Source organism: Pteronotus mesoamericanus, unplaced genomic scaffold, assembly GCF_021234165.1.
Source record: "Pteronotus mesoamericanus isolate MK-2021 breed Mesoamerican mustached bat unplaced genomic scaffold, CSHL_Meso_final contig_27, whole genome shotgun sequence".
Lineage (NCBI taxonomy): Eukaryota > Metazoa > Chordata > Mammalia > Chiroptera > Mormoopidae > Pteronotus > Pteronotus mesoamericanus.
In genome coordinates this window covers 26,187,286-26,248,271 of record NW_026555115.1, presented here as the reverse complement: position 1 = coordinate 26,248,271, position 60,986 = coordinate 26,187,286, and the positions used below count along the sequence as shown (strand labels likewise).

Genomic DNA, 60,986 nt, shown 5'->3' with positions numbered 1-60,986 from the left:
ATTGTGAAATGTCAAAACTAGGCATTTATAATAAATTCTATGATTTTAATTATATCTCTGAGCCTTTTCTAGCTCATATTCCTTCAATTTTTTTTAAATATATTAAGTCTTGACAAAATTAAACTATAATTTAGGGTAAGGTGAAGCTAAATTTTATTGTTTAAAATGAGTATTATGTCATAGTATTTTCGTCATTTGCTTATTTGGCTTTTGGGAGAAAACTAAGCAGTTAAGTGTTATGAAGGTAATTAATATTTACATCTCTAATATTTTTTAATTTGGATGAAAAGATAAATATTAGATTATAGTTGAAAACCACTGACCATTAGCAAGGTTTTTTTTAAATTAGTAAACCTTATTTTTTTAGGGCAGTTTTAGTTTCACAACAAAAGTACAGCAAATTCTTATATACTTCCTGTTTGCACTCATGTACAACTTCCCTTACTATACACATCCTGACCAAAGTGGTATATTTTTTACAGTCGAACCTACATTGACACATCTTTACCCAAAGTCCATAGTTTGTATTAGAGTCACTCTTTGTGTCATACATTCTATACGTTTTAACAAATGTATAATGACGTGTATCTACCGTGGTAGTATCATACAGAATAGTTTCACTGCCCTGAAAATCCTGTGCTCTGCCTATTCATCCCTCCCTGCCAACATTTAGACCACTTATTTTTTTCATAGTCTCCTTTTCCATTTTTAGCATGTCATATAGTTGGAATTATATAGTATGCAGTCTTCTCAAATTGACTTGTTTCATTTAGTAAGATGCACTTAAGTTTCCTCCATGTCTTTTTCATTGCTTGATTGCTAATTTCTTTTTAGCACTGAATAATGTCACATGGTCTTCATGTACCACAGTTTATTTATCCACTTACCTACTGAAGGCATCTTGGTTACTTCCAAGTTTTGTCAGTTATGGACAAAAAGTTATTCAACTTCACTTCTTACCAAAGAAATGTCTATAAGTTTTTTTTTTTTTCTTAATCCTTAAATTTTGGTTTTAATCTCTTCCACTTTCTTCTTTCTTACTTTCTCTAACATACCTGTGGCTGATCTGTGTACTCACTTTTTTTATGTTTTATTCATCAATGCTTGAATCAAAACTATGTCACTTGTTAAATATAAAGCAAGCTCAAATAATAAAAACTGACTTGTTTCCTACACTCACAAAACCTATTGAGATTTCCTTTGCAGTAATAAGTTGATTAGAGGAATATTGACATGTTTACAATATGAACCTTCCAAATTATGATCATGGTATGTCTCTCCATTTATTTAGGTCTTTTAAAATTTCTTTGATATTTTATAGTGCTTAGTGTTGAGGTCTTGACCATCTTTCATTAGATTTACTCCAGGCATTTTTTATGCTATTATAGCTGATAGTATTTTTTAAATCCCCCTTTCTATTTGCTTTTGCTAAATTTAAGTACCATTTATTTTTGGCTGGGTCATGTAAGGCTGACACATGTGTCATGAGGGGCTGGGAGGAGAAACTGCGGGCTGTGTAGGGTGGTCAGCCCTTACTCCAGAGGGTCCACAAGTTTTGTCAACCTTTAAAGGTATGGAGATGTGAGATAAAAATCAAGCGCTCTTGACTATGGGATTTCTGGTCAAGATGGAGGCATAGGTAGACATGCTTCACCTCCTTACAAAATCATAAGAAGGATCACAACTAACCACAACAGCAACAAGAAAAGCACCCAAAACTGCCATAAAATTGAACTGTATGGAAATCCGACAACCAAGGATTTAAAGAAATATTGATCCAAATGGATAGGAGGGGCCTGGGAGGAGAGGACATGGTGTGGCAGCCATGAAGCAGCTACCGGTGGAACAGGAGGTCTCACATTCATGTGTGGTAGATAAAAATTCTGAATGATTCCTGGGGAGTGATTGATCAGTCAGTCCCAGGTCAGACTATGCAGGCCAGGGTTCCAGCACTGGGAAAATAAAGCCTCATAACGTCTGGCTGTAAAAACCAGTGGGGATTGGGGCGGTGGAAGAAACTACTGGTCTCTTGGGAGAGACCATATAAAGGGCCCACCCAGTCCTAGAATTTATGCAAACCTACCCACTTTAGGAACCAACAGCAGGGCAACAGCTAGAGGGGTGCCAGTCACATGCAGGAAGTGGGTGAAGTGACTGCAAGCAGGGTGAGTGCTGAGCAAGCCTCCAGCAGCCGGGCAGCAGCACCATCCCCTCTCCAACCACTCCCCCACATACACAGCCACAAAATGGTGAAGCTGGTTGCTCCACCCTGGGGAATACCTAATCCTCCACCCCATAAAACTTAACAGGTGCACTAAGGAGTCAAAGCAGCTCTACCTGATACACAGAAACAAACAGGGAGGCTGCCAACTTGAGGAGACAGAGAAATATGGCCCAAATGAAAGAACAGAACAAAATCCCAGAAAGAACTAAGAGAGAGCCAACTTAGATGCAGAGTCCAAAACACATGATAAGGATGCTGGGAGAACTCATTGAGTATGGCAAAAGCATAAGGCTACACTAAGTGAAATGAAAAATCTACAGGGAACTAACAGTGAAGGGAAGAAAGCTGGGGTTCAAATCAACAATTTGGAACATAAGGAAGAAAACAGTCAACCAGAACAGAATGAAGAAACAAGAACTCAAAAATGAGTAGAGAATAAGACTCTGGGACAACTCCAAAAGCGCCAACATCCGAATCATAAGGATGCCAGAAGGAGAAGAGGAAGAACAAGACATTTGAAAACTTATTTGAAAAAATAATAAAAGAAAACTCTAATTTGATGAAGGAAATAGACATACAAGTGCAGGAAGCACAGAGTCCCAAACAAGTTGGACCAAAAGAAGACCACACCAAGACACATAATTAAAATGCCAAAGGTTAAAGATAAAGAGAATATTAAAAGCAGCAAGAGAAAAGGGGACAGTTACCTACAAAGGAGTTCTCATAAGACTATAAGCTAATTTTTCAAAAGAAACTTTGCAGGCAAGAGGGACTGTCAAGAATTATTCAAAGTGATGAAAAGCAAGAACCTACAACCTAGGTTACTCTATCCAACAAAGCTATCATCATTTAGAATGGAAGAGCAGATAAAGTGCTTCTCAGACAAGGTATAGCTGAAGGAGTCTATCTTCACCAAGCCCTTATTATAAGAAATGTTAAAGGGACTTGATCAAAACTATGAACAGTAAAGTGACAAGAAACTGACAACTATCAACAGCCGAATCTAAAAAACAAACAGTTTAAGCAAACAACTAGAACAGGAACAGAATCAGATTTGGAGATCATTTTAAGAGTTATCAGCAGAGAGGATAAGGGGGAGAGTGGAGGAAATGGTACAGGGATAAAGCAACATAATTGGTAGGTACCAAATAGACAAGGGGATGTTAAGAACTGTATAGGAAATGGAGAACCCCAAAAACTTATGTGTATGACCCATGGACATGTACTAAGGGGAGAATTGCTGGAGCTTAATGAGGTACTGGGCAGAGAGGAGCAAAAGGGGAAAAATTGGGACAACTACAATAGCATAATCAATAAAATATACTTAAAAATACAATTTTATTTTTGAGTGCTGATTTTATATTCTTATACCTGTTAAATACATGTTCTCTTTTAATTCCATATTTGCCTTTTCTCTCTTACTGTATTAGTACTTTATCTACCATGTTAGAACATCAGTATCTTTTTTGCTTTTATTATTTTAATTTATAAATCATGTTTATTCTATTACAGTTGTCTCAATTTTTACCCCTTTACCTCCTCCACCCATCACACCCCCACCCCCCACTCCCACAGTCAATTCCCACTCTGTTGTCCATGTCCATGGGTCATTCATGCATGTTCTTTGTCTAGTCCCTTCCCCTTCTTTCCACCATTGTCCTCTTTCCCCCTCCCCTCTGGTCACTTTCAGTCTGCTCCATGTTCCCATGCCTGTGGTTTATTTTGTTCATTAGTTTATTTTGTTGAATATAGTCCAGTTATAGGTGTGGTCATATGGTAATTGTCTTTTATCAACTGGCTTAATTCACTTAGCTTAATATTCTCCACTTCCATCCATGTTGTCACAAAAGGTAGGAGTTCCATCTCTCTTTCCTGCTTAAATGCAGATTGATTTTATTCATTTTTTTAAATGTCAAAGTTAATTATAAAATATTTTTTAAAATTTAAAACCATTATGAAGTCTCAGCAATTAAACCAACATGACAGCAACACAGAAATAATCAAGTAGATCAATGAACTATAATGAGCATTCTAGAGACATATGTATATATCTTTCTACAATATAATATGTGATTAAGTTGATATTTCAAATGATGGGTAAAATAAGGCTTATTCAACAAATAAGGTGCATGGACCACTACTACTTTAAATAAAACAAATATAGAACCCTATTTCACACATTATACAAGAAATAGTCAAGTTGAGTTAAAAATCAATACATAGAATCTAAGAAGTTTTAGGAGAAAATACAAACTAATATTTTTCTTACCCTGAAGTAAAATATTCAAACCCAGAAGTTATAAAGTAAATATTGACAATATGACTATATTAAACATTTAACTATATGGTAATGTACATATAAAAAAAAGTTAAAGGACAAAGAATAGAATAGAAAAGTATTTGCAACACATCTAAAACATGGTTAATAGGTTTTGGGTTTTTTTAGGAAAAAAAGTTCTACAAACCTTCAATCAATAAATGGATAAAGAATACCAAAAATTCATTTAAAGCATTTTAAAAAGAAAATAGAAATAGGCAAGAAATATACTAAAACAGGTTTAGTGTCAACAAATAGTAAAGGAACAATTAAAATAACATCATTGTCACAATCGGATTAATGAGTATTAAAAATATTGGTAATATCAAGTATTGGCAACTCTGAAAGTAACTGGGTATCATAGAAACTTTTCTTCATCTTAACGTGGTCCCTTTAGCATATTTTGCAGTGGTGGTTTGGTGGAGGTGTAGTCTTTTAACCTTCTTTTGTCTGGGAAACTCCTTATTTTGATTTCCATTTTAATTGAGAGCCTTGCTGGGTAGAGCAGTCTTGGTTGCAGGCCTTTGCTTTTCATTCCTTGGAATATTTCTTGCCACTCATTCTGGCCTGTAGCGTTTCTGTTGAGAAGTCAGATGCTAGCCGTATCGGGGTTCCCTTTTATGTTAGTACTTCTTTCTCTCGCTTCCTTTAGGATTCTCTGTTTGTCTTTGATATTTGCCATTTAATGATGATGTGTCTTGGAGTGGGCCTCATAGGATTCCTCCTGAATGGGACCCTCTGTGCCTCCGGGACTTGTGTGACTTTTTCTCTCCTCCAATTAGGAAAGTTTTCCATCATTACTTTTTCAAACAGGCTCTCTATCCCTTCCTCATCCTCTTCTCCTTTTGGTATCTCTATCATATGGATACTATTACATTTCAGGTAGTCCTGCATTTCTCTAGATGCCTCTTCATTCTTTTTGAGTCTTCTTTCATTTTCTTGCTCTTTCTGGGAGCTTTTGTCTACCTTGTCCTCCAGCTCGCTGATTCGGTCCTCAGCTTCGTCTAATCTGCTTTTGATTCCTTCTACTGTGTTCTTCAATTCAGAAATTGTATTCTTCATTTCCTCTTGTCTCTTATTGACAGTTTCTATGTCCTTTTTCATGCTGATATAGTTTGCAGTAAGTTCCTCGTAGTTTCCCTGTAGTTTTTGGTAATTCTCTCTGAGCTCAGTCAGCTCATTGAGCTTTCTTAGAACCGTTGTTTGGAACTCAATATCTGATAGTTTACTTGCCTCTATTTCGTTTAGTTTTTTTGTGAGGATTCCTCCTTTCCCTTCTAGTGGGGCTTATTTCTTTGTCTTCCCATTATTTGATAGAGACTCTTCTCTTTTACTTCTGTTTCTTAAGTTGATCTGTCTTGATTTCCTGACTTTGTGGTATGAACTTATATGGTTGGAGACCGCTGTTTTTACTTTCTGGATCTGCCTCTGATGATGTCAAATGTCGTCCCTGTCTGACCTTAAGCAGTCTGTTTGAGACATCCAGTAATCTACTGTTTGTGCCTGTCTCCTTCAGCTGTTAATCTATTCACTCTGCACTCAGCAGGGTGCCTTAGATAGCTCATGGAGGGGCAGAGTCCCTCCTGGGGGCGGGGTTATTAGGTCCTTTTATGCTACTGCCGTATGGGGGACGAGTCCACACTGGAATCCCATTCTCTCCCCAAAGCCTCCATCCCCAGTGTCTCCTCAAGTGTCACCAGACCTCTCTGCACCTCATTTAGCCAGGAATCTACTGTCCGTGGCTGGCACTCTGCACTCAGCAGGCAGCTTAGACAGCATAGGGCGGGGTAGAATTTCACCTGGGGGTGGGACTATTTGGTCCTTTGACGCTGGTGCCACTCAGAGGGTATGGTCTCTGCCTGAGCAAGATGGCTACTGCCGCATGAGGGATGAGTCAACACCAAGATCCCTCTGGCTGCTCTTTCAGTTCTCTCCCCAAAGCCTCCTTCCCCACTCTCTCCTCAGACATCTCTAGCCCGCTCTGCTCCCGTGTTTGCTGGAGACCAGGGTAAGTGGCTGCAAATGAAAATTTATGCGTTGGCCTTCTGAACAGTTCTTTGGGTTTTCAGCTACCTGACTGTGGTAGAGAGCAACCCTGCCACTTTTCATAGCTCTCTGTTTTCTCTGTACCTTTTGGGCTGTGGTGCTGTGGGCCAGAGATCCCCGCTTTTGGTTTAGACCATGCTCTTCTCAGGGGAATCCAACTGGCCGTTTCAATATCCTGGTGCTGCCACCCTTGGGCACCCCGCCCGCCTTCTCAGGTCTGTACCATACTCCTTACCAGTTAGATTGCGCTAAAGCCGATTCTTCTGTCTCCGAAGTTACAAGGCTCCTCTCTCGCTCTTGTTCAGTTGTTTGTTCCACGTGATTTCTCCACAATTTAGGTGTAATTCCAGATTTTTCCTGGGAGGATATCAGTGTGACTTCCACTCACTCCTCCGCCATATTGATTCCCTCTCTTTTCTATATATGACTATAAAATATCACTCTACTGCCAAGCAATGAGAACACAAATGTTTTTATTCTTATCTCTGATATTTTAGATTTTTTAATCCTCAAGTAAGGATTAAAAGAAAAGCAACAGTTTCTTCAAGCTAGAGGCATCATACTCCCTGACTTCAAATTATACTAGAAATCTCTAGTAATCAAAACAGCATGGTATTAACACATAAGTAGATCAATGGCATAGAATTGAGATCCCAGAAATAAACGCACACATATATGGCAACTAATTTTCAACCACGGAGCCAAGAATATACATGGAGAAAGGAAAGTCTCTTCAATAAATGGTATTGGGAAAACTGGGAAGCCACATGCAAAAGAATGAAAGTAGACTGCCATCTGACACCATACACAAAAATTAACTCATAGTGAATTAAAGATTTGGGTATGAGACCTGAAACAATAAAATGCCTAAGAAGAAAACATAGGCACTAAACTTATGGACTTTGGTCTCAGACAAGTTTTTGTGATATTGGCCATATAGACAAGGGAAGAAAAAGCAAAAATTAAAAAAATGGGACTACATCACACTAAAGAGCTTCTGCATAGAAAAAGAAACCATCAATAAAACAAAAAGGCAACCAACCAAATGGGAGAAAATATTTGCAGATGATATCTCCAATAGGGGCTAATATCCAAAATATATAAAGAACTCCTACAACTCTAATGACCATAGCCACACATATACAAACAATCCAATTTTAAAAATGGGCAGAGGACCTAAATAAATACTTTTCCCAAGAAGACATACAGATTGCCAGCATATGTATGGAAAAGATGTTCAACATTGCTAGTTATAAGGGAAATGCAAATCAAAACCATATTGAGATACCAATTCACACCTGTTAGAATGACTATTATCAATAAATCAAAAAATAACAAGTGTTGGAGGAGAGAAGAGAGAACACTCATGCACTGCTGGTGAGAATGTACATTGGTGTAGCCCCTATGGAAAACGGGATAGAAGTTCCTCAAAAAATTAAGAATAGAACTACCATATGACCCAGAAATCCCACTTCTGGGTATCTACCTGAAAAAGTTTGAAAACATTTATTTTTAAAGTTACATGTACCAATATAATCATTGAAGTATAATTTATAATAACCAAGACATGGAGACAACCTAAATGTCCTTTGATGGATTATTGGGTAAAGATGATCTACATCTAGACAATGGAATACTACTTGGCCATTAAAAAGATGAATTATTGCCATTTGAGAAAACATGGATAGATTTTGAGATTACTATGCTAAGTGAAATAAGACAGAAAAGGACAAGAATTCTGATTTCACTCATGTGGGATATAACACAAAAAACAATAAATGAACTAACAAAACAAAAGGGTCATAGATACAAACAACAGGATGGTTGTTATCAAAGGAAAAGGGGGCTGGGGAAGGATGAAGAGGGTATGGGAGGTCAAATACAAGGTGACAGGAGACCAGACTTCCAATGGTGAACACACGATAAGTTATACAGATATCGTATTATAAAGTTGTATATCTGAAATTTAGGTAATGTTATTAACTGATGTTACCCCAATAAATTTAATTAAAAAATAGGTTGTTAGATGAATTATCATGGGAAGGCCTGATAGATCTGTGTGTGTGTGTGTGTGTGTGTGTGTACAAATACATATATGTAAATGAACATAAATGATACACCATTAGGGAAGTTTAATTTATATAGGACAAGATTAAGATTTTCTCCATCTCTGATATTTTTTAAAGATATTATTTATTTATTATTAGAGATAGGGGGAGGGAGGGAGAAATAGAGAGAAAGATTTATGTGCAACAGACACATCAATTGGTTGGTCCCCACTGGGGACCTGGCCCACAACTGATGCATGTGTCCTGACTGGGAATTGAACTGGTGACCTTTCAGTTCACAGGCCAGTGCTCAATTCACTGAGCCACACCAGCCAGGGCTCTGATATTATTTGATTCTATAAATACTAGCATTATATTGCCATAATTAAAAGAAGAATTTAATCTGCATGAAGGAGGATCAGAAAACCAATGTCAATATTCTAAAGTTTGGTATTTTGGATACCCATAAGCACAAATGAATTGGTGCATTGCATACAAATGCTATTTCATCTGCTCTGCTAGATCAAATGCTATTCTAGAGGTGCAAAGCTAGAGCAGGAGGAGTCACTGACATAATTAAACCTTCAAGGCATCTGTGCCTCTAGTGGTTGACTAGCAATTTCACTTGTTCTGCATCCAGAAAGAATAATTACAGCTTAATTATTAGTGCCACAGTTAGAAATTAAGCTGGACTCCTTAGGTAAAAGTCTGTGGGATAGGAGGATGAGTGTAAAAGAAACTGGGAAGACATGATCAAAGTCTGAAGTAGTTTGTGGAGGAAAGGTCAGATTTTTCTGGTTTTGTTAATAAATTACTCAAAAGTAAAATTGGTGAAAATATTGTTGTGTGGAGTATCTGAGAGTTTCCTGCTTATGTTCTCCTCTAGGACTGTTATGGTATCATGATTTATATTTAAGTCTTTTATCCATCTTAAGTTTATTTTTGTGTATGGTGTAAGTTGGTGGTCGAATTTAATTTTTTTGCATGTAGCTGTCCAGATCTCCCAACACCAAGGAATTGTATTCTTAACTATTTTGCATTCTTTTTTTTTTTTTTTCTGAACGACCCATGGACAAGGACAACAGGGTGGGGAATGACTGTGGGAGCAGGGGTTGGGGGCGAACTGGGCAGAGGAGGGCAAGGGGGGGGATTGGGAAAACTATAGTAGAAAAACAATAAAATATTTTTTAAAATAAAAGATTTTATTTATTCATTTTTAGAGGGAGGGAGAAAAAGAGTGAGAGAAACATCGATGTGAGAAACATGGATTGGTTGCCTCTCACATGCGCCCCAATCAGGGACTGAACCTGCAACGCAGACATGCGCCCCGACTAGGCACCGACCAGCAACTCTTTGCTTTGCCCAGCCAACTGAGCCACACCAGTCAGGAAATAAGATTGTTTTTATTGTGCAAAGTTAATATGGAACCATTTAATGGTTTGACTGGTGACTGGGTGATTTTATATTCTGTGCTGTCCAATATAGTAGCCAAGAGCCACACAGGGCTATTGAGCAATTACAATGTGCCTAGGCTGAATTGAAATGTGCTATAACTGTAACATGCATAATGGATTGTGAATATTTAGATAAAAAGTGATTATAAAATATCTCAGTAATGTTTGAATTGGTTACATATTGAAATGATAATTTAAAAGTTAAGAAACAGGTGAAATTAATTATAATATTATATTTTATTTTATTCTCTATTTCCAAAATATTTTGCATTCTTTTGCAGTACTCCAGCACTGCCTTTCCCATCTTGTAATGTGTTGCTCTCACTTCTCCAGCTTTAGCTTTTACATAAATATTCTTTGAATGAACTAGTCTCTCAGACCCAACCCTTTCTTTTCGTATAGATTTCAGCTTTGCTCTGAGTCAGGCAGTGCCTGAAGCCAACACCCACAGGGTTAAACCTAGTTCCTGAAGCCACCCCCCTCCTATTCCCCTTTTCCCAGTAGGCTGGCAGTTGTCCCGAGTGCTTACCAAAGCCAAGTGCTTGAAGAGAGAGAAAGACACCAGCGATGAATCCTTTCCAGAAAAATGAGTCCAAGGAAACTTTTTTTTCACCTGTCTCCACTGAAGAGGTATCACCTCGATGTCCCAGCCTTCCAAAGAAGCCATCTCCGGTGAGTCCCCAGATTCATTTATGCCTCTAACAGGGGTAGACTTGCACTTTTGGCTCTCTTCCTTTGCCTCTTGGAGCTTCAGGCTGAACCACATTAGGTTATTACAGCTATTCTTTCCTGGAGTTAGAATTAACATGAAAACCAAATCTAAACAGAGGTTTCCTTTACTTAGGAGATGAAACAGCAAGAAGAGGTAGTCAAAGTTCTTCATTTGAGATTCAGGATTTGCTGTATGTCATTGCATGTATATTCTGAATTTATCTGGGGCAAAGGGGGAAAAAAGTAATTTAAAAGTCCAGGGAAACTTGGCAAGGACTCCTGTCTGGAGAACTGTGTGTGATTGTTCTCTCTCTACCAGTATAAAAACTCAGCCCTTAGCTCCCCCTGTGTGCAGAGTCAGGCTGGACATCAAGAGAAATTTTAGAATAATAGATCCAGTCTCTGTTACTATGTGTCCGGCTTACAGTGGGACACAGGATAGAGAAACAAAGAAGTAATAACAGTATTTTGCATTATATACTTGTTTAAACACTTCCAAATTCATTATCTCATGGAATCTTCACATCAAATTCCTGTAGTTGAGAGGGTACAGTAATAATAGCCAATAATTACTGAGTTCTTAATATGGGCCAATAGGTGGTATTATTCTCATTTCTTTGGAATAAAAGAACTGAGGCATCATGACAGGTGTAGTGACATACCAGGGTCAGCATGTTAAGCCAGCGAGTGACAATATTACATAGCTAGTGAAGTGTGTTAACAAAATGTCAGTTTGAGTAATTCTCAGACTGTGAGCTGGGAAGGTAAGAAGCCAGTTCATCATGTCTTTCAAGCAAGTTATGGTCATACATTTACATAATATTTAAGACAGTTACTTATATCTATCCATATGGATAAAAGAATGGAAAAAAATTTTTGTTACTTTATCTATTTATTTATTTTGTTATAGATCTTCTGATCGCATACAATCTGTCTGCTTACAAAGATGCATAAATTTCTTATGAAATAAGAGGCAATACAAATCTCATAAGATTTGGCTCTTCCAAGGACATATCTTTATCCCCCCCTTCACATTTGTTGGGCTATCATAATGGGTAGGGATTCGAAATAAAAGATAACATTCCTTATATTCTGACTGATACAGTGCATGAAATAGCATAGTCCTTTTAATATCCAATAGAATTACAAAAAATATTACCAAATTTCTTTCAAAGGATGAATGGACATTTAATTTTACAAGATTTAAGAACTCTCTGCCTAAGGTCAAGGCGATCAATCAGCTTACCTTTAGCTATCTGTGTTGGGCTCTGAGCCTTATTCCAGCAGCCTCTGTAGGGAAACCATCATCACATTGCCAGGATTCCTCCCAGCATGGCAAAAAGGGCAGGTGGGGACAAGGAGGTTAGTTTGCACAGAGGAGCTAAGCAGGTTACCAACATGTAAATGTAACTGTGTGGATATCAAGTGCTCTCTATATAGGCCACCTCTTCGTTCTGTTTCTAGAAATAAGTAATGACTAATCTGCTCAGGCTTTTCAGTTAGTAGGTGTGGGAAGATAAGCAGGCCCTGTGTCTAGGATCAAGGAATGTCTGGACAGTTCCATGATAAATGAATGAGGAACAAGTCACATTCCGAATAGCTTCTATCATTCCTAAATCAGCAGTGCAAACACTTTTAGTAAATAGTAGCTGTTTCATGAAGAATAGGCACCATTGCTTCACATTCCTTATCATGGTGACTTAAAATAAATGAATTTTTCTGCTGTGAAACAACATAGTGGTTTAAATGGGGCAGGGGAAGGGGGAAGCTTATGTTTGAACCATTGTCTTTTCTGCTTCATAGAAAATCTTTGGCTCCAACTATCCACTGAGCATTGTCTTCATTGTGGTGAATGAATTCTGTGAGCGTTTTTCCTATTATGGAATGAAAGGTAATTTTGTATCTCACAGTCTTACTCTTCTCTACTCATCCTCACTCCATGTTTGTAATGTCTGGTCTTCTTGTATGCATTTATTTCCTTTATGCACTCTTTCTGTCTTCATCCAAATTGGTCCTTTCCTTTGGCCAAGACTTAACAATAAATGCCTCATGGGATTTCTCCTAATAAGTGATACAGGGCAAGAATAGAAAGGCCTAACAGAAACCAAAACAGGGTCTGTGAGAATGTAAACTGGAAAATGTTCACTATCTGAATTCCATTTTTCATATCTCTTCCTCAGTTCTATGAACTGTATTGTTGCTGAGAAGGAGAAGGAAGGGATATTAGAAGTACCATGTTATATGTATGGCCTTAATGATGGTATGTGTGCACATAGACTGAAGGGAAGAATATTGAATTTGTAGACTAAACATCACCCCATTCACAGCTCCCATGGGCCCTGCTTCTAGTGCCTGGCAGTCACTCCTCAGTCCTTCACTGAAAGGAATATTGAAGGCCAAGATCACCTTCAAAGACCAGAGATCAAATGTACTTCTCTTCCATAAGTCAATTTAATGCATCTATCTTATTTTGCCTCCCTTTTTTCACTTTAGCGGTGCTGACCCTGTACTTCCTGTATTTCCTGCACTGGAATGAAGATACTTCCACATCTGTATACCATGCCTTCAGCAGCCTCTGTTATTTCACTCCCATCCTGGGGGCAGCCATTGCTGACTCATGGTTGGGAAAATTCAAGTAAGGAAGATGGAAGATCACATCCCCAAGAGCTTCACAGATTAATTGAGCAGAGGTTACCACTTAGAGCCTCTTCTTCCAAACAAGAATATATTGTGTCATCCATGACAAATAGAATCTCTCTAAGACAGACATTGTCAGTTTTTCCATTATTTTTACATCCTTTTCAATCAGGAGTTTTTTACTTTCTTAAATCTAATTTTAATCCTCTGTCCTGTAGTTTAAACCCAGTTCTTATTCTGATCTCAGGGGGAAAAAACATTGCTACCCACAAGAAAATTTATAATTTATAATTTTAGAGACCTCAGTGTAACTATTTGATATACTCTCCATCTCCTCTCCATATTGAATCATCCCAAGTCCTTTGGTATCTTCCTATGAGTCCCTTTTTCCTGTTCTATTACCATCTCTTTTTCTCTTCTCTAACCTCTTCCTGTTGAGAATATAAATGTTTTTATGAGTTAGGCTAATGGTCAATTCAATTGAGTTGAATCTTTTAAGTCCCTGAAAATAGCACCAAGAGACACTAAGAAAATAGCACCTACTATAGTTATCCCCTATAACATTATCCTCATAGGCTAGAGATGGATCTTAGATATCCATCACTCAGTTATTTTCTGTGGATTTGTCCCCTATAGATTTATCTAAATTAGCATTTCTCAATCCTGTTGAAAATTGGTTGTATAGGATATAATGAGTATTGTGTAGGAAAATAAAGATCTCATGGTGAAATAAGTTTGGAAAATGCAAGGCTGAATGAAGCTTAAAATGTTTCTTTACTGCAAGACTTGTAGACTTTAACATGCTAATATGCACTGTAAAATCTCAAAAAGAAGGCTATGTCACTTAGTGTTTCCCAAACTTGTCTGATCATAGAATATTATTTCAGGGTATCTTGTGGACCTACTGTTTCAAGGAATCCTCTTTAGTAAACATTGGTTCATATCTCATTGTTCCAAAGTGTTTGATCGGCATCTTATGTATAGTTACAACCTATATATAAAGTACTAAACAGTTTTCTGACTTGAAAGGGGGGTGGTGAGTGGATGGCTGAGATGTATGTATGCTCCTTATGTAGTATTCGTTTCCAAGTCCATTCATATAAGGGACTGGCACTACCTGCAGAATAAAAAGAATAAGCTGTGGTCTCTATTCAGTTATAGAATAGAAGACTTACATATATAACTAGTACTGTACTTTTATCTATTTTTAAATGACTTCCTTTAAAATTAAAAGAGCATAGCTCTGGGATTTGGTGAACAATAGCTTCCTATCAATTTCAGAGGAAATATAACAATCTCCACTTACACTCTCTGTCTCAATCCTTTTTGAGGTATTCTTTATTTTTTTAAATTATTTTTACTGAGGTAGGACTCATATAAAGTACAAAAATCCAAAGGTCTTAAGTGTATGGCTTGATGAATTTTTGCGTATGTATCACCATTACCTACATTATTCTCCCTAGGCTTTTTGTTCCCCTCAATATTCCTCTCTCTTGCCTTCAAATTATCCCTTAGAAGCAGGTGAAGATCTCTGATAGCTTTAAACAAACAGAACTATTGTTAACCCTCCTTTCAAACTGTCTTCTTTTTCTTATTACCATTATTTCCAAACTTTAAAAAGAATCATCTATATTTGTTGCTTTCCTTTCTTACTGTTCATTATCACCCATTAAGGCAGAGTAATATAAGGTAATGCAGTAGAATCCAATTCAATTTAATTTAATCTGATAGCATTTAATTCAGTAAATGTTTGTCAAACATCTATTTGTTCAAAAAAATACGGGGGATCAAGAGTTAGATAAGACACAAATACCTGCTTCATATTGTTCATATGCAACTACTTTAAATGCAGAGCAGCAGATTTTGGTAAGTACAATAAAATACAGCATAAATCATCTCTTTATCCTGTTGAAATTCTTCCCTCTAAGATCATTGACAATGCTTTTTTTGTTAACAAATTCTGGTGGTCTTTTCTAGATTCTTATCCACTTTGTACTTGTTTTAACATTTTAGTCTGTTTATCATTCCTGTATTCTTGAAAATTCCTGGGCTTCTCTAACACTGCATTTTCTGGTTTTCTTCCTCATATTTTTTTTTTCTTCCTTAATTGACTTCTGTTTTTTCCCTTTTGTTTACCTAACTCATTCCTGATTGTAGGCATTTCTGCAGGGTGTATCATTTTCTCTTTCTCCAGATTCTCTTTTAGCAGTCCTATGGTGTCAATATTAGCTATATGCAGATAGTTCCTCAAACTCCATAATCTGAACTTCTCACTCAGTATGCATTATAACTGCATCTTGCCATTTATCTCCTGGATGTTCTACTTTATCCCACTTTCCAAACCTATACCACCCACATTCAGTCAGTTATCAAATTCTACCAATTCAATTTCTACACTATCTCTCACATTTATCACTCTTCAACAGTGAATCTCACTGCCATTTATTGCCACTACTCAAGTTTTGGTCTTCATTACCTCTAAATTGGGCTATTGATGTGGACACCTAAAATGTCATCATCACTTCCCATATCTTTTTCTTAGAATTGAGCCTATGCACTACTACTATGCCAAATTAATCTTCCTAAAAGAAGTCTCTGTTCACATTACTACTCTGCTCAAAATTTTCTGATGACTAATCCATTTCTACTAATCTCAACCCAACTGACCTTTCTGCTCTTTTTGTCATACTTCCTTTGAAGAATATTTTTTAGAGAAAAATGAATACTACTAATATTTCCCTAATAATAGTCAGTGCATATCTTACCTATTCTGTTTGCCCTGTTTCTACTTTGTGGAATCTCTTTTCTGCCCATCCTCCCTTGTCCAAACTGTTTAAGGCTCAGTTCAAATGCCTCCTATGTTATGGATTATTCTCTGCTCCTCACCTTTCACTACTAGTCAGAAGTAATCTAATCTATGAACTTATTTTTTATCCTCATATGGCATTTACTAAATTCTTATCTTCTTATAATTATTCATGTAAAAGTCTAATATTTTCTTCTAAATAGAGAATAAAGTCTCATCTATATTTTTATCCCCAGCATCTAGAAGAGTGCTTGATAAATGTTTCAGTTAATAAATCTATTCACCCTCAATGTAGTCACAAGACTGATAGCTGTGGGCTGGCAGGAAGGTGACCTTTATCTCTACTGTTGGTTCTCATATCCTGTAACCCATGCCTATCAGTCGGACTCGATATTGACAATCACTTACAACCACTCTCTTAAATGTGTTTATTACCAAATATGCTTTTAGATGTCCTATCTACACTTCTGCTTTCTCTTTCTCCTAGTGGGTCTATAGCACTTTCTCCTCCCTTCTATCTTTTCTGTCTGGTTAGAGCTGATGCTCTTCACACCAGGTCTCTTCCTTTGTGATCACTGCACATACTCTTCAGTTTCTAAGCTCTAATTAAAATTAGTTCTGGAGGTGAAATAAAATGTAAAAGTTCTTCTTCTTTCCTCTTCTATTTCTACATTAACTTGGGCATGATAACATGAAAGGAACACTAGTCTATGAATTAGAACATTAGAAGTTCTAGACCTAATCCTAATACTAATTGGAATGTCACTTTAGGACTATCAAAACTTTGACCCCTCTGATTTTATTTTCCTTATTTGCAAATGGGAGTCTGTTTAAAACAGTTCTGTGTTATATGTTTGGAATTACAATGATCCCAATGATCTCATTTCAAATGTGGAATTTCCAAGTCTTTCTTGACTTCTTTCTCCTTCTATTACTTTCCTGCCATTAGCTTCCTCTCTTATATTCTTCATATCCTTAACCTTTCACCTAGAAAGATGACTATTTTCCTTCTAAGCCATGTATACTTCTCTCACTCATTTAGTTCAATAATTTGATATTGCTCTGATCTCCCTACTCAGATGCTATTACTCCAGCTCAGACTCTGTTTGCTTTTTCTCTCTGATGATCTAACATAGATCATCTCTTTTGTATAGCTGGCCTTTTTTCAGTTCCTTTTCATTCCCATTCTTTCTATTCTTTTTATTCCAAAAAAGAGAACTTTTCTCTAGAAGACCCTACCTGCAAAATGTTTTGCAAAATGCTGCCCCTTCGTTCTCATTTTAATTAGCCCTTCTGATAGTAATTAGTCACCCAATTTTTTATCCTCTACTTGCCATTATGAATCTTCTAAGATCCCTTCCCTGGAGAGCCAACCTAGGAAGATTAGACATTTAGAAAGAGAAATCCACACCTAAATTTCTGGTATTTTCAGCCTCTCTCTTTGATACCTTCATTTTATTCATTATATTTCACATTAGCATGTAATACTTTAAAATTACAGATATAGAATTTCCAAGTTTCCTACTAACATTCTACTTATACATAAAGAGAATAATAGTGTGGTGATAAACATAAAGAGTGTGTTGTATATATGGTCATATGATTAATTTCAGTGTGTATATTTCTACATATGTTCTTACCAGAATTTCTCACTCTTTTACTTTCTGTTTGCCATTCAGATTTCTCTGGCTCCTTTCCTACACTTGGTTAAAACCTCTAACATTCAGGGCAAAGAGTTCCTCTCTCTTTTTCTGGTCTGTTTACTTCATTTGCCTTTATTATTTCTATTTGAATTTCCTAGGTAATTTTTCCCTCCTCCCATCTTATGTATCCTGGCAATGAGAATAGTATGAACTCTGAGTTTATATTACTCAAGTCTCTGAATGCTGTTTCTAGGCTGACTAATTTAACTCTCTCAACAGGACAATTATCTCTCTATCTTTGGTGTATGTGCTTGGCCATGTGATCAAGTCCTTGGGTGCCTTACCAATACTGGGGGGACACGTAGTACACACGTGAGTAAAATCATGGAATAAACTGAACCATTTTCTTCCATTAGGTAAACATCTCATGTATTCATTACAGATTATTTTCCATTTTCTTATCAAAGAAGTCCCTTTATTTTATAACCTACTGTTGTTTTATTACCAAATTGGTTAAGAAAAAATTATTTACCAGTCAAACTCTTTCCTATTTTATCTGAGTTAATTTGTTTTTATTAATATTTGGAGACTTGTAGAATGCCTAGTTACTATCCTCTTCATAAAAACTCATCATGTGCTTGAAGATAAACATTAAAACCTTTATGCCCTGAATATTCCCTCACCTATTTACCTATCCATATATCTGTACTTTACCAGGGTCAAAAAAATGTCTGTAATATTTCCTTATAATTCATTATAGAAGTCATATTCAAAGCTTGGATATTTTTTCATTTATGTGTAGTTCCATATATTCCAGATGCTCTACCCATTTTTACTACAGTTATTGATGTTTATGGGGCAACAAGCATTTCATAGCTTTTTATGTCAGTTCAGTCAGTAAAGATGATTACAGTTGTTTAAGAAATCGGTCATATGTATTCAGGCTTATCATGTGCCTATACATGTATTTATCCAGTAAGTTAAGAATTTTCTTTGCAATTTAATAAATATTAGATACCTCCTTATTTGTATCCCATCAAAAATCAGTGACACTGCTCCTACTAATTATAATGAATTTTAACATTGTGTTGTGTGCTTATTAATAGAATAGAAATTCATAAGGTCTTTCTGTTGAATTGCCTCTTTGACTAAAACAAGACTGGGAACCAGAGCTTTAATTTTGACGTTGCTTCAATATGTGCTTGCTTCTATTTGTTGTACACAAGGAGTAAATGAAAATGTCAGGGACAAAATCCTCCCATGTAATAAATGCATTCTGGCAGAGGCTCAAGGATCATAAATCTCTTAAGTGTCCTCAAGTCTTTCCTGGGAGTAAAAGCAGATGGAAAGTGCCCACAGGTTAGAAATGTAAAGGAAGTCTTTGCCCTTATATACTTTTTTTCCCCTCATGTAGCTCTACATTCAATTTCTACAGATGTGCTTAATATCAATATGGTTAGTGTCCTCACCTCTCCATTTCAGAGTCCTATCTTTGGTCGGCCTGAGTCTAATAGCTTTGGGGACAGGAGGTATCAAACCCTGCGTGGCAGCTTTTGGTGGAGACCAGTTTGAAAAAAACCATGTAAGAGTCCTGTTAATCCTATATTTTCAAGAATTTGGAGCAGATATTAAAAGAGGTACCTGGCATTTGCCAAGATTGAAGTATTTGACTGGTGAGATGGTATCTGAGGCATTGTGTTTCATTATGGGTGCTGGTCATTAATAGAGAGAAAAAGTGAAACTGTTCAAAGGAAAGTGACCAGGGTGGTAGATGGGCTAAAAGACACCTCTTATGAAGAAAGGTTGAGGGAAAGGGAAATATTTAGCCTAGATAAGAAAAGAATGAAAAAGAATATAATTGCTCTCTATACATTTTTGGCAAATGTCAGTAATTAAGCCTGAGACCAAAACTATAGGAAACTAGCTTTTTGCTTGATGGAAGGAAAAACTTTAAACAGGCAGAGTTTGAGGTAGTGAGTTTACTCTCACTTGAAGTATTTAAGAGAAAATGCGGTACACACTTTGGGAATGTGAGGGGATGAGTAGAGTAGAGATGATTTAAGTATCTCTAACTTTGAGACTCTATGAAAGGGCAAAATGACCAAATAGGATGAGTTTCTATAGATGAACTTGTCTGGATCAGCAATTTTCAAATGATAATGCCACAAGAATTTTCAAAACATGCAGTACCTGACTATTTAACCAGGAGCACTGATCTCTTTTCCATTAGGTTGTCAAATTAAAAAAGAAATGACAACAGGCAACACAGCAGTACCCAGCTGGTATAAATAAATCAAAATTAGACCTACTTTTTGTCAAATCAGCAAAAAATATATTTTTTGATGGGCCACAGAATTTTAGTAATTAGTTTACATGTGCAATGAGATGAGAAAGGTTGAAAATTGCTGGGCTTGATTATTCTCTCTTTTTACAAATACTTTTCATTGTCAATGGGGGAAAAAGAATATGAATAAGGTAAGAGTGGCCCTATATGAGGATGCAGTGAGAAATAAGGAAGGGCAATAGTTTATTCTTAGATCAGCCAAAATTTCTGCCTTCCTCCCTTTTGCTCTCAGTTTTCTGTTTGGTCTGTCTTCATGTATCCATTCCCTCTTCTATAGATATTTACCATGGGTCTAGTTTTTCTCCCTCTGTTTTCTCTTAGTGTCTTGTCTTCCTGAGGTCATAAGTTAAATGGTCTCTTTCCGTTCAAACCACTTTAGTAATCTTTTTATATTCTTTATATGTGTTGGCATCCATAGACCATAATTGTTTGTTGAGTTTGGAGAAATAACACAGCTTTGACAAGTGGGATTCTATACATGATGAACTATGCAAATATGTGGATGAAATAAAGTTTAAATAGAGAGCAGAAGAAGAAGTGAAATACACTATAAAATAGAAAATAGGGAGGACATTTTGCTGTGTCAGGAAAAGGTCTGGGGTGCCAAAACGAAGTACAGCAGTACACAACGAATAAAGCATTACCAACTTTATTTGAAAGTTGCTTCATTGATAACTGCTCCACAAAGATATTTAATAATAGGACACACACCCAGCTCCACAAAGATATTTAATAATAGGACACACCCACCTCCAAGTTTCCATCAGCCACTTTTCATAAGCACTAGGTGAATTACCCTACTCTACTGTCCTATGTTCTAATCCTATCCCTACCACACATTTCACAAATATCTATTATTTAAATCAATCAATCAATCAAGCATTTAATTTGGTCAATAGATATCTATTTAGTCTGTAATATATGTAGGTGCTATGCTTGGTAGTGGTGATTACATAAGTGAGTAACACATCATGATTTATGTCCTAAAGGAACTCACAACATCCTGAAACAGACATTTAATGCAAAGAAATTAATATATAACACAGTGGCATGATGTACAGGGTGATCGTTTTTGGCCAGATAAAGGGGTAAATGAATGTTAAAGATGCTTGTACTGGGGTTTAAAAATGGGTAAGTGGTTGTATGGGGTGAGCCAGGTCTGTTTTAAAATATCTAATATAATATTCAGATACCATGGAGGCAATATCTGAATCTGTCTCTGTGTGTGTACCTCCAGCTGAATCTGAACATAGAGTAGAGTGCAGCTAAGAGGCATATTGAACTGATGATGTTTCCTGTTTGTTTCAGGAAGAGGAACGGGCTAGATACTTCTCAGTCTTCTATCTCTCCATCAATGCAGGGAGCTTGATTTCTACATTTATCACACCCATGCTAAGAGGTTAGAATCTCTTCTGAGGGGCCCTATATAAAGCTTTATTCCTGCCAGCCAAAAATCTGTCCAAGACTTCCTGCTCTTTATTCTCCTCTTTAATAAGGGCTTGAAAACCTGAGAGAATTTCTTTCAATCTTGACTTGTCTGGTTCCAAAGAAGGATTATATATTAGGCGATGGGAGGAAAGAGAACATCTATGTCTACAACCTCAAAAACCTGAGCTTGCAGATAAAACATCAAAGACTCAAGATTCAGGGTTATGTTTTTTCTTTAGGAGATGTGCAGTGTTTTGGGGAAGACTGCTATGCATTGGCTTTTGGAGTTCCAGGATTGCTGATGGTGATAGCACTTGGTAAGTCCAGTGGGGCAGAGGAAGTCTGCCAAATGTAAAACATCATGTAAGCACTTTACACAAACTACTTTATTCAAGCCTCACACTAACTCTTTTAGATTGGTATTATTTTAGGGGTTTTCCTTAAACATTGGAGATAAATTAACTAAACTCAGAAACCTGTTTTTAAAAGCACTCAAGATTACACAGCTAATAAGACTCCTGGAGAGCTTTCAAAAAGACTGATCTCTGGGCTTGATGTAGGACCAATTAAATCAGCTTCTTTGGGGAATAGGGACTGATCATCTATAATTTTTTAAATATCTAGATGACTGTACTGTATAGTCAAGGTTGAGTTCCACTGCTCTACACTACAAGATGTGTGGAAGAAAGGAAGATAATTAATCTTTTCTCTCAAACTAGCATATTTCATCTGATAGTTACTTACCTGGTAATTGGAAGACATTCTTAATTCTTTGGGCTTTATAAAGTTGCTTCTAGGTTTAGCTGTTTCTACCCTACTCTGCAATGCTCCCAAGGCATTTGCTCTCATGTAAAGAGGATAAGAGAAGTTGGATAAGTAGGTGGGGACTCATGCAACTTAGATCAAGTGGCATTCTCTTTGTCACTGATAACCCTGTAATGGAAGAGGAAAGGAGAGGTGTGGATTGCTTAGTTTACACAGTCTAAGAGGAAACTTGGACATGATTGTTTCTAATCATTGACCTGGAAATCTATTTTCACTCTGAACCTTTGGTAACAATCTCATGGAGGATGTCCAGTCCAAACACTTAAAGAACTCAATAGAGGAAAAAGAGCCCAGAGACTCAATGTTCAGTGTGATAATTTTCTCCTAGGGTCTGGCTAATAGTAATACTCAGATTCCAATTCCAATTCCAAGGAAATTTATGTATTATTCAGGAGAGCTGTGATAACACATTCCCTGCTTCCCTCTCCCTTCAAAGCCAAACATTTTCCCTAATAGTTTCCTGGTTTTCCAGTGATAAGAACTATGTGTCCTTCTCTGGATCATTGTACAATAATAATGTTTACATATAAGAGTAATTATGAGCCAAAACAGATGCTACAAGTGAAATTTTTATAAATTATGAAATGCTAAACAAGTACTAGCTATCATTATTATTCAGCTGCTTCAGTTTTCTTAGTACTAAAAAATAACTCAATCCTTTGACTTTCCACTATAATTTAATTAATATTTTCATTAATTCATTTGACAAACATTTGTTTAACATCCCTATAATGTATCTGATTCTGCACTAGATATTGGGGTCATATTGGTGCATGAGACAACTACAGTTCATGCTTTCAAGAAAACTTATAAAAATGGGAACAACTGTAACTCAACAACAATAAAAAATAAATTAATAAAAACTTATATAGCCCAGCAGGAAGAGGGAGACAAATAAACAGGAATTTACAATATGGTATGATCAGTGTCACAACCAAGGTGGTATATAGAAAGCTACAAGAACACATAAGAGGAATGTCTGCATAAGACTTTGAGGGTCAAAAACGGTTTGCCTAAAGAAATGATGTCTAAGAGTAGAAATGAAGAATTAACAGCAATCACTCAAAGAACAGATTGGAAGTGAAACAGAAATAGGAAAATGGTATATATAAGACAAGGAAGTGAAAAATAATATGACATATTCAAAAGCCTTACAAGAATTGAGATTGCCTAGAGCATAAATGAGAAAAATAAAGAAGAGAAATAGAAATCAGATAATGAAAAACCTTTTAAGTAATAAAAGAATTAGAAGTTTAGCAGGACAAAGGAGGGCTACAAAAAGATTTTGAACGAAGGAATGATTGTTAGATTTTTATTTTTCAGTGGTGTCTCTGACTATAATGTGCAGAAAGGGTGAATGAAGAACACTATTTATCTTGATTACTGAACTTTTGGCACCTCATTAACTTTTGTGCTCAAGCTGAGTGCCTCACTCAGCTCATCTTTTCCCAGCCCTGGTAGAATTGACAAAACTTGATATGATTGGATATGTGAAGTGAGGGAGAAGGTAAGTCAAAGTTCAATTTATGGTTCTGACTTGAGCAGATGAGTAGATAGATAGTGGGGTCATAAACTGAGATAATGAGGGAGAACAAGTTTGGGGCAATTCCAATGAATTTACTTTTGACCATGTTATATTTTAGGTATCTTGGAATATAAAACTAGAGTTATTAAGCAGTTATTTGATATCTTAGAACATATAATTAGAGTTATTAAGCAGTTATTTGGAGGTACAGGTTTAGAGCTCAGAATACATGTTTGGGCTGTAGGTAAATATTGAGCACTATTAGTATAAGGATAGTGATTAAGCCATAGCAATAGTGGAAATAACTAAGAGATAACAAGACAAAGGTGAAAAAGAGGGTTAGGATAAAACCCCAAAGAGCACCAGCATTAAAAGATAAGCAAAGACTGCCCTGGCTGGTGTGGCTCAGTGGACTGAGTGCCAGCCTGTGAACTGAGAAAGGTCACTGGTTCAGTTCTCTGCCAGGGCATGTGCCTGGGTTGCAAGCCAGGTCCCCAGATGGGGGCATGCAAGAGGCAGCTGATCAATGTATCTTTCACACATTGATGTTTCTCTCTCTCCCTTCCCCTCTCTCTAAAAATAAATAAAATCTTTTTTTAAGAAAAGTAGGCAAAGAGGAAAAGCCCGCAAAATAGCAAAAGTATTTCAAGAAGAAAGGAAACCATTCCCCACAAATGTCACTGAGTAGGACATTGAATTAATGGTAAAAAAAAAAAAAAAAAAAAAAAGTCCATTAAATATAACAACAAGAAGGTCACTGATTTGGTGATATCAATTATAGAAAAATGGTGGATTCAAGATTAATTGGGAAGTGAATAAGAGATAAGAAAGGGAAAACAGTATTTATAGCTAAAAGGTGACATGGAGTTAAGAGGATATCAAACATGCTTGGCTATCATTGGGAAGACTCCATTAAAGAAAAGTTGAAGATGCAAGATGAAGGCAATGTAATCAGTATGAAAGCACACATGGCAGAATCACTTTTGTGCAGGAGGAGGAACATTACCTTCAACTAACTGGAGTGAGGAAGTTGAGGGAGTTTCCATTTTCTTCTATCATCCACTACAGGGATATGATGAAAAGGGGGTTCTATAATAAATTGACAAGTCCAATGACCAAAAGTAACCTCCAAGAGCTATATGATCATAAATTCCTAACTGGCTAAGTCCTAGTGTGTTCCATGCCCCAGGCATATTACTGTTTTAGTCAAAAGTTTGTCTTTGCCTTCCACAAATCTTGTCCATTGCTTTTGTGCATCTAGGTTAATACACCTTTGAAATGCCTCTTTTCCATACCCCTCAAAGGTGTACCCACCCTTAAGGAGTACATAAACTGATTAACTGTCTTGTATTCCAATCCCTGCCTTGCTTTCTCCTACCTTTCTGTAAGCTTCTTCACCCCATTCTTTAATTCCAAATGCATAAAAGAAACTGCATAACTGTCATTCTCAAGAGCATTTGAAATCATGCCTCCTGGTATTGTCATCAGTGTGGCTCAAATAAACTCATAAAATTCTCTACAGGTTTGGACATCTCATATTAACAGGGAGAAGAGAAACTCAGGGTTCCTACTCATCTTCCTTTAAAAGTAGCCTTGACATTTAAAGGTGACATTTTTGAGTTGATTACCTGGCCTTCCTTTTATCACTCCAAATTCTGAATTGAAATCAGAATCCCTGAAATTTCCAGCCTATTTCTAGGATCATTCTTATTTTCAGGGGCAGTGTATTTCCTATCCAAAATCTTCATCTTGTCTAGATACCTCTTTATTTGCTCACTTATCTCCCAGGATTAGCATTCTCTTCCCAAACTATTTTTTTCTATCAACAATAAGAAGACTGGTGTAGGTAAAAAGTGCTATTTGGAGAAGCATTGGGGAAACTGAGGATGAGTAAAGAAAAGGTGGTAGAGTGAATGTGACTGCGGAATGGAGACATTAAAAAGTTAAGATGAGTAAAAGGAAGGTGATTCAGGCATTCTCATGTCTAAGGATATGGGAAAATGCTACTGAGAAAGGCATCTTTGTTAAAGGATCTGCTAAAGGGACATCTTGCTGGAGTCTGAAAATCCATGAAGGAGGGAAGTACATCTAGAAGGGTAACAAGGTGGAGTCTTCCCATTGATTTTAGCTAAACTTGATAAATTTGAAAAAAAAATAGCACTTTATAATTATAAAAGTCATATCAGCTCATTGCTGATTATTTGTAAAGTAAAATGAAAATAAAATAAAATTTACCTATAAGTACCTGTGGAGGTGTGGCTAAAAGAATAAAAATTGAGTTAAGGGGAAGAGAACAGAATAGTACAGAACAGAATGTTTTGTAGGAATGATGAATAATGATTAGAGCATAGAATACTTAATGGAGAGTAATGAAACATAAAGTGGGAAACAGTGGGTTGAGGTGAGCTCCTCTGTGGACAGAGGCCATGTCTTTTTTCTTATCTTTATTCCTAGTAGTGTCTAGCACAACGTGTTATACAAGAATGAGTGAATGAGATGCTTTATGATGTTTAAGAGCATGGATTTTTTAATCAGACAGGTCTCAGATCTAAAGTGCAGTTTCTGGCAATTTCTAGTTTTGTAACCTTGTACCAGTTGCTTAATTCCTTTAATCTTCAATTTCTTTAAGTATAAAATGGACATAGTAGTACATGTTTTGTGAGGTTAAATCCATTCATGTATGTAAAATGCTTAATATTTTGTATTGACTAATAAACCTTCAATAGATAGTTAGTAATCATAAGGACAATGATGAATTTGGGATGGCCTTTCATGCCCGGGGTTTGGGCTTATCAGGTAGGTCCTGAAAAGACGATTTTAATTTGGCATCAGATAAGAGAAAGAAGAGACCAGGGATGTTGGCCATTTTAATAACCCAGGGTAGAAGCTGTGAGGTCCTAAATAAGAGTCATAACAATGGTGGTAGAAAGGAGGGGGCAGCCTGAAGAAAGAGGACCAAAGAGAGTTGGTAACATATCAGATGGAGAGATGAAGGAAAAAGAATGAGGATTCAAAGATGACTTCCATTTCTGTGATTACAGGAAAGTCTCAACAGATACCTCTTTTAACAGTTGACCATTTTATTCCGTTTTTGGCTTCCATAATTTTTGTAACTCTTAAGTCAGGAAGCGTTAGGTGAGTTTCCTCCCTCTATGAGATGATCTGTTCCTACACTTCAACAGTCTGTCCTTAGCATTGACATATTGAATGTGCTAAATGAGAAGCTAAGAACCTTGTTTGTGTGTCACCTGCAGTTGTGTTTGTGATGGGAAGCAAAATGTACAAAAAAACACCTCCAGAAGGAAATGTAGTGACTCAAGTTGTCAAATGTATCTGGGTAAGTCCATGTATTGTCTACATGCCTTTTTCAATCAGAGAAAGATGCTATGCTGAGCATATAATCTTTGAAACATGGGTAGACAGTTTTCTCAATGACCACTATACATCTGTGCCTTTTGGCAAACTGTCTTCCTCTGTGCTCCTACTTAATCATTAAGTAAAAAAGAAAGATGTAATCATTTTTTTTTAGGTTGGCAAAAATCTTTTGAAATGTAGTTACACATGTTGTCAACAAGACATAAGGATAAATAAAACTATATCTGGAGTATTCTGAAATTCAGTGTCTAATTAAACCAAAAGGTTGGAATAAATTGTTTGAAGCATATGTGTTTGAGGGAAGGGATGATGAATTGGAAAAGGCAGGGGATAATTTCTTTTTTTCTCTCCTCTGATGGCTATGCTCTGCTCTAGTTTGCTGTTTCTAACCGTTTCAAGAACCGTTCTGGGCACATTCCAAAGCGACAGCACTGGCTGGACTGGGCAGCTGAGAAATACCCAGTAAGTTGAAACTTCAGAAATATCTTATGCCTCTGTAGCATCTCTCTTAATGTCCAAACTGATTCTCTCCTGCTGCATTTAATCTCTTCTCTTACTGTTCTGGGATACCTCTACTCCAAGCAAGAAAACCACGTCTAGCAATTCAGCCTATGCTTTCCCTTTCTTGCAGGAGCAGCTCATTATGGATGTAAAGGCTCTGGCCAGGGTACTATTCCTTTATATCCCATTGCCCATGTTCTGGGCTCTTTTGGAACAGCAGGTAAGAATAGTTCTTTTGAAAGCCACCCTTTTTTCCAGCCACTTCCCTCTTACAGAAAAGGGATTTCCCTCTTTGTTTTTCTTTTTTCCTCAATCCCTCCACCCACCCCCCCAGCCTCTCCTCCACCCCCAACAGCTATCTACCTGCTCTCTAACTATGAGCCTGTCTCTATTTTACTTATTAGCTCATTTTGTTCAACTCATAGACACAGACAACAGTGTGGTGATTGCTGGGGGTAGAGGGGTGGAGGAAGGTGGAGGGAGGGTATGAGGGGGATAAATGATGATGGAAGGAGACTTGACTCGGGGTGGTGAACATACAATACAGTGTATAGATGATGTGTTATAGAATTGTGCAACTGAAACCAGTATGATTTTGTTAACCGCTGTCACCTCAAGAAAGAGAGAGAGAGAGAGAGAGAGAGAGAGAGAGAGAGAGAGAGAGAGAGAGAAAGAAAGAAAGAAAAAAAGAAAAAGAAAAAGAAAGAAAGAGTGGGGAGAAAACGGATTTCTCATAATGGCATCTGTCTGCCTTAGGGCTCACGATGGACCTTACAAGCTACCAGGATGAACAGGAATTTGGTGAGTTGAAGGACTTTTCCAGGGAAGTCTGTTATTTTCTTTATAACCCATATTTAAGAGAAATTAATTTATTTGTTTTGTTTTGTTTTTGCCTGAAAACTGACTTAAGGTTACAAGACAGGTGCCTTTAGCATGAAACTTCTGAGTAGGCAAAGTAAAGAAATCAAGTATAGAAATAAAAAACAATCTTGTTAGAAATCAGGAATATAAGGACGGGAAAGGTTTAAATATATGCAAGGAAGTATTGAGAGGGTAGCAAATGAAATGCTATAGACCTGGGGTCATGGTTGGTTTCTTCCATCTAAGCCTGCCCTACACAGCAGAGACAGGTTTAATTTTGCTTGTACACAACTGGCCCCATCTCTCAGGCAAGGATCACAGCGGAGGACCTGGACATGGGGTATTCCATACATGGATATGGAAAGAATGGGAAAGCTGTAAGCATCATTTTGTCTTTTACCCATCTCTGTTCTTTGGCAAACTCACATAAAGTTCCATCTCTGCTCTCAATTATTCTACTTCCTAGATTATTGTCTTGTTTTTCTACCATCTCAGTTGTGAAGAGGATAGGGTGAAACAATGCCAGGGTCTAATTAGCAAGTCGGTTTGCAGCCTGCCAAATATAATTTTACCTTTTTTCTTCCTCTGATTGTCCAGGATTTACTATGATTATCCTCTTGTTGATCCATTGAGAACAACCTTGGAAACACTGTATCAGTGGGAATCTTCACCCTAACCATGATGGTTTGCCCTCACATTATTACCACTTAAAACTGCAGATACTAAGATTAATAAAAATACATTGACTCTATTCTCTCTGAAGTTAAGGAAAGCCTAGTACATAGAACAGAACATTCTTCCTCAGGGCATTTGCCTTCAACAAACAGAGCTTAAAGCCATTTCCAGTCTGTTCCCCAACATACCCTACAAGCATGATAGTGGCCCTGAACCAAAGACCTGATGAATTTTGATTTATGCTTACTGCCTGCTAATCACCAAGATTGTTAATTTTTCCACCTCTAAATTTAATTTATTATAATGTTTCAGGGTTTTATTGTGCTTCAGCCTGACCAAATGCAGGTAGGTTACTTCTTTATAGTCACGGGGACTTATTTTTTTCTTCAACTACACCTCTACCTTTAGTATTAGGATTTCCAACATAATTTAATGTTATTTTTCCTTGTAAACTGAAGCATGCTAAGCATAGGGATGAAAATATTCTCCTTAAGCCCCACACTTCCCTTTCACATCTTCTGTTACTCAAGTAGAGCTCCTGCCCAACTCCAGAGAAAGTGTGTTTTGAGCTCACAGGAAAAGTATAAGCATTGGACTTTTTTACCCATGGCAGAGTAGTATAATGGAAATATTGTCAAAGGAAGTGGAGGGCTTTGTTCTGTGATCAATGAAGTCATAATCTCTGTTCACTGGTGAATCCAAGTTTCTTTTTTAACCCCTTGATCAACAGATCCCAATTCTTCCTTCTCTCCTTCTTTTCTTCTGGCCATGACATTTTTCTTTGGGCTGTAGAAATGAAGAAGATAAGTGAAAATGGGAGGAAAGAACTCCCAATTGATTGACAGAAAAACAAGTTCAGAGTGAAGCTAGCTCTTTGGGATATTTGGAAACTAAGATGCTCTGCAAGTCTTGGGTGTAAAACAACTAAGAGGAATGGAATCATTTTGTACTTAGTATGACCAAAGTGTGTTTGGATGTGAGAGAGAATGCACAACATTAAATGAGCGCACATGCTCACACTTCTGATAGGAGAACACTAGTAACTAACCTTTCTTACTGTGGTGTTACAGGTTTTAAATCCCCTTCTGGTTCTTATCTTCATCCCATTGTTTGACCTTGTCATTTATCCTCTGGTCTCCAAGTGTGGAATTAACTTCTCGTAAGTGCTCATTTTGCCTGTGTTGCTCTAGACTGACTCAATCTTTGCCCACTTTGATAAAGAGCCAATGTTAGTATTTTTCTACTTAGGAATGATTTGCTTTGGTTTATCATTTCTCTGCTTCTGAACACCATCAATACCAGAAGACGGGAATTAGAACTAATAAATTCTTATCATAGGAAGTCTAAGCCATTACTGCAGACTGAACTGTGAAATGTGAAAAGGGTAGGTCTAAGCTTCATGGAAAGTCAAGAGTACATGAGAGGGGGCTCCTAAACCAATTTTTTGCTTTGTTCTTTAATGTTGCCTCTTCAAAGAAGTCTAAAGCTTTTGATGACAACTAATCTCTTTAAATCTCCTATTGTCCCTATGAAACTAGTAGTTGGACCTGGTGAGAGTGGGGATTGAATTGTCCCTATTTACTGCTTTTCTCACATAGAAGTGTTACTCTTTGTAGTTTGGCAGAAGAGGGTTTCGAGCCTCTCTAATTTTTGATTTAATAGCAATTTCCTTTTTATGACTAGTTTACCATATTCAAATGGCCTTTTGTCATTTATTCATTCATTGAGCAAATATTAGTGGCTTCAGCACCAAGTGCCATGCAAATGTAAAAGCACAAACCTTGTCCTCAAGGTTTACTGCTTAATGAGGGAGTGGAATCTGCACACAGATAATTAAATATGTTAAATGACCTAAAAAGGGAGATAAGTGCCAGGGAAGCGTAGAGCAGTCTGCTGCCAGGGTCAAGGAAAACTTCTGAAGAAGAAGAAAATGAAGTAATAATGTATAGTGCCTGGCATTTGGTAAATGTTCAATTAATCTGGCTGCATTACTATTATCTTGTTATTATGACATAATGAATAGAAAAACCATTGTAAACCAAGGTAAATGTGGGAAAGTATGGTGCATTACAAAGAACCATTCAGTGTAACTCCAGTGAAGGGAGAAAGAAGGGCGTGTGATGGGGCATTCTAGGAAATATTTTGAAAAGCAGTGGGGGCCAAATCAGTAAGATCTTCAAAGGTAGGCCTAGGGATTTGGATTTTATCCTTTAAAGTCTAAAGTTTATATATAATTGTCTCTCTCTCTCCTCTGCAGATCGCTTAAGAAAATGGCGGTTGGCATGATCCTAGCATGCCTGGCATTTGCAGTTGTGGCAGTTGTAGAGATAAAAATTAATGTGAGTTCAATAGATATTAAGCTCCATGACTGCAGGACCTTATTTCTCTCATTCACTCTTCTGATTCCCTGGGACCTAGCAGTACTTGTTTTAAAGAAGGTGCATAATAAATATTTGTGATAAATGAGTAGATACAGGGGTAGAACAGCAATGCAAAATGATGCTCATTTCCCACCTGACTGATTCAGAATATATTGTCAAGGGACTTCCAAACACTAATATTCAAGTTTTCTAGCCATTTCTTTGGAAACACAAGCTTACATGATAACTTACCAGATAGTCACACAAATATCTTTTGGCAGATTGAATACCCATTATTAGGGAATGATGTATGAAGCCACAGCTGAGTCAAAAAGCATCAAGTTTGTTACTTGGCATCTGTGCTTGATGCATTGAGCTGGTGTTTCTGCTTCAAAATGCCCTCAGAGTTTTCTAAGCCAAATGCTCTGGAAAGGGAAAAAACTGTCATCCTGACTAGATGGACTAGGCTGTCAGAGATAGGAATGAGATATGTGTTCTCTTTGTAGCCAAAAGTTTTATTGTTGGTAATTCTGACCTGTGTTCTCTGTCCTAAGGAAATGGCCCCACCCCAGGCAGGTCCCCAAGAGATTTTCCTACAAGTCTTGAATCTGGCAGATGATGAGGTGAAGGTGACAGTGCTGGGAGATGAAAACAATTCTCTGTTAACAGAGTCCATCAAATCCTTTCAGGTGAGATATGAACTTGAATGACTTAGAAACACATTCTGGTTATGCACCAAAGCAGCAGCATAAGATCATGGTTAAGAGCATGCATTCATGGAGTCAAACTGCCCCAGTCTAATTTCTGGTCCTACCACTCCCTAGCCATAAGACCCTGAACAAGTTATTTTATCTCTAAACTTCTCTAAGTTTCACCATGTATAAATGGCAATAATTTTTAAGTGAGAAGCTACTGTAAGGGTTAAGTATTACATGTAAAGTGTATAGCATAGTGTCAGGGACTAAACTCTCAGTAAGTTGTTATTTATATCATTATTTCAAACTGCCTCCTAACCATACATCCCCTGAAAAAGTTTGGCCTCTTTGTTTTCATGACTAGTACTGTGCATATTCTGAAATATTTATTTTAGAAGTAATATACCTTTGTTTTTGAAAATTGGGGAGTATGTAGAAAGATACAAAAACCATCTATAATTCCATCACCCAGAAATAATCACAGTGAGCACTTTTTATAACTGAATAAACAATCTAATTTTTAAAAAGTACTCAAACTCTGTTATTGACCTTGATTCTTTCTTTTTAAAAAAATACTTAGCTTTTATTTTTTATTTAAGATTTTATTTATTTATTCTTAAAGAGAGGGGAAGGGAGGGAGAAAGAGAGGGAGAGAAACAGCAATGTGTGGTTGCCTCTCATGTGTCCCCACTGGGGTCCTGGCCTAAAACCCAGGCATGTGCCCTGACTGGGAATTGAACTGATGGCCCTTTTGTTTGAAGGCTGGCACTCAGTCCACTAAACCACACCAGCCAGGGCCCTTGATTCTTTCTTAACATTAATTGTATCATAATCATTTTCCAATATCCTTATATAATCTTTGAGAACATGATTTTAATGGGCACATAATATTCCTATGGATATATCATAGTTCATTTAAGGATTTCCTTATAGGTATTTACATTTTATTATATGTGACCCTATGATGAATATCCTTACTCATAAATATTTATGCATTCCTCTAATACTCTGGTATATTCCTAAAAATGGGTTTACTAGCTTAAAGGGTAATGTTGAAAGTATCTGATGAAGTCACCCGCCGTGGGATGCTCTGAGATTAGGATGTCCAAGATGGGGTAGAAGTTGAGTGTGATAGCTTTTTTTCCTTCTACAGAAAATGCCACACCATTCCAAACTCCACCTGAAGACAGAAAGCCAGGATTTCCAATTCCACCTGAAATATCGCAATTTGTCTGTCTACACTGAGCATCCTGTGGAGGAGAAGAAATGGTACAGTCTGGTCATTCGAGAAAATGGGAAAAGTATTTCCAGTATGATGGTAAGTTGAGAAATGACATAGGTTCCAAATTGTTATCTGAGTGTAATGACTGGCTCATCAATGATATCTTACCAAGGATATGCCTAATGATAAGATTTTCTGATTATTGGTCCTCTGTTGTCAGCTGTAACTGATCTTTACTTTTCTCTATTTAAGGTGAAAGATGCAGAAAACATAACAACCAATGGGATGACAGCTGTGAGGTTTGGATGTCAAGGAGATCCGGGGCCACTCTGTTCTCTTGAATCTTGGGTCTCTTCTGATCTGTGGTGCTTCAGATGATGAAGCCTAACATTCCATTTGTCCTGTGCAGGGATTCTCTCTCCTAGAATGTCAGGGATATGGGTGTCAAAAGGCATTTTCTGGGACATGGAACAGATAGGCTTGCTTTCCTGTGTGGTGTTCAAAGATGACCCTGTATCCATGTATGTCTCCTATGCTCGGATGCATGTATCTCCTCTACTGAGTTTTATCCACTTATCTTGTTCTTAGGAAAATAACTCAGTACTTTCCTCTCTTTGATGACTAGGGAGAAACTTAGAAGTGAGCAAATAATCCTTCATCCTTGGTAGTTGAATATCTCTCATTACTGTGTTTTCAAAGTAAAGTGTAATTTTTATTTTAAACTTACAGAAGCATTATGGTATAATAAACATAGTACATTTGGATTCCAAAGACTTAGTTGTGAATTCAGATAGGGCTCAAGGTCTTGTCAGACAGCCTGGGACAGTTACAGAGATGGAGGAATAAAGAGGTCATTTGCTTTCTGTGGCAGGGATCTGATGTGAAATAGACAGGTGCACATGCCTATGGCCATCAAGATTAAATGGTTGCTGTTAAAAGTTTATAGGACCCCTTTGGTTGGGAGACTATAGGAACCCCGAGAAGGGGTAAAAGGGGAAATTTCTAGATCAGTGCAGGGTTATCTATAGTCCAAGAATCAACTTTAAGGATTCTAGAGGAACTTTTCATCTTATCCCATGGGCCAGAGATAAAGGCAACAGCTATAAAAATAGAAATGTATCAAAAACCAATACTGAAGGAACAATTTAGGGGCCTGATTCAAAAGACTAGAAAGGTAATTTTAGAAGTGTCCAGGATTGCCTGTAGACTCCAAAACAATGATAACTCAACCTGTTATGGGCTGGGAGTCTGAGTTTGCATAAGTTAACTCAAACTTCATTTATAAGAGGATAAAGTATCAGTTTTATATAAATACTGGTATATATTTATATGTACATAATCATTTTTCTTAATGGAGTTTCTGTTGGTGAATCTCACCATTATAAGAGGGAAAGAAATTGGGTGCACCAAGCTGGGTTAGTGAGGAAGCTCAGATTGCCGTGGGCTATCATGATAATGTGAATCCCAGCTAGAGATCAGTGTGAGGGTATGGCAGATAGAAAGCCACTACCTCAGGAAGGAGAAAGGTAGGGACCGCTAAGACTACTGACTACTTTTTACATTTGAGTTGATTCATTCATTCAGTTAACAATATACATGATGTACCTCTTAGGTACCAGGCACTGTTCTAGGCACTGGTATATAGTGGTAAACAGAACAGAAAAGGCCCCTACCCTTTTATTATGTGTCCTTGTTTGGGAAGGTTTGTCTGATCTGTAACAATGTCTCTATCCTTAGGTTTGTTAACACTTTACATAAAGAGGTCAACATCAACCTGGGTAGAGATATCTCCCTCACTGTTGGTGAAGACTATGGTGTGTCAGCTTACAAAACTGTGCAAATAGGAGAGTAAGAACATTCATTACACTTTGGATATTTTATTTTATTAACAATGTTTTAAATGCTTGCATATAGGTGGGGGTGTATCAAGATAGTACATATACCTTGGCTAATTTTGAGTATATTCAGACTCCAGCCCTCTTTCAACCCTTGCCTCCTTCCCTCAGTCTCACCTTTCTCTACACAGATATATTGAGATCATGATTGCTGTGAAGGTAATACTGTGTAGTTCATAAGGCACGTCTCTGGGAGGTATGCAAAGTTTATTGTGGACTCCCACTCCTGTCCTTTGGTACTACCAATTGGCACATCAGTACTTCAAGCTTATCCTTTTGGGTTCACAGTTTTATCCTAAGAACAATTCATAAGACTTACATGAGAAGACTTATGGCCTAGAGTCCACAAAAGATGATTTGTGCCTTCTTTATTCAGATTTAAGTTTAAAAAAATACCTAACAGATGGTGAAGGGGTCAGAAAAGCCTGGCATGAAAATAATTGACTCTTTGAGACTCTTCTCGTAAAGAGCAATGGTGGCATCAAAGCCTGACTCACCATCATTAAAGAAATGAGATCTTTCCCCTGATAATGGGAGGGCTTTTCTAAGCTACAAAGTTTATTCTAATCTAAACTTTTCCTATTTCAGATATCCTGAGGTGCATTGTAGAACAGAAGATACAGACTTTTCACTCAATTTGGGTCTACTAGATTTCGGTGCAGCTTATCTGTTTGTTATTACTAATGTAAGTAGTTCATGGCCACCCCTGCACTCTCCTTCCATATATCTGTATCCATATCTATGTCTATTCTGGAATCCAAAGAAGACTTTGTGGCAAGACAGGATCACATACTTATTTCTAATGTGAGATGATATATTCTTGTGACTTTAGAAAGCCTACTGTGGTCTCCATAGACAGGAGAAAACATTGGCAGGAGGCACAGGGTCTAGGGGAATGGAAGACAATTTATCTTGAGTCATTGCTTTGAGGTAACATGATTGCCTTCAGTCTCATTATGGCCCTAAGAAAGCAAAGATTATTTATGTCTTTCTGACTGACTCCACATGCAAGTCATGAAGGCTCGAAGTCCAAGATCAAGGTATTGGCAGGGTTGCATCCTTAAGAGGGCTGTACAGAAGATTTTTCCATACCTTTCCTCTAGTTTCTAGTGGTTTTCTGTAAATAGCTGGTGTTGGTAGGTGTGTAGATGAATAATCCCAATCTCTGCCTTTATTTTTACAAGGATGCTTGTCCATACAGGGAGAATTCCATGTCCACATTTCTCTTTTTTAAAGAGGACACAAATCATATTGAAATAGGGTCCACCCTAATGACCTCATTCTAACTTGACTAATCATTCTGAAGCAACCCTATTTCCAAATAAGGTCACATTATCATGTATTAGGTGCTCAAACTTCATTCAACAAAGGAGTTTTAGGGGGACACAAGCATACCCATAATGCTTGCATTCCTGGTTTTACTCCATTTTTTGTTTGTTTTGTTTCTCACATGCTGCTCAAGACAGAGACCATATATATTGTTTCTGAATGCCAGGATCCAATAAGCATCTAGAGTCGAGTCATAAATTAGAGGCTTGGGGGCCCAGTTCTTCCATATCCTGGTTTGTTTGGTCTGCACAGTATTAATGACAACAATTATTATTAATTGCCAATATTTAAAATTCAAGAGATTTTACCTAAGAAGCTAAATTCATAACATTTCTTAAAAACAGTATCAGAAAGATTTTATAACAAGAATTACCATGTTAGTTGGCTGTGCTGTAATGGCTGTATCTGTTAGATGGGGCCTGTGCTATCCAGTAAACCACAGACCCCTAATTTCCATTCAGCCAGCCACATTTACTTACCTGCCTATGGGTATTTGAGTATGAGAAGTTGATTTAGAAGCTAGGGTCTTTTTTCTCAAGCTGAGAAGACTCAATTATTGTATATGCCCAATATCGACTAAAGCAAAATTTACCTTACTATTTTGAACCCAATGGCCCTTTGACTCAGAGAATTAACCACACTTGGACATCAAAAACTTTTTATTTCAAGGACTTTTAAAAAAATTGTTATTATTCAAATACATTTGTCTCCATTTACCCACCACCACCTTCCCTTGCCCTTCCCACACCCACCTCCCTCCCTCAATCCCTCCCCAGCTTGGTTCCATCCATGTTTCCTTTACGCATGTTCCTTATTTCAAGGACTTTTCACTTTGACTTTAACTGCCACTTTTTCTCATTGTATATCCAGGTATTACACCTACGATCTAGGAATGGTTTTATTCTAAGAAATGTATATAATTTAAAAAATTCTATTCAATTTATAACAAACATTAGTGGATATAATTTATATAAAATCAATCATAGCTAAAAACCTACATATAATAAAAGTAGTTTTAGAGACAAAAAATTGTAGAATCATGTATATTTGGTAACATTCATAACAAATTTGACCTAAAAAATTTCTTTTGACCAAAATTTTACAGAAAAATTGCTTCTTTTTGAAAATTTCATTGTGTGAGGTTTAAGTTAAAAAAAAAATAATGGCCAGTAAAAAGAATTCAAAATAGCAGGTGGGCCCTGAACAGACTGGCTCAGTTGGTTTGGCACTGTCCCGCAAAGTACAAGGTCACCAGTTCAACTGCCAATCAGGGCACGTGCCTGGGTTGTGGGTTTGGTCCATGGGTGGGGCATGAACAAGAGGTAACTGATAGATGTCTCTCTCTCACATCAATGTTTCTCTCCCATTCTTTCTCCCTCCCTTCCCCTCTCTCTAAAAATAAATAAAATTGAAAAAAAAGTAAGAAATAGTAGGTGGTATTTAATGTGGGGTTTTTAAAAACTGATCAACAAAATTTTCAATATAAGGGCTATCAAGAAAATCATTCCTTCTAATTAAATTTTAGTAAAATAAAATATTTAATGGAAAATGTTAAAAAAAAATCTAATTGTACTTATACAGGACAAGGAATTAAACTATCCTCAAGAACATGTTTTCTGAAAATTCATTGTGTTTGTATAATTCAGATGCCATTTTATATTTAAAATGTTGGTTTGGATCAAAATGCCCAATTGGACGAAATGGTGGGAATCCAAAGTATAATATCAAAATACACTGCCACTTAAGGACTCTGTCGACAATGGTATGTGAAGTCAGGCACATGAGTGCAGTGTTAAAGAAAGGCATTTCAAAAAACTGAAGTTGCATAGAAACTGGTCCTTCTCTTGAGGGTAGCAAATGGATAAAAATACAAAGAGGGGATGGATAAAAAAAATCATAGAATGCTGTAGGTAAGGAATAGTTACTTGAGGCTACTGACAAACCTATTTCTCTTTGCCCTCACAAAGATCACCAATCAGGGTCCTCAGGCCTGGAAGACAGAAGACATTCCAGCCAACAAAATATCCATTGCATGGCAGCTGCCACAATATATGCTGGTTTCAGCTGGGGAGGTCATGTTCTCGGTCACAGGACTTGAGTTTTCTTATTCTCAGGTAGGTCTTTGCAAGTGGAAAGTGAAGATGGACATACTGCTGCAGGGGTGTCCAACCTTTTGGCATTTCTGGGCCACACTGGAAGAAGAAGAGTTATCTTGGGCCACACATTAAATACACTAAAAAAAAAATCTCATAATGTTTTAAATAAATTTATTATTTTGTGTTGGGCTGCTTTCGTAACCATCCTTGGTCACATGCAGCCTGTGGGCTGTGGGTTAGACACCCCTGGTAGAGGATGGTGAATTTTAACCCTGGCACTGCCTTAAATGGGTATATGTCCTATCCAAGAACTTCACATATTCTGGACTTAGATTCCCTATGAATGACCCTGAACAGAGTCATCTTGTTTCCCAGGATCATGGAAGTGTAGAGTAGTAGCCCATGGTATTTGATATCTAGGAAAGAGTACTCAAAAGTTAAAAATAAGGGCTGTGGAGTCAAACTGCCTATGTTCAAATTTTGGCTGCACAACTTATATAATCCCAGGCAAGTGAAATTTTATTTCTATAATGCTATTTTTCTTTACACATAAAGAACACTAACAGAACTAATTTCTTAGGGTTATAATGAAGATTATATAAGATAATGAATTAAAATATTTGATTAAGAGCTCCATTCTGTTATTACTGTGAACATTATCAACACCCCCCTGAATCAATGTGATAGCTGAATTCAGGGGTTAAAGTCTAAATCTGGAAACTTTTGTGGAAGAATTATTCTAGATAGAGGCATGGGGCATGAGGATGGTGCAGGCATTTTATTTACTTACAAACTTGTGTTCTCTCTAGGCTCCCTCCAGCATGAAGTCGGTACTCCAGGCAGCCTGGCTGCTGACAATTGGAGTTGGGAATTTCATTGTGCTTGCTGTGGCACAGTTCAGTGGCCTGGTACAGGTATTGATCTGAGAGAAACAGGAGCTTCTGTCTATCCAAGGTTTCCCCTTCAAAGTCCTCTTCTTCCTCCTCCCCCATCCCTTTGCCTCCCACATTCCTCATGTGAGATGAGTTAGACGCACACAGACTTTGCCAGAAACACAGATATATGAAGTGTCAGTAATGGCCACCATATGCCCATGTGAGGAAAGATCAGTGAATCCAGTCTTCTTCTAGCAAATCCTGCCTAAGTGGTGAGCCTGGGTCAGTCTGCCTCCCAGTTCTCATCCTTTGAAGATCTTCAGTGTCAGGTTTCTCCATTTGTTTTCTTATATTTATTTCTTCCTGCAGTGGGCTGAATTTATTTTGTTTTCCTGTCTTCTGCTGCTGGTTTTCCTGATCTTCTCCATCATGGCCTACTACTATGTTCCTATAAAGTCAGAGGATATTCAGGAACCAGAAGATAAACAGATTCCCCATATCCAAGAGGATATAATCAATCTGGAGACCAATAACACAAAGCTGTAATGACTCCCAAGACTCTGCCCAGCCCTAAATTCCTGACCCTGGTCTTGGTCATCACTGAATTTCAATTTTTTTTTTCCTCCTCTTTGGCTAGCAGGGAGAGGTAGCATCATATCTGAGCTGATCTCCTCTACTTTTCTCCCATGATAGGGGGAGTTTTGGAATTTGAAGTACATTAAAGAGCAAGGCCCCTGAGGCTCTATGTCTTCTCATCTATCATTGAACTCAGTAAACCTGTATAGTGTTTGCGAAGCTGGCCTGGTGTCTCCAAATGGCCATGAAAACACAAAAGTATAATTGAGATTAGTCTCTGTGGACATGCAAAATTATGTGAGAATTCCTTTACCTGCTATTTAGAACTAATGACCCCACTTGCTGAGGTGCCGATTTAGGGGCAAAATTGCAGAATAACAGAGAAATGGTAGTTCATGTTTCTTCATAAGCAATGTAATTGAATATTCATAAGGACCTCAAGAATTGGTATATGTGGTGTGATCTTGTCCAGGGGCTGGCTTATCAGCTACCCAAGTTTGAGAAAACCTTAGTAAACTTTCAGTACAGAATGACACTTTATTAACACAATAGAAGATACATCTTTGTTAAAATTATAGTATATTATCTACTATCCAAAACACCTCCTTCTCAGGGCTGACAGATCCTTGGAAATCAACTTAAAGATAGTAAACATTGGTAAATATGGTTCTGGAAAACAGAAATGGCTATAAAGGTAGAAATCATGATGGATCCTTCTGCAGTACACTTCTCAGGGACTCCAATGTTTTAACCCTGGTTTATGCCTTCCTATGGACAGCTGTGTGCACACTAACTATAATTTTGAAACCCTGTCTTTTCAATGTTTCTGGGCCAGCCTCTTCTCATTATTATATTGTCTCTTGCATATTGCAACAAATAGTTAATAACAGCAATATTTTTATGAATCCATCTTCCTTTTTTATTATTACTCCCCTCAGGCCTCAAATAAGTGGCTCCATTTTGATGACTTTTCTTGTTTGACTTTCCTCACAATTTTTAAATGCCATTTCTTCATTTAGGCTTGGGAATTTCTTGCCATTTAAAAAAAGTTATATTAATACTCTAGGTTTGAGTCTCTAAAATGGTGATGCTCAATGGAGGGGCATGGTTTCATATGAGGATCTTATCACAATATTGTGGAGGGGGGAGAACATGAGGGTATTTTTGTTTGTTTGTTTCTGTGTTCATGCAAAAAGTCCTCACCTTTTTTAACCATGCATGCAATAAAAGAACCCTTGGACAGGCATTGGAATAACCTTGCACACAATAAATGAATCCTTGGACAGACATAGTAATGTCATTACAATATATTGCTGGGAAAAAAGTTCAGAACCACTGTACTACAGGGCCTCATTTTCATTGGTTTTGCTCCATTATTCTTATTTAGAACTGTGTTGAGTCTCACACTGTAAACATAACAAGTAAGAAAGGGTGCTCCTGTTTCCCAAATATTATATACTTTAGTTTTAGTGACCTAGGTTTCAGAAATACTGAAGTGACAGCAGCACCCTCCAGTTTCCTCAGATACCTTGATGTGAACCAGAGCAGCTGGAACTCAATCTGCTCAATGAAGTATTGTTTGAAGGGATGTTAACAGTGCTCTGTGAATAAAGGTTTTTATGGACAAGCAAATCTTGGGAATGGGGCATATTATATCTTCTTAACATTTGTATATTAAAGGTTCTTAAAAATCCTGCAATAAAAACACAAGACACTTTGTATAGCCTAACGTGGTATAGTGTTCGGCAAAACACTACTTTGGGAAAACTGGTAGGCAATCCTACTTATGCAGAACTAAAGCTTCTTCTCCAAAACTTCCTACCACACTGGTTCTTTCCTTTCTAGCTAATAAGGATAAGCATAACCCCCTCTTTGATGTGGCAGACTAGTTGCTATTTGAGGAGAGCTTTCACATCTCCTCCCCAATCATCAAGTAAGTATTCATCAAGCTAAAGGTTCTCAGTTTCTTCAATAGTTCTTCACAGGGCAAAGTCTGTCCTTTCACTACTCTGTTTTTCCTCTTCTGAAAAATATCCTTTGTCTGAAATGCATCAGTGGATAAAACCCCTCTTAATATGTGATCCTAGAGCGAAATCCAACATTCCAGAAGTGGTCTGACCAGAACTAGGATCTGCCTATCTCCAAACAATACATGTCTGTTAACTTAGGTAACATTAGATGTTTGGGACAACTACATCCCAATGAAGGCTTGTATTCTAGCTACATGGTTGGCTAAAATCTCCAGTTTTTTGAGAGAGCTATTGTTTATCCAAATACACCTTTTTGTTCTACTATATGCCGTTCACTAAGTTAGGTGTTGGAAAAACAAAAATGAATACTCTACTACACCTCTGTGCTAAGTTACCTCACTTATTTTAACTGACTGTCAAGATTCTAGAGAGTGAAAATGCCTTAAAGAAGTAATGGAATTGAGGAAGAGCAAGGACAGTATGACAGAACTGGAGTAAGTAAGGTGTGAAGAGGTAGATGATGCAGTCAGAGGAAGTTAGGAACCAGGTCACGTGGGGCCTTGTGACCATGGTAAGACATTTTGATGTTATTCTAAGTGAGGTGTGAAGTGTTGGAGGTTTAGAACATGGGAGAGACATAGTCTGATTCTCCACTTAAGCTTACTCTGGCTGCTGAGTGGAGAATTGTCTGCAGGCAGGCAGGAAGGGTGTCCAGTTAATCAATTAGGAGATTTTTGTGATAATGTAGGCAGGGCTGTTACTCAGACACGGTGGCAGCAGGGGACATGGAGATGTGTTGGAATCTAACTCTAAGGTAGGACTGTCATGATTTAAGTATGGTTTATATATATAGTTTGAAATAAAGAAATCAATGCTGATTCCTAGATTTTGGGCTTGAGTAAAGAGAATGAGTGGTGCAAGTTTCTGGGATAGGGAAGACTAGGGTAAGAATAGGTTTAGTGTGTAACTAATAGTTTTGTTTTATGCACATTAAGCTTCAGCTGCCAATTATCTAATTGGAGATGTCGCACTGGTAATTTCATAAGTCTGAAGTTCAGCTAAAAGGCTGGGGCTGGAGGTACACATTTGAGAGTCATCAGCATATAGATGGCATTTAAAGCCATGACACTGGGTGAGATATCCTAGGAAGTGAATGTAGATAGAGAAGAGGTTTTCTAACATTAGAGGTCTAGAAGAAGAAGAGGATCCATCAAAGGTAATGAGAACGGGTGACCTCTGAAGAGGGAAACAAGGAGAACATCATTTAACGTAGAGAATATATTCTTTATTACAATTAGATAAAATTGAAATCAAAAAAATTTTGACCTAAAGAAAGCACATGTTCCTGTTAGTAAATCTGAGTTCTGGTCATTTCTATGTAAATTTACCTAAATCCTTTTGCTTTCACAATTTAATTCAACTTAACAGAACTTTTTGTTAAAGCCTATCAGACATTATATCAGGAGCTATGGGAGAATGAATGGGTATGAATAAGAAGAGTCTTTGCTCTTAAAGAATCTGAAGAAGGAAGAGAAGGCATGTGCATAAATAGCTATCATTTAAGTAAAAAGTAGTGTAATAATTTGTGTTTGTTTAGCACCTAACTCTTCACACGCATTATTTCAATCTTGAATACTGAAGATAAAATGTGGCCTATGCCAAGGAAATTACATGTTTAAAAAAAAGTTCACAGAAAGGAGAGAATACATCTGTCCATGGGAATTAGGGAAGAATTAATGGAGTAAACATGGAGTAGATAATACTGACCTTGAGGGTAAGTAGAATTTGGACATGGAGACAAGCGACAAGAGAGCATTCCAGGTAGAGAGTCCATCACAAGCAAATGTGAAGAGTCAGGATAACAAAATATTGGGGGAAATGATAAGTAGTCTGATTTGTGTGCCAAAGTAGGCACACAAATGTCTACTTTGCCAAATATTTACATTTTGTAAGTGTCTACATTTTTGTCTATATTCTAATTTTTTGTAAATGTCTACAGAATGCCAAATAGGACTGCATTTGAACATCAAGGAGACAAAAATTATGACTACAGAAAACATATAGAATTTTAACACAGAGCATAAAATTATGACTACAGAAGAAATGCAGAACTTTAACACAGAAAATAGACATTAAAATTGTTAAAGATTTTTCTTATCTTGGTTTGGCCAAGAAATCAAGAGAAGGCTGAGAGTGAGAAGGGCAGCAATGGAAGAATTAGAAAAGATCACCAAGATCCCTAAAGATGTGTCATTTGAGACCAAAGCTAAGATGACCCACACCCTCGTATTCTCAATTACAAGGGGGGACCCAAAAACAAAACTGGATTTACCCTCTGGCAGGCAGGCCCCTTGTAGCACAGGCTTCCCCCACTAGGTGAATGTTGTAGGAACCCATATGTATCAGTGCACCAACTGGCATGGTAAGAGGCTGCCATTTGGCTTCAGTGAATTTTTTTTTGAAGACTCTCAATGCATTTTCCCCTTTTATGATGGGAGATTTATGAGTGCACTTGTCCACATTTTGCTGAGTGTTCAGCAGTTTTTAACCAAAAACAGCATGACCTTCATCGCCCACCCTGCCTATTCACTGATCTTGCCCCAAGTGACTTCTTTTTGTTTCCCTGGATGAAAAAAGTCCTCAAAGGGAAACGTTTTGCTGATGTGGAAAAGGTGAAACAAAAAACAGCTGAAGCACTAAAAGGTATCAAAATCGACAAGTTCAAAAACTGTTTTGAGCAGTGGAAAAAATGTCTTGATAGGTGTATTGCATGAAGTGGAGAGTACTTTGAAGGTAACTAAAGTTTAAACATGTAACAATAAATACACAACTTTTTATAAATAAATTCTGGGTGTTTTTTTGGGTCCCTCCTCATACTATGAACAGATATGAAACTTGGACAGTGAAAAAGACTGAGAGAAAAAAATGGATTCATTTTAAATATGGTTTTGGAATAGAGCTCTACAGACACCCTGGACAACCAGAAAGATGAACAAGTGGGTCCTAACAGGTTTCAAATTTGTCTACTTGTCTCCTTTCTCACTGCCACTATACCAGCTGAAGGCATCACCATGTCTCTAAAGCACTACAACAGCCTTTTAAGTTTATTTTGTGCCTCCAGTTTTTTCCTACATTCCTGGCATTATCATCTTCCTTGCAATATAACTCATGTGGCTCTACTTAAAAGCCTCTTTGCTCCCTATTTACTCTAAAGATAAACTTCCAACTCTTCAACAAGGCCATCTGGCCCTGCCTTTATCTAGGCTCATCTCTGCCAATGGCCCTAGTCAAGCTGCACACACCTACACAGAGAGATCCACTGAGATCTTAATTAGGGTTTTATTGCATCTACAGTTCAGTTTGGGGCAAGTTGGCATCTTTACCATTTTGAGCATTCCAAATCTCTCTTTCTTTGTCTCTCTCCTTCTACCCTCCCTCCCTTCCCTTATCTCCCTCCCCTTCCCTTCCTGTCTCTCCTTCTGGAACTCCAATTACACGCAAATTAGAATATTTCATACTATTCTTTATGTTTCTTATGTTACTTTCTATTTTTTCCATCCTTTTTTCTCTCTATGTGGCAGCTCTATGGTAAGGTAGTTGTGAGAACTTGCTGCTGCTAGACGAAACGGACCCGACCTGGAGCATCTCAGAAAAGCCCTATGCCTGGTATTGTTGAAGAATAGCAAGCAGCCGCAATATGGGCATGGTTAGCATCACGGCTGCCTACAGCTACATTATATGTTGAAGCAGCAAGAGACCAGACAAATATTTTAAAGGGAGAGCTGGGAAAAGAGAGCTGTAGGGAGTTTTGAAAATTCCTTCCACTGTTCTTTCTTCTTTACTGAAGAGTCCCAAACCTCCCTCATTTATCATTTCCTTAATGTTTAAAGAACTTCCTTTAGCCATTCTTTCCTGGTAGGTCTGCTGGTGACAAAGTTTCTTAGTTTTCCTTCATCTGAGAATGCCTTTATTTTTCCTTTATTCCTGAAGTATATTTTCCCTGGTTACATAAATAGGGTTAACACCTCTTTTCTTTCAGCATGTGGAAAGTGTTTGCCACTTCCTTCTGGTGTCCATGGTTTCAGATAAATATTTGCTGTCCAGGGTGTGGGGGCTGCCACTGCTGCAGGGTTTGAGTTGTACATCCTGGATGGAGTCCTTTTGTATAATCAACAAATTATATAACACACCAAAAAAAATTTGTTATTTGAACCACTTTTTTCATTGTAGACAATGCATCATTCCTCTGCAACTGCTTCATGATTTTTGTTGTTGTTGTTTTAAGTTTGGTTATAATATATAGTGACTTGGATTTTTTTTGCTTTTGATGTATCATTTTTGTGGCATGCTAATCTTGAATATGTAGATCGGTGCCTTTCACTAAGTTTGGAAATTTTTCAGCCTTTGAATACTTCTTTGGAAATTTTTTCAGCCACACCCCCTTTCTCCTCTGCTTCTGCAGAGTTGAACTTCCACACCCAACCTGTGGCAATGGGGTGTAAGAGGGAAGTACACGGTGGTGTTACCTGGTACTTTAATCTCTTCTCTAATGACAGTGATGCCCAGCTGGTACCTCAACTTCTACCTAAACCCATCAGCTATGAGGTGGTACCAGTTGGTGTCATAGGACCCAGTGGGGAGCTGAACATCCACCTCAACCTGATCTGAGCACTGAACCTAAACAGGGTGACTTCTTGCCAAAAAAGATATTTTACATTTCTTTTACATTCTCCACAAGATCCTCCCTACCCAAACCATTCTCTTAGCGAAAATCTTCATCCACATCTGGATTCAGTGTGCTATCACACACAGATAGTCGGACTCTAATTACAGTATTTTCTCTCTTTGTTGTTTGTAGACTAAAAAATGGATCCACTGCTGGCCTATGCTGAGTTGAGATGCCAAAAATCCCTTGCAGAAGAAGGAATAGAAAGATTTAGGGAGATGAGAATGTTAGAGAGGATTTGTTACGAATTACCTGCTTAGCCACCCCACCCCGAGGACATGCCTGTCATAAGAGCATTGATAAATGCATTAATGAAGCTAGTACCAGAATATTTTAAAAGCACCATAGTGGCTGTCTTCTATAGGTCAGAGATGAAGGTAGAAAATGCTGATAATAAAGTAGATCCTATGATTTCAATAAGGATAATGATATCTCAGGGTGGAAGAGAATAATTAAGTAGCAACAAATTACCAGAGACAACAGGGCTTTTGGAACATTTAGCATTGGATAATTGAGCATATGGTCTCTAGTGATGAAGTAGGAGAGTCATTATGTGTATTTGGGCCAAGAAAACTTTCTGTGAAGTAAAGGTCCTTTGGTGAATTTACATAGGACTCAAATATGCTGACACTATGAGTTCACTGTGAGAGATCTCTTCACATAACTCTTTCTCCAGACCAACTTGTTACCAATCTTCATATCCCTTTCATGTTCCTGACTGTCCTGCCAAACCATTAACTCCAATCCATGCTTTCTATAGAGCTGCTCCACAGGACAGATTTCCCATGGGCAAAAGGGAATGAGATGTCCTCTTACAATTCTGCCTGCTGGAAAGGTGGAAGGAATTCCCTATTCTTTTATTGCAGGGCCACTCCTGGGCAGGGCTGCTCCATTGAATAGGTCATCTCCAGCTATCTTGAAAAATCATCTACAAATTAGGTTCAGCTGTCTCCTTTATCCGACAACTGACCATAGAGAATGCTCCATGTGGCTTAAGTATGGAATGAGAGTAGGATGGCAGTGCAATGGGAATAGACACATCAGGAGTGAGAGCCACCTGCTCATCCAGTTTACACTTTTTTATTCCTAGTCCCAAATATATCATATGATGAAGTACTGTTGGGCCTGCCTGAGTCTATGGCTTGGTAGATCAGACACCCAATTTACGCAGGGCAGCTCGTGTTCCACAGTCAATTAAGTGTTCAGTTTCTGCCACAGTCCAATGGCAAGCCAAGAGCTAACTCTCAAAATGAGGATAATTATTTTTGAAAACAGGCAAGCTTTTGCTCCAAACCATATGCGCCTCTGCCCTGCATCTCCTATCAGGAATTCCACAGAGTCCATACAACATCTTGATCAATCATAGATATTTTTCAAACCATTGGACTCAATGGTCATAAATAGGGTGACCATATAATCAATCATCCAAACAAGGACAGACGTGAGATTGAAAGGAGGCACTAATAACAAGTATGCTGGGAACACAGGCATAAATTAAAACTATCGCAAGATGAATGGTCATCCAGTAATGAGACTCAAGTGATTTTGTTTGCTCTGCATCCTTAACTAATCAGAGCACCCAATGAAAGATGAATCCAAGAAATTTTGATAGCAAACTCTCAATTCTAAGATATCTAGGATTAGGTCACTGAATTTCAAAGTAAGAAATCTTCAAGAATTCAGGCAGAGAAAGTAAATATTTAATATTTAATCAGTTATCAAACTTTAGTGTGTATAAGAAGTACCTGGATGATTTGGTAAGACATTACTGGATTCTATACCTGTAGTTCTTAATTCAGTAGCTGTAAAATGGAGCCTAAGAATGTGCATCTTAACAAATTCCCAGATAATATTGATGCTGCTGATCCAGGGACCATACTTTAAGAACCACTGATCTACAAAGAAAAGAAAAAACATCCCAAAGATTGTCCTCAGTCTTTTCCACAGCAACATTTAATACAAAAGATAATGGAGTAAAAATGATACTGAAATGTGGTTGAAATTTTAGGGCCACTGACAGCTTTCATAAACAGGAACAAACTCAAGGAAGATTGCCTTTATGAGAACCTCTGCAAAAACCATGTGATAATGAAATCTAGATAAGAAAAGGTGAATACAAATAAAGAACTCAGGAATGAAGAAGCTGCATTGGATCTGAAACCAATATTGACTAAGAGAATATGATTAAAGAACATTATAAATAGAAAGTTTGATAAACTAATACTTATGTACACAGAAAGAGAATAATATATCTCATCTATAAAGAACAAAATACATAAACCAAAATTTGCCTTCCTTTAACAAAGGCATCAACTTTAACTTTGAAAGAAACTGAACAAAATTAATAACAGGTCTTTAAAGTACATTTTACACTTATACACCATACTGTAAATCACTTTTTTCTAATAATGAAATCTAAAGGGTACAGTATTTGTGACAAGAGTGACTAAAGAAAGGTTATATTTACTAATTCAGGTTCAGATGAGGTCTCTAGTAATACAAAACTCAACTATGTTCTATCTACCTACAATTTCCTGCTTTCCTGCTATTCTAGGTAAAGAAATTAAGACTCATGCTATCAAACAGTCTAATGACTCACCTGAAGTGTAAATATTTTTGTTTGTCAAAAACTGTGAAATAAGTTTGAGATCATGAAAAGAGGTCCAAGGCCTGGCTAATTCATGTCTTGATGTATCTGAACTTAAAATGAACTCTATGAACTCTTTTCTCCATGAACTCTACTCCAAGAAAAGCACAGCACTTTACTCTACAGGATTATAAAAGACAAGAACAGCTTTTGATTTGTAAGGTGGCTATCAGAAGTCTTTGTATATCTTCTGCAGATATTGGAAAATAATCTTGAATAAAAACTATGTCTTTTTTTTTTTTTTAAACAAACATACTGGGAAATTCATTTACTTTGACAACAAAACTAAGGAGGGGGGTGAGGAACAGAGAGACTGGCAGAAATATGAGAGTTTCCAGCATTCTCATTTTTATACCAGGAAGTCCATTTGAAACCTGGGGTTTTAAAGCACAATAACTCCAACTGTTCAATGTTTTCCTTTGTCTTTTTTTTTTTTTTCATAATCTGGGAGGGCTCTTTTAAAAAAGAAAATCTCTTGAAATATTTGAGGTTTAACAATATCTTTAGTTTCACTTTAATTTCTTTTTTATGTTAAAGTCAAATAGAAAAAAATGTTTTAATTAAAACTAGAATTCATATGAACACATTTTAAAGGATTTCTATCACTCATTATACATATATGTACAGAATACATTTGGGAATGATGTTCATCTAGTATACTTAAGATTTTTATTAAGGTATAGTAGACATATCTTAGAATACACTCATAAATGTACAATTTAATGATTTTCAGTAAATTTACAAAGTTGTGCAACCATCACCATAATCAAATTTTAGGAAATTTTCTTCATCTCTTACCCATTTGCAGTGAATTCCTATTCCCACCCCAGTCCCAGGCAACCACTAACTTACTTTCTGTCTCTATAGATTTGCCTTTTCTGGACATTTTGCATAGATGAAATCACACAATATGTGGTCTTTTACATCTGGCTTCTATCACTTAACATAATGTTTTTCAAGTTCATTCACATTGTAGCATGTATCAGTAACTTGTTCTTTATTATTCTTAAATAGAATTTCAATGTATGGTTATACCATATCATGTTCATCCATTCACTAATTAATAAAAATTTGAATTTTTTCCTACTTTTTTTTAGTTATTATGAATAAGGCTTCTAAGAACACTTACATACAAGTCTTTATGTACATATATTATTCCTCTTGGGTAGATACAAGGGAGTGAAATTCCTGGGCCATATGGTAAATTTATGTTTAATGTGGTTTTATTTTTTCAATTGCCAGAAGACTTTTCAGTGTCTACATAATTTTATTTTATTAATTTCTTTTTAATTTTGAAATCTTCACCCAAGGATGTTTATTGACTTTAGAGAAAGGGTGGCGGAGGAGGCGGGGGGAGAGAGAGATCAATCAGTTGCCTCCTGTATGCACCCCAACCGGGGATTGGACCTACTAAACCTAGGTATGTGCCCTGACCAGGGATCAAATCCGCATACTCTTGGCATAAGGGACAATGTTACAAACAACTAAGCCACATAGTCAGGGCTACGTCATTTTACATTTTTATCAGCAATTAATGAGGATTACCATTTCTCCACATTTATGCCACCAGTTATTATTTCTTGTCTCTTTTATTATCATTTCTAGTTGGTATAAAGTAATATCTTACTCTGATTTTATTTGTATTTTCCTAATGACTAATGATATGATAAATGGCATCTTTTCATGTTCTTATTGGTCATCTTCATGTTTTCTTTGGTGAAATCTCTGTTCAAATATTGCCTATTTTAAAAAATTGAGTTGTCTTATTGAGTTGTAAGATTTCTTCTTATATTCTGGTTATAAGTACTTTATCAGAAATACAATTTGTGGTTTGTGTTTTTTTGTGTTTTCATTTCATTTCCTTAATGGTGTCTTTTGATGTGCATAAGTTTTAAATTTTGATGAAGTCTAATTTATAACTTTTTTTCTTTTAAGGATTTTGCTATTAATAAATCTACCTAATCCAATGACACAAAGGTTCTCTTCTACCCTTTACTCAAGATGTTTTATAGTTTTAGCTCTTACATTTAGGTCTATTATCCATTTGGAGTTGTGAATTACAGGAAGGTCTAAATCCATCTTTTTGCATGTGACTATCCAATGACTCAGAACCATTTGTAGAAAAAATTATCTTTCCCCCATTGAACCGCTAAAACACCTTTGTCAAAAATCAATTTACCATAAATAGGATTTATTTCTGGACTCTCAACTCTGCTCCATTGTATATTCTTATGTCAGTACCACACTTTTTAAAAAATATATTTTTTTGATTATGCTGTTATAGTTGTCCCAGTTTTTCCCCATTTGTCCCCCTCTGCCCAGCATCCTCCTTGCCTTCAGCCATCCTTTCTTAGTTCATGTTAATGGGTTGTGCATGTAAATTTTTTGGCTTCTCCATTTCCTATACTATTCTTAACATCCCTGTCTGTTTTGTTCCTCCTGTCGTGGGGAATGATTCATGGTAGGGGAGCACGGGAACGGCTGCTCTTGGATCTGAGGGTTACTGTCTGGAGCCAGCTAAGGAGAGAGCGGGGCTCTGAATCCCGCAGAGCCCATCCCAGGGTGGTCACAGATGGGGGAAATAAACACGAGTTGTTGCAAACACTTCTCTGTTTGCCAGGAGAGGGGTCATGGCTCTTCCCTCTAGTGGAGAAGATCCCGAGCCCCTTTGTCCAAAGGTTTTTATTGAGAATCATATGCACAGGGGTATGAGCATTGATTGATGATCACTGCTTGTCTGTAGGCCAATAGGGATTGTCCCACAGAGAGAGAGGAGGGTGCTGGCCTAGGGTCTGTGCTAGGCTGAGCTGTGCCTGCACCTGCAGGATACCACACGCAAGAGGAAAAAGGAAACAGACAGAGGGCAGTGAGGGGGTGGGAGGACAGGATTGATTTAAACACAGGAGCCTTTGTCAAGGAGGTACTACAGAGATAAAGTGGAAATGGAAGGAATCCAGGGAAATGTGAGGGTGTGACTGCACTAAGGGGTGGGCCTGTGGGGGCAGCGCATTAAGATGACAAGGAAGTATGATGCAAAGCTCATCAATCAATGTCAAAAGGCTATGTTTACAGAAAACAAAAAGAGATCATAGAAAACAATCAAAGGAACACAAGAGATCTGCCTAAGGTCAGATCTATGAATAATGTAAATCTCCTTCCCAGTTTGAGCCAATTATCATAGCTTTTGAGGCAAGAACAAAACATGCTTCAAGGAACTTACTTCTAGGCCTGATTGTCCCTGGGAACTGCTCAATCCAGTTGAGGGCTGTACCTGCCTTTAGTATTGTTTCAAGCCTGATCCAGGTGGGCGGGGCAGAGCCACCAAAAGATAAGGAGACTTCTTTCAGATAGAATGAGGACTCTGGCCATGTCCAAGCCGAGTTAAGGAGTGCGGGCCTTTTCGACCTTTCTCTGTGTCCCTCAAATCCTTGTCTGCTGCCCATACTGGCCATGTCTGTCTTAGGTCTTGACTAACCGACCATCACAGGGCCAAGCAGGGTGATGTGAGGGAGGCAGGGACTGCACCCCTGCCAAGGGGACAGGATTCATCTCCTCAGTGGCCTGTTTTCCCAAGGCCTCCTTGATTAGCTCCAGCCCTGGGGACCTCTTGCCTGTTGGAGAGGCTACAATCCCTGAAACCAGGCAGGGTGTTTCCCAATAGCCTACCAATGATGCTTCTTAATCCCTGTACCTTTTCCCCCATTCTCTTCCTTCCCCCTCCAACCTGATAAACCTCCAAAGGATCTCCATATCTATGATTCTGTTCCTGTTCTGGTCGTTTGCTTAGTTTGTTATTTTTAGATTCAATTGTTGATAGTTGTGAATTTGTTGCCTTTTTAATGTTCATAGTTTTGATCTTCTTTTTCTTAAATATGTCCCTTTAACATTTCATGTAATAAGGGCTTGGTGATGATGAACTCCTTTAGCTTTACCTTGTCTGGGAAACACTTTATCTGCCCTTCAATTCTAAATGATAGCTTTGCTGGATAGAGTAATCTTGGTTGTAGGCCCTTGGTTTTCATCACTTTCAACAATTCTTGCCAGTCCCTCTTGTCTATAAAGTTTCTTTTGAGAAGTCAGCTTGTAGTCTTATGGGAATTCCTTTGTAGGTAACTCTCTGCTTTTCTCCTGCTGCTTTTAAGATTCTCTCTTTATCGCCAAAACCCCCAGTTGTATAGCAGCCTTTGTCTGGTCATTTTCCCTTATTTCTCCAGGATTTCTCCTTATTTTGACTTCTGGCTCAGTCTTACTCTCTGTACTTCACCTCTCTGAATTTTGTCACTGTTGAAATGCACATGGGCTCCTTCCTGAGCCCCTCCCTTCCAGGGGTCTTTCTTCTCCCCATCCAGGCCCCTCACTCCCACAGTCACACACCAGACCTTGTCCTGCCAACCTCTGTATCTCTCCAACCCAGCTGCTAGCCTCCTATTCCCTGACCACGCAGCAACAAGGACCTTCTAGGCCATTGATTCTCATACTTCCTTGTCGTCTTAATGCCCTGCTACCACAGGCCCACCCCTTAGTGCAGTCATACCCTCGCATTTCCCTGGATTCCTTCCATTTCCACTTTATCTCTGTAGTACCTCCTTGACAAAGGCTCCTGTGTTTAAATCAATCCTGTCCTCCCACCCCCTCACTGCCCTCTGTCTGTTTCCTTCTTCCTCTTGCGTGCGGTATCCTGCAGGTGCAGGCACAGCTCAGCCTAGCACAGACCCTAGGCCAGCACCCTCCTCTCTCTCTGTGGGACAATCCCTATTGGCCTACAGACAAGCAGTGAACCCCTCTTATCTTAGAAGACAAACTCCCTCCACCAGATCCTCCCTGCTGGGGAACCCACACTAGGTACCCCCTCACTCGTCCCACCTCCAAGGCATGGTCTGTCTGCCTCCAAGCCTCTCCTCTGGCACAAGAAAGGAAAAGACTCTCAGCACCCTGAATGGCCTCGTGTGGCACAGCCATCTGTGCAATTTTACCAAGAGGCTACATCAAGCTTTATAAGAAATAAACACAAATTCAGACTCCAAAAAACAACAAAAAAAGATTCCCTCTTTAATCTTTGGCATTTAATTATGATGTGTCTTGGTGTAGTCCTGTTTGGGTCCAACTTGATTGGGACTCTCTGAGCTTCCTCGAGTTGTGTATCTATTTCCTTCACCAAATTAGGTAAGTTTTCTTTCATTATTTTTTTCAAATAAGTTTTCAATTTCTTGCTCTTCCTCTTCTCCTTCTGGCGCCCCTGTGATTCAGATGTTGGTACATTTGGAGATGTCCCAGAGGTCCTTATACTATCTATCCTCATATTTTTGAATTCTTGTTTCTTCTTTTTGCTCTAGTTGAATGTTTATTTCTTCCTTATGTTCCAAATCGTTTATTTGAATTCAGGCTTCCTCTCCTTCACTGTTTGTTCCCTGTAGATTTTTCTTTATTCCACTTAGTGTAACCTTCATTTCTTCCTTTATGTTGTTGCCATACTCAATGAGTTCTTTGAGCATACTGATCACCTGTATTTTGAACTCTGCATCTGATAGGTAAGTTATCTCCATTCCATTTAGTTCTTTTTCTGAGGTTTTGCTCTGGTCTTTTATACGGGCCATATTTCTTTGTCTCCTTAATTTGGCAGCCTCCCTGTGTTTGTTTCTGTGTATTAGGTAGGGCTGCTTCGACTCCCTGTTTTGGTAGCATGGCCTATTGTAAATTGAGTGGGGCAGAGCCTTATGTAATCACCAAGGCGGGGCAATCTGCTTTACTGCTTTGTGGCTCTGGGTGGAGGGAGGGTTTGGAGAAGGGGAACAGTGCTGCTGCCTGGCTTCTGGAGATTTGCCCAGCACTCTCCTCATTTCCAGTCATTTCACCCACTCTGCAAGTGTGATTGGCACTCTTCCAGCTGTTCCCATGGTGGTAAATTCTAGAGTGGTGGGTTTATGTACATTATAAGACAGTGTGGGCCCTTTAAGTGGTGTCTCCTGAAAAAACCGGCATTTCTTCCACTGCCCCAACCTCTACTGGTTATTATAGCCAGAAATTATGGGGATTTATCTTCCCAGTGCTGGAACTCTGAGCTGTGTGGTCTGGCCTGGGGCTGCAATCACTCCCTCCCAAGGTATCCCTCCAAATTTTTATTCACCACATGTGACTGTGGAACCACCCATCTGCTGCCACTGCCACCCCCTCTATGTACCACACTGTGTCTCCTCACCTCCCTGCCCATCTCTGCGTCTCTGCCCCTTCTACATGTCTGGATGAATGTGGCTTCTTTAAATCCTTGGTTGTTGGACTGCCATACAGTTTGATTTTCTGACAGTTCTGAGTGTTACTTATTTTGGGGGTTAGTTTTAATTCTGTCTGTGGTTGCACGAGGAAACAAAGTGTGTCTCCATCTTGACCAGAAGAACCCCACACTATTTTAATTACTGTAGCTTTATAGTACATATTTAAATTGGAAGGTATAAGTCCTCCAGTTTTATTTTTAAATACTTTTAACTATTCTGAGAACCAGCCTTGCTTACATGGAATAAATCCCACTTATTCATGATGCATAATTGCTTTTAATGTATTAAAATATCGGTAGTATTCTAAGTTCAGGAGGAATGTTTGTAGAGTTTTTGGGGTTTTTTTTGTAAAGTCTTTATCTATATTTGCACTGGCTTCCTGAATGACTTGGGAAGTGTTTTCCTCTCTGTTTTATGGAAGAGATTATGTAGAGTTAATAACCCTTTATAGATTTGATAGAATTCTCTAGTGAGACAACACAGGCTTTGAGAATTCATTTTGGAGAAGTTTGTAACTAAAAATTCAATTTCCTTAATAGTTACTAGTACTCTTCAGGTTGTCTATTTCACCTTAGTTAAAATTTGGCAGTTTTTGGTACTTAAGGAATTGTCCTATTCTTCTAAGCTGTCATATATATGAGCATAAAGTTGAAGTAGTATTCCATTCCTTATTTTTTAAGGCTGTAGTATCTGGAATGATATCTCCTATTTCATTCCTAATATTAGGGATTTGTGTTCTCTTTTTGTCAGTCTTATTAGAGGTTTATCAACTTTACTTATATTTTGAAGAACTAGCTTCTTAATTCCTTGTTTTTTTTCTATTTGCAATTTTATTTTCTGCTCTTATTTTTATTTTATTCCTTCAACTTGCTTTACCATTTCTTGAAGTAAGAACTTAAGTTACTGGAGAACCGAAGATGGCAGAGTAGTAGGTGGAAACTACACTAACCTCCTCCATCACTCAGAACCATCAAAAATGGAGCTGAATGGAAGTCTGACAACTACGGACTTAAAGAACTGTGCTCCTCCTACCAGTTCATCACCAGTCTTGATGAACAGGTAGGAGGAGCACAGATGCGGAACAGGCCCATCTCTCACCCAAGTGTGGTGGATAAAAACTTAGGAGGGATATCTCAGGAGGAAGTTGTTCCAGCCCCACACCAGGCCTCCCAGCTCACGGCTCCAGTGCCAGGAAGATAAGTCCCCACAATTTCTGGCTGCAAAAACCATCAGGGATTGAGTCAGTGGAAGAAACTCCTGGAGCCCCAAGCAGTTCCTCTTTAAAAACCCACACATAGACTCACCTACCCACATTAACTACCTCTGAGCTCCAGCACCAGGGTGGCAGCTGTACGGGCACCAGTGGCATACTGAAAGAGGCTGAAGTGTCTGGCATCAAGGTGAATAGAGGCCATTGTCCCTTTTCTGTACCCTCCCCGGACAGAGCCGCAGAGCAGGCAAGCTGGTGCCATATCTGGGACTCCATCAATCTGGCTAACACTGTTTGAGCTGCCTTGGAGATACCCAGAGACTCCGCCCCACCCAACTTACAGGCCCACCCAAGCTGCTTTTCCATATGATTAGCTGCTCTTGACTCCTGTGGCACAACTTCCTAAATCCTCTCAAACAAGCAACAGCTGGCCTCAGTGAGCTCCAGGCCTGGCACTAGCAGCAGCCAGATTAGTTTAACAGTTTTATTTATCTTGGGGATCTCCAAGCACAAAACAAGTAGCAGTCTTCTCAGATGGCTCTATAGCTCAGGAAGGCTGGCCTCAGGCAAAACACAGATTGGGGCTGAACTAGGCCTTCACCACCAGTGAAACCCCAGGGCCAGCACGCCCAGTGAACAGCTACAGACCTTGTTGGAGAAACACCACCGTGACCTTGCACAGCTGATCCTCCAAGGAGGGCGGAGGTTGGTGGCAAATGGTCACAGCCAATCCTTGCAGCTCACTGGCCTGGGTAAATCCCTCCCAGCAACCAAGGCTCAACTATAAGAGGAGGGTATACTCAGCCCACACAAAGGGCACACCTTGAGTCCCAGCTTGGGTGATAAGGGTGTCTGTGCCACCTGACCCTACAGGACACCTACTACATTAGGCCACACTACCAAGACATAGAGTCAAAACAGTTCTACCTAATGCACAGAAACAAACAGAAAGAGGCTGACAAAAATGAGGAGACAAAGACAAATGAAAGAACAAATCAAAACTCCAGAAAAAAAGCTAAATGAAACGGAGATAAGCAATCTATCAGATGCAGAGTTCAAAACACAAGTTATAAGGATACTCAAGAAACTTAGTGATAACGAGTCGGAAATGAAGGATTCACTAATTGAAATAAAGAACAATTTACAGGAAAACAACAGTAGAGCAGATGAAGCCAAGAATCAAATCAATGACTTGGAACATAAGGGAGTAAAAAACCACCAATCAGAACAACAAGAAGAAAAAAGAATAAAAAAAGTGAGGGTAGTATGAGCAACCACTGGGACAACTTCAAAAGGTTCAACATTCCCATCGTAGGGGTGCCAGAAGAAGAAGAGAAAGAGCAAGAAATTGGAAATCTATTTGAAAAAATAATGAAAGAAAACTTCCTAATTTGATGAAGGAAATAGACATGCAAGTCCAGGAAACACAGAGAGTCTCAATCAAGTTGGACCCAAACAGAACCACACCAAGATACATCATAATTAAAATTAAAATTAAAAGGTTAAGATAAAAAGAGAATCTTACAAGCAGCAAGAGAAAAGCAGAGAGTTACCTACAAAGGAGTTCCCCTAAGACTATCAGCTGATTTCTCAAGAGAAACTTCGCAGGCAAGAAGGGGCTGGAAAGAAATATTCAAAATCATGAAGAGCAAGGACGTACAACCAAGGTTACTCTATCCAGCAAAGCTATCAGTTAGAATGAAAGGACAAAGTGTAACCCAGACCAGGTAAAGCTAAAGGAATTCATCATCACCAAGCCATTATTACATGAAATGTTTAAGGGACTTATTAAAGAAAAAGAAGAAGATCAAAACTATGAACATTAAAATGACAAACTCACAGCTATCAACAACTGAATTTATAAAACAAAAACATAATCAAACTAAGCAAATAACTAGAACAGGAACTGTATCATAGGTATGGGGATCACTCCGAGGGTTATCAGGCAGGAGAGTGAACAAGGTAAGAAAGGGAAATGGTGTAAGGATCAAGAAGCATAATTGGTAGGAACAAAATAGACAGGGAGATGTTAAGAATAATATGGGAAATGGATAAACCAAAGAATTTACACGCATGGCCCACACATATGAACAAAGAAGGGGGAGATTGCTGGAAGGAAGGTGGTATTGAGTAGAGGGGGGCAAAGGGAAAAAAATTGGGACAACTTTTAACAGCATAATCAATAAAATATACTTTGAAAAAAATAAAAGCAATTAAAAAATAAAATGGGGAAAAAGAAATGAAATCAAAGGAGAAATAAGAAGCTTCCTAGACAAGAATAAGCTAAAGGAGTTTGTTATCACCAAATGAGTACTGCAACAAATGTTAAAAGGCTTGCCTTAAGAAGAAAGAGAGAAAGAAAGAAAAAAACATAGGAAAATAGTCTACCAATAAAATGGCACTAAATATGTATCTTTCAATAATCACCTTAAATGTAAATGGCTTAAATGCTCCAACCAAAAGACATTGGGTAGATGAATGGATAAGAAAACAAGACCCATATATAGGCTGACTCCAAGAGACTGACCTTAGATTGAAAGATGCACACAGACTAATAATAAAGGGATGGAAAAAGATATTTCATGCAAATGGAAAAGGAAAAAAGCTGGAATAGCAATATTTATAACAGAAAAATAGACCTCAAAACCAAAGCTACAGTAAGAGTCAAATAAGGACACTACATAATGATAAAGGAAACAATTCAATAAAAGGACATAACCCTAGTAAATGTTTATGCACCCAGCGCAGGAGCACCTAAATATGTAAAGCACACCTTGAGGGAGATAAAGGGAAAGATGAACAGAAATACAGTCATACTCAGGCATATTAACACCCTTTTTACTTCAATGGATAAATCTTTCAGACAGAATTTTAACAAGGAGACAGTGTCCTTAAACAACATACTAGATCAAATGGATTTAATTGATATCTTCAGAGCTTCTCACCCCAAAGCTGCAGAATATACACATTTTTCAAGTGCACATGGAACAATTTTTAGGATAGACTACATGTTAGGATAGAAAACAAGTCTCGAAAATTTAAGAAGATTGAATACATATCAAATGTCTTTTCTGACTATGAAACTAGAAATCAATCACAAGAAGAACACCGATATATACACAAAGACATGGAAGCTAACTAACATGTTATTAAACAATGAATAGGTAAACAATGAGATCAAGGAAAAAATCAAAAGATACCTAGATACAAATGAAAATAAGAACACAGCAATCCAAAATGTGTGGGACACATAAATAGTAATCCTAAGAGGGGAATTCACAGCATTAAAGGCCTATCTCATAAAATAAGAATAAGGCCTAGCAAACAATCTGACTCTACACTTAAAGGAACTTGAAAAAGAACAATGAACAGAGCCCAAAGTGAGTGGAAGGAAGGAAATAAAGATCAGAGAAAAAAATAAATAAGAGTTTTAAAAAATGATACAAAAGATCAATGAATCCAAGAGCTGGTTCTTTGAAAAGATAAACAAGATTGACAAACCTTTAACCAGACTGACTAAGAAAAAAAGAGAAAGGACCCAAATAAATAAAATCAGAAATGAAAGAGAATAACAATTCCAAAGAAATACAAAGGATTATAAGAAAATGTTATGAACAACTATATGCCAATAAACTGGATAACCTGGACAAAATGGATAAATCCTAAAAATATACAATCTTCAAAAACTAAATTGGG

General features: G+C 37.8%; 1 protein-coding gene across 1 annotated transcript; it reads left to right on the top strand.

Moving 5' to 3' along the window:
* The first annotated feature begins 10,641 nt into the window (after positions 1–10,641).
* SLC15A2 (solute carrier family 15 member 2) lies at positions 10,642–40,845 on the top strand. Its single transcript, XM_054575222.1, has 22 exons — positions 10,642–10,761; positions 12,604–12,691; positions 13,294–13,435; positions 18,166–18,258; positions 19,369–19,468; positions 21,539–21,629; positions 21,898–21,975; positions 27,263–27,345; positions 27,759–27,845; positions 28,015–28,104; positions 28,641–28,685; positions 29,733–29,765; positions 30,491–30,579; positions 31,678–31,759; positions 32,335–32,469; positions 33,629–33,793; positions 33,950–33,996; positions 35,435–35,545; positions 36,181–36,277; positions 38,889–39,035; positions 39,827–39,931; positions 40,262–40,845. Exons 1-22 carry the CDS (start codon positions 10,657–10,659, stop codon positions 40,436–40,438), a joined length of 2,190 nt encoding a protein of 729 aa, XP_054431197.1. The 5' UTR covers positions 10,642–10,656; the 3' UTR covers positions 40,439–40,845.
* The last annotated feature ends 20,141 nt before the right edge of the window (positions 40,846–60,986 follow it).

What these genes read in the sequence shown, in the direction of transcription:
- SLC15A2 (XM_054575222.1), top strand. Translation starts at nt 10,657, where the DNA reads ATGAATCCTTTCCAGAAAAATGAGTCCAAGGAAACTTTTTTTTCACCT. An exon ending in GGGGGACACGTAGTACACAC is followed by an intron (nt 18,259 to 19,368) that starts GTGAGTAAAATC and finishes TCTCCATTTCAG; the next exon opens with AGTCCTATCTTTGGTCGGCC. An exon ending in GGGCTCTTTTGGAACAGCAG is followed by an intron (nt 28,105 to 28,640) that starts GTAAGAATAGTT and finishes TGTCTGCCTTAG; the next exon opens with GGCTCACGATGGACCTTACA.